Source organism: Homo sapiens, chromosome 6 (assembly GCF_000001405.40).
Source record: "Homo sapiens chromosome 6, GRCh38.p14 Primary Assembly".
Taxonomy (NCBI): Eukaryota; Metazoa; Chordata; class Mammalia; order Primates; family Hominidae; genus Homo; species Homo sapiens.
This window is the reverse complement of record NC_000006.12, coordinates 160,216,532-160,287,936: the sequence shown is the minus strand read 5'-3', so window position 1 is coordinate 160,287,936 and position 71,405 is coordinate 160,216,532. Positions and strand designations below refer to the sequence as shown.

The window sequence follows — 71,405 nt, the reverse complement described above, 5'->3', positions numbered from 1 at the left end:
TAGCCTTCCCACCTCTATACAGTCTGATAACAGACCAGCCTTTATTAGTCAAATCAGCCAAGCAGTTTTTCAGGCTCTTAGTATTCAGTGAAACCTTTATATCCCTTATGGTCCTCCATCTTCAGGAAAAGTAGAACGGACTAAAGGTCTTTTAAAAACACACCTCACCAAGCTCAGCCATCAACTTAAAAAGGACTGGACAATACTTTTACCACTTTCCCTTCTCAGAAGTCAGACCTGTCCTCAGAATGCTACAGGGTACAGCGCATTTGAGCTCCTGTATAAACGCTCCTTTTTATTAGGCCCCAGTCTCATTCCAGACACTAGACTAACTTAGACTGTGCCCCAAAAAAACTTGTCATCCCTACTATCTTCTGTCTAGTCATACTCCTATTCACCATTCTCAACTACTCATACATGCCCTGCTCTTGTTTACACTGCCGGTTTACGCTGTTTCTCCAAGCAATCACAGCTGATATCTCCTGGTGCTATCCCCATACTGCCACTCTTAACTCTTGAAGTAAGTAAATAATCTTTGCTGACAGGACTACGCTGAATCTCCTTAGGCACTCTCTAATCAGATGTCCTGAGTCGTCCCAATTCTTAGACCTTTTATACCTGTTTTTCTCCTTCTCTTATTCCATTTAGTTTTTCAATTCATACAAAACTGTATCCAGGCCATCACCAATAATTCTAAATTACAAATGTTCCTTCTAACAACCCCACAATATCACCCCTTACCAGAAAATCTTCCTTCAGCTTAATCTCTCCCACTCTAAGTTCCCACGCCACCCCTAATCCCGCTCGAAGCAGCCCTGAGAAACATCGCCCATTATCTCTCCATACCATCCCCAAAAATTTTCGCTGTCCCAACACGTTACCACTATTTCATTTTATTTTTCTTATTAATATAAGAAGACAGGAATGTTAGGCCTCTGAACCCAAGTTAAGCCATCATATCCCCTGTGACCTGCACGTACACATCCAGATGGCTGGTTCCTGACTTAACTGATGACATTCCACCACAAAAGAAGTGAAAATGGCCTGTTCCTGCCTTAACTGATGACATTGTCTTGTGAAATTCCTTCTCCTGGCTCATCCTGGCTCAAAACTCCCCCACTGAGTACCTTGTGACCCCCACTCCTGCTCACCAGAGAACAACCCCCTTTTTTCCTTTACCTACCCAAATCCTGTAAAATGGCCCCACCCCTATTTCTGTTTGCTGACTCTCTTTTCGGACTCAGCCTGCCTGCACCCAGGTGAAATAAACAGCCATGTTGCTCACACAAAGCCTGTTTGGTGGTCTCTTCACACGGACACGCATGAAACTTTAGGCTTAGATTTTTAACACTGGAAAAGAAATGTGAGATGGTCCCTTAAGGAGAAGTCAGTCTGTAAAATTCTGAGGGAAGGAAAAGCTGGAATTTTAAGGAGTAAGCTTAACTAAATTCCAAGAGAAACCTTGATAGGAGCAAAGAAGAATCCCACTGAAAAGGAGATACACTCTTTTGATGGGAAAAGAGATCTGTGAATGCACATTTATGATAGGTAGATAAACAAGGGTAGGAATTCTCTAGCATCTTCAGTACCTGGCAGGTATGATTTACCTAACAAACAAAACCCATGAATTAGTCATCTGTTTAGTTCCAGTACAAAAACAAGGATCGATTTTACTTAGAGAAAATGTCCATTGTACATATGCAATGTAAAAGCATAGCAACGTGCATACATGTTTGTTAGAAGGAACCAAAAACTCATCCAATTACAACTTCTGCTTCTGATCAAGATGGAATAACAGAGACCAGACTTATCTTCCTGTCTGAAAAAATCATAAAAACCAAACAAAATATATCACAGTAGTTTTCAAGACACTGGACATTAGGCAGTAAAGGACAGTAATCCTGAGAAATGGGAAATAAACAAGATGAGCCCTATGATTACTCCAGCTTACTGCCATGAGAAAGTTTCCAGTCCATGGTGGAGGAAAAGAAAATTCAGGTGGCACCCAGTGAACTCCCTAGGTAAAGAGAACCCTGTAAGTAAATATAGCTGATACTCTGGGAGACCAAGCTGCCTAGAGTCTGCTGATTAAAGTGCCAGAGAGGAAGAGAGTTGCATGGAGAGAGGATTTCTGAGATTTGTGGAACATGCCCCTAAAGAATTTAGCAGAGTGTTGATAAGCACATGCATGTAAGGAAACTATGTGAGGCTGGGGAAGGAAGTGTCATGGAGGATTAGAGAAGAGTACCACGACCAGATAAAGAGCCTCTTCCCACCACTGAGAGAGAAAAGCATCAGGATTAATGTGTCATTAGATAGGGCACACAAAGTAGTCTTTTCTCAGTAATGTGGAATAGTTAGCTTGTGATGAAGCAGTGCTCTGTTCCAAGTAAAGATTCTTTAAAGCAAGACCCAAAAGGATCAAATTTTTCCAAGTAATTTGACTGCCTTCTAGAACAAAGCTCTATAATATCCATAGATATATCAAAATACTCAGCACCAAAGTAAAATTCACCACGCATGCAAAGAAACAGGAAAGTGTCTGCAACGAGGAGAAAACTCAACCAATCAAAACTGATCCAGAACTGATACAAATGTTTGAATTAGCAGATAAAGACATAAAACAGTTATTATAACTATATAATTGTATTCTAGTTGTTCAAGAAGTTAAGTAGATCCAAATGAAACTTCTAGAGAAAAAAACTATAAACTGTTAGATGAAAAATATACCAGATATGAATTAATAGCTACTTAGACATTACAGAAGAAAAGATCAGTTGACTGAAAATACAGCAATAGAAACTATTCAAAATTAATTTGAAGAAAAAAGAACTTTAAAAAAATGACAAAATCATCATCAAACTGTGGGACAACTTCAAATGGCCAAATACATGTATATTTTGCAACTGAGTCCCTAAAGAAGAGTGAAGAGGGGAACAACAGAAAAACTATTTTTAAAAAAAGATGAAATTTTTCCAAATTTGGTTTAAAAAAAGTATAAACTCACAGATCCAAGATGCATATCTAACCCTGAGCACAAGAAATATTTAAAAATCACACCAAAGCACTTCGTAATTAAATTGCACAAACCACTAATGAATCTGAAAAGGTGCCAAAAAACAAGACATAATAGATAATAGATACAAAGGAACAAAGAATAAGGATGACAGCAGATTTCTTTTTGGAAACAATGCAAGTGAGGAGGTCATGATGAAACACTTTTAAGTGCTAAAAGAAAGAAACTGTCAATAATAAATTCCATATTCAGTAAAATACCTTTCAAAAATGAAGGCAAAATAAAAGAAAAAATTCTAAATGCTCAGCAAGTTGAAAGAATTCATCGCCAGCAGAGCCACATTATAAGAAATGTTAAAAAGAAGCTCTTTCAGCATAAACTGAAACTAAATGGAAATATGGATTTATACCAGTGATTTTCAACCTTGGCACTGTTGACATTTGGTGCTGGATAATTTTTGTTGTGGGGACTATCTTGTGTACTATAGAATGTTTATCAGCATCACTGGCCTCTACCCTCTAAATGCCAGGGGTAACCTTCCTCAGTTATGACAGCAATAAAAACTGAAGGTATCCAGACATTGCCAAATGTCCCCTGAGGGGCAAAATTATACCCAGTTGAGAACTAGTGGTTTATATGAAGGAATGAAGCACATCAGAAATGGTATGATTTTGGCAAATATGTAATTTTTTTCTATTTTTAAAATCTTTTTAAACATAATTGACATTTTAAGGGCAAAAATAATTTCTTTTTAACAACAAAGTCTTCATTTTTAAGACATTTTTTAAAAGTAAGTCACTATGGATTTTATAGATTTCTGTGGTTTAAGTAAAATGTGTTTCAACATAGCATAAAACCTGAAGAAGAAAAATACAGAGTTCAACTATTATACATACTTGTACTATATGAAAGTCATATACCATTTGAAGTACGTAACTATCAGCCCTAAAGAAGCCACTAAAATAGCAAAAGCCTCTATCTAATAAGTCAACAAAGCAAATTAAATGAGGTATTAAAAAAATTAATTCAAAAGAAGAAAGAACATAAGGAAAAAGGAAAAAAAACAGGCAAAACAAATAGAAAACAAATATCAAAATGGTAGACTTTAATCTAACTATATAATTACATTAAATCTAATTAAATCTAAATAAAGCTAAATAAATCTAAATAAAAAATCTAATAGATCTAAATAAAGCTAATAAAGTAAAAAGGCAAACATTGTCAGAGTGTATAAATAAAGCAAAACTCATTTAAATGCCGTTTATAAGAAATGTACTTTAAATATAAAGAAACAAGCAGGTTAAAATGAAAAGGATGGAAAAAGATATGACATGCTAACACTAATCAAAAGAAATTTGAAGTGGATATTAATATCAAACAAAGACAAATATAGAGCAAATAATATTACACAGTTTAAAAAATTTACTTCACTAAGATAAGGGTTAATTCATCAAGTGGTACTACAATCATAAAAGTTTATGTACCTAACAACAGGACTTCAGAAACCATGAGGCAAAAACTTATATATGTGAAAGGAGAAACAAAGACACAAAGAAATCTTCAATTATAGTCAGATTTAAATGCCACTCTTTCAATAATTGATAAAACAAGTAGACAGAAACTAAAGGTTATAGAAGACATGAACAGCAATACCAACCAAATGACCTAATTGTGAATTTATTGAATTCTCCATCCAACAACAGCAGAATACGCATGCCTTTCAAGTGCATATATCATATTTACCAAGATAGTCATATTCTGGACCATAAAATAATTCTCAACAAATTTAAAATGCTTTAATTCATACAAAGTATGTTTTCTGACCATTAAATTATAAATCAATAACAGAAAAATCACTTAAAAATCTTCAAATAGCTGAAAAGTAAAGAACACAGTTCTAAATAACCCATGAATCTATGAAGAAAGCAAAGAGAAGTTAGAAAATATTTTGAATTTCATAAAAATGACAACATAAAACCCCAAATTATATGGAATAACACTAAATCTGTACCTAGAGGGAAACTGGGAGCACCAAATGGCTATAGTTAAAAGTAGAAAGGATCTCAAATCAATAATCTCAGATCTCACCTTTCAAAACTAGAAAAAAAGAGAAAGTTAGACCCAAAGTAAGCACAAAAAAGGGGAAAAAAAGAAAAATCAGAGTACAACTCAATGAAATAGAAAGCATTAAAAACAATCAATAAAACAAAAAAACTGTTTCTTAAAGATCAATAAAATTGATAAACAATCAATAAAACACAAAAACTGTTTCTTAAAGAAGATCAATAAAATTGATAAACCTGTAGCAAGAACGATCAGGAAAAAAAATTGAGAATGCACAAATTACCAATATCAGCAATGAGAGAAGTGATATCACAAGAGTCTACAGATAATAAAAAGATAAGAAGAAGATATGAACAACTTCCTGCCTATAAATTCAACAACTTAAATGAAATGGATAAATTTTCTAAAAGACACATGCAACCAAAACTCACTTAAGAAGAAACAGATAACCTGAATAACCTTGTATCTATTAAATTGAATTTGTAGTTAAAACCTCTTCAACAGGAAAATCCGAGGTTCACATGTCTTCATTTGATGAATTCTACCAATTATTTTAAAAAGAAATAATTTCAATTCTGCATAAACCTTTCCAGGAACTTGAAGAGGAAGGAGTACTTCCCAAACTATTCTAAGCGACTAACATTGCTTTAACACCAAAATCATACAATGATATTACAAGAAAAGAAAACTATAGACCAATGTTCCTTTTGAAAATAGATGCAAAAATTCTAAACAAAATATTAATAACTAAGTCAAAAAAATTTTCAAACAGAAAATACATCACAACCAAGTGGGATTTCTTCAAGGAGTGCATGGTTGATTTAATATTTAAAAATTAATCAATAAAATTTATCATGTTAACAAATTAAAATTGAAACACCATATGATAATCTTGATAGATGCAGAAAATCATTCAACAAAATCCAACATCTGTGATTTAAAAAAAAACTCTCAGCAAACTAAGATTAGAACTTCCTCAATCTGATAATAAGGATCTATGAGTAACCTATGGTTATCATTATAATTAATCGTGAAAAACTAATTGTTTTCCCTTAAGATTGGTAACAGAACAAGACGTTCACTCTCTGCACTTCTATTTAAAATTGTACTGGAGGATATACAGCTCACTCAGGCGAGAAAAAGAAAAAATATCTAGACTGGAAAGGGAAAACTAATTTTTCTTTATTTTCAGACGACTTAATTATCTACTTAGAATTATCTGATGGCATCTGACATCAACAACAGCAACAGAAACTACTAAAACTAATAATTTATTATGGTTGTAGGATACAGAATAAATATGCAAAAATTGTTTATTTATATACTGGCAACAGTTGGCAATTGAAATTAAATAGCACCAAAAATAATAAATTCTTAGTGGAAAATATTTACAAAAGATATCCAAGGCCTCTACATTGAATACCTACAGAAGATGAACAAGAAAAATTAAGAAGACCTAATAAACAGGAAGATATGTCATACAGAAGACTCAGTGTTGTTAAAATGTTAACTCACTAAATTGTTCTATAGATTCTACACAATCTATGTCAAAATTCCAGAAGTCTTTTTTTCTAGAATTTAATTCTACAAGCCAATTCTAAAATTCATATAGAAATGCAAAGGACCTGGCCAGGCACGGTGGCTCATGCCTGTAATCACAGCACTTTGGGAGGCCAAGGTAGGTGGATCACAAGGTCAGGAGATCGAGACCATCCTGGCTAACACAGTGAAACCCTGTCTCTACTAAAAATACAAAAAATTAGCTGGGCGTGGTGGTGGGCGTCTGTAGTCCCAGCTACTTGTGAGGCTGAGGCAGGAGAATGGCGTGAACCCGGAAGGCGGAGCTTGCAGTGAGCCTAGATCATGCCACTGCACTCTAGCCTGGGCAACAGGATGAGACTCTGTCTCAAAAAAAAAAAAAAAAGAAAGAAAGAAAGAAAGAAATGCAAAGGAGCTAAAATAGACAAAACAACTTTGTTGGAGTGCCATCACAGCTTGGTTTCAAGAATTATTGTAAAGCTACAGTAATCAAATCAGTATGGTGTTAGTATAAAGATAGCCAAATAGATCAACGCAAGAAAACAGAGTCCCGAAATAGATCCATATATATGGACAAATAATTTGGACAAAAGTGCAAAGGCATTTCAGTGGAGAAAGCATAGCCTTTTCAACAAATACTGCTAAAAAACAGGATATACTCATATGCCAAAAAGTTAACTTTATACTTACCTCACATCAGATATAAAAATTAGCACAAAGTGAGTCATAAATTTAATGCATGTACATCATAGAGAATATAAATATATACGTGACCAAAACTGAATACTATAAAACTTATAGTAGAAATCATAAGAGAAATCTTTACAATCTTGGGATACAATCTTGCATCCAGAATATACGTAGAACTTTCAAAACTCAACAGTAAAAAATGAACAATAAAAGATGGACAAAAGGTTTGAACACATACTTTATGAAAGAAGATATACGGATGGCAAGTAAACAAAAAGATGTACAAGATTAAATTGTATATTGTAATCATGTGTAATTTAATACATGGCAATTATACCTTAAAAAGTTGTTCATCATCAGAGAAATGCAAATAAAAAGCACAGTGAGAGAATACTACATAGCCACTTGAATGACTAAAATTAAAGAGACCAACCATACCAAGTGTTGGCAAGGATGTGGAGGAATAGGAACTCTCATTCGCTATTGGCAGGAGTGCAAAATGTTATGACCATTTTTAAAAACAGTTTGGCAGTTTCTTTAAAAGCTAAACATGTACCCATCATATGACTCAACCATTTTCACTCCCAAGTATTTACACAAAGAAATGAAAGCAGATGCCCATGCAAAGACTTGTACACTAATGTTTATAGCAGCTTGACTAGTAATAGCTCCAAACTGGAACTAACCCAAATGCCTATCAACAGATGAGTGGATAAATGTGGAATGCTACTGAGCAGTAAAAAGAAATGGATTCTGATGCACACAATGACATCGATGATTCTCAAAATAACCATGCTGAGCAAATGAAGCTAGGGGAAAAGTACGTAATGCATGATTTCATCTACTTACAACTCTAGAAAATGCAAGCGAATCTATAGTGACAGAGAACAAATCAATAGTTGTGTAGAAAAGGGTAGGGGGCAAGAGGAAGGAATTACAAAGGGCATGGGGAAATTGGAGGAGATAATGGGCATATTCATTATATTTCATGTGGTAATGATGCATACACATCAATGTTTACCAAACTTTACACTTAAATGGTATGCAGTTTATTGTACACCAGTTATACCTCAAAAATCCTTGTTGTTGTTTTTTTAAAAAGCCTATGATACTAAGTTTAATAACCTACCTCAATGGTTATAGGGCTTTTGAAGAGTCGGGCAGTGACTGTGTTGAGGGTTGGGTTATCTCTACATTAGAGGCCAGTCATTTCAAAGTAAGCCAGTGTTGACACCACAATACAGAATGTGGGTACTGCTGTGGAGAAGACGCCCTCATGAAGTCACTTAACTTTTCCCGAGTGCCTACGGAGGGCTAGACACTCCTCTGGACAACGAGGTCACAGCAGTGAACAAAAGAGACCCAAATTCCTGCCCTCAGGAAGCTACGTTCTTACGCGGGAGATTGAAAATAAACAGAGTAACTGCCTAAGATATGCTTTCAAGAGCGAAATGTTAGCAAGGAACACTAAAGCCAGGAATGTGTGTCTGTATTACGTGTTGGGGCAAGAGGATGCTGGAACTTCAGATAAAATGCTTAGGAAGGCCAGAATATGGAGGAAGTGAGGGATTGGGTTGTGAAGATACTGGGAACAAAGTGTTCTGGCAGAGGAAACAGCAAGTGCCCACGGAGGTGGAGCAGGGTGTGCTGGACGACAGGAAAGAGGCGGGGGAGGGGTGAGGAACGGGGAAGGGGGAAGGGGAAGCGAGGGCAGGATGCCTGTGCAGGGAGAGGCCAGGAAGGGGCTCTAGATCGTGCAGGGCTTATTCCTGAGTGAGGAGGAGAACCACAGAGGAGGAATGGGGTTCTTAGGCTTCTGGGTGGGAAATAGATTTTAAAAGCTCAAGGGTGATACAAGGAGATCAGAGAAGGGTCTCTTGCATTCACCCAGCTGAGAGGCCATGGTCGCTTGGACCAGGGGGTTGGCAGGGGAGGTAGGAATGGCATCCAGATTTCCATATTTGGTGGAGGTGGAGCTGCCAGACTGCATATGTGTATGAGAGAAATACGAGTTAAGACTGATATGGAAGTTTTTGGCCCAAGCAACTGGAAGATGGAATTGCTCTTAACTGAGAGTTCAGGTGTAACCGCATGCAAGCTTGCTTCAAAACTCCTTTCAAAAAGGGGTGTAAGAGCCACAAATGAAATCCAGAGTTTTCGACTTGCTGTCGAATGCCCTTTCTTCCCTACCACGCTCCACACCACTGCATGAGAAAGGACAGGAGGTAGGGCTTGCCTTCATTGGGTGACAGTTTTACTGGGCAAACCAACCTATCACAAACACCATCCTGGGAGCAGTCCAGAAGATGTAGTCATTCAGAAGAAAGATCAGAACTCTGAGGCCTCCAGGCATCCTGACCAGGCAATATTTCTTTAATTCATCGGCTTGATTTTGTTGCCACCCGGGCCCTCAGTTGGACACTGGGTATTTCTCGGTTTTGCACAAAAATCTGGGCTTAGTTTAAAAAAAAGAAAAAGGCTGTTGACAGAGATATGTCAAGCCTAAGAAAAACCCAGTTCATTTGCTACCGGATTAGCCGTCTGCTTGAAAACAGGTAGCAGCCAAAAAGTTTAGGAAGAAAATGTTTGACAGAAAAAAAAAAAAAAGTAAAATTGAACTATTTCCTGGTAATTCACAGAAAGGAAGGTGAGAGTGTGGTTTTCGCTGAAGCCAAAATGGACTCAGTTTGTGGGGTTAAAAAAAAAAAGAAAAAAGAAAAAACCTGTTTTGAGGAGTGTATTTTGAGAAGTTCTGCCTTAGTTGATTTAATATTCATTCGCACTGGCTTCTGCCACCCCTGTAAATGCGGTAAGCAGAGCTGCTGAGGAAAACGAGCGGCACCATCTGTGGGTCCTGACTTCAGCCGCGGAGAGAGGGAGCTGTGAAGATGCCAGCAGCTGCCTGTCTGGAGGAAGACGCGAGAACATTGCTTCCGAGACAGGGAGCCAGACAGGGACGAGAAGCTGTGGATTCTCGGTTAGGCAAACTGCTGAACAGTGCTCTCGCTGAGGTCAGGGGGAGAAGATGGCAGGGGTGAATCCTTGACGATCACGGAGTAAGGACGAGAATGCAGTTTGCTTCCCACAGGCCCCTCCCTCAACATGCCAAGATTCCTACCTGGGGCATCAAGACTGCAGGTGGGGCCAAGAAAAGACATGGACACTCAAAGTCAAGGTGAATTGGGTGCATGTGTATGTGTGTGCGAACGGGTGGGTGAGTTATGTGCTGGCAAAGGCAGGTGTGTCCACATGCGCGAGCAGACACTGAGACTGCAGCCCACACACCCAGAGGAACAAGCAGGACATCTTAGGTTAGGAATGTGCCTGCAGCTGGCAGTGCCCAGGAGAGGGACTTTTCTAACTGTGTTGTCCAGTGCCTTAGTCGCTAACCACATGTGGCTGCATAAACTTTAAACCAGTTAGAATGACATAAAACTGCAAATGCAGTTTCCCACTTGCACTAGCCCCATTCTAAGTCTCCATAGCCACCTGTGCCCACTCGCCACTGCTCCAGGAGTACAGATTCCAGACATTTCAGCCACTGCAGAACTGTCTCTTGGGTGGTGTCTGCAGGTGCCTGCTGCAGCTCTGCCAGGCAAAGTAGAGTGGCTGCTTGGCTGCCTATGGATTTAGATGATCCTGCCAACATCTGATCAGTTGCTCTCAGCACCTGAGCTTCATCATTAGGATGGATCTGGGGCATGCAGGGAGAATCCCAGACTGTCAGAGAGGTGGCCTGGCCTGGGGTGACCAGTCAGGCCTCTTGTCCTTATGGTCACATTCTCAGAATTGGGGCCAGGGATCCTGCTGGTGAGTGTCCTGAAAACACTTCATTTTACCCAAGGGTTTGCATTTTCTAAATCCTGGTTTACAGTGAACCTTTTATAACAAAATATCTTTCAGGTTTCTACACTACTGACTTAATTATGAGTTTTTGGTTTTGTCTTAATATAAAAGACATGTAAAAATGGGAAGGCTCTGTGGTGTGGAAGAGGGGTGAGGAAATCTGTGGTGTGATTCTGAATGGGTTGCTCGGGCTGTTTGGGATTCAGTTCCTTCAGCTGTAAGATAAAAACAGTAGGATGACAGTTTGGGGAAGCTACAACTGAGTCTGAGCTAACCATAGTTCTGGAAGCTAGTGAGTGACTTGAAATGTTAGCCAGATTCTGAGGAGAAAGTGCTGGGATGAGCTTGGACATGCAAATCAAAGCTGTGGGTGATCTCACAGCCCTATGGAGTTGGAGAGAAATGAGACCCTCCCAACACTGAGCCACTGACCCCAACCCAGTGTCACAGCCACAAATGAAATCCAAAGTTTTTGACTTGCTGTCGAACGCCCTTTCTTCCCCACCACGCTCCACACCACTGCATGAGAAAGGACAGGAGGTAGGGCTTGCCTCCACTGGGCGACAGTTTTACTGGGCAAACCAACTTATCACAAACACCATCCTGGGAGCAGTTCAGAAGATGTAGTAACTCAGAAGAAAGATCAGAACTCTGAGGCCTCCAGGCATCCTGACCAGGCCATATTTCTTTAATTCATCAGCTTGATTTTGTTGCCACCCGGGCCCTCAGCTGGACGCTGGGTATTTCTCGGTTTCGCACAAAGCCAGCAGCAAATTCATCATCTGGCTGCAATGAGGAGACTCACAACATGGAAACACAGTCCTTCTTCCCGGCTGGCAGGCAGCTGCGGGGTTTGCTTTTGCTGGTCGTAGCGTAAGCGGGTGAGGGTGTTGAGCCTCCTGATGGCGTCAGCAGCGTGCCTGAGTTATCCCCAGGAGCTGCAGGTCATTGCAACACAGGGCTAGAAGAAGCACCTGCTGCGGCCGTTGGAAGGATTTGTCCCGTCAGACACTCGGCAGCCCTGAGGGAGAATCAAGTTGTGAATTTCGTCACTGGCATACTGACATAAATTGAGCTTAGCTTGAATGTCACTGATCACTCGCTGGCTCGGGTGGTCTTTCCCAACCACAAGCCGCTGGTCTCAGTGACAACAGCTCTGCAAAGTGTCAGAATCCAACACAGGCCTGCCAAATGACCCTGGGCAACCTGGAGGTGAGGGAGCCTCTTGCCAACCAGAGAGGGCTGCGCCCGCAACGGTACGCTCCCCGAAGAAGAACATTCTGGAGCCTGGTCTCATTCACCCTCTGTTTTCCCTTACACTTGTTTGTCAACATGATGAATGAGAGGCAAATGGCAGGACCACAGTGTTTCAAAAATGTGAATTGATTTTTTTCCCTAGGCCTTTGGGTTCACTGACCAGAAGAAAAAACCTCAAATAAAACCGGGTGTTTTCATGAAGTGAACTTTAACTTTGCATATATTACACCCGATTATCCAATGAACAAAAGCTATGTACGGATTTATTTACTGTTTGGCAAGCATGCATGCAGTCACTCAATCATTAGTACCATGGAAAATGATCAAGTATAAAATAATCCTCTGGGACTGGCTCAAAGGATTTGTTTTTTCACAAGCAGACGGAAAGAGAAACAGACACTTGTTGAAAAAGAGTGTGAGTTTGGAAGGAACATTTTGGTCACTCAGAATCAACTCAATGACTGTCATTGAAATTTCACAAAAATCCTGGTTCTTAAGTGAATTGGAGACAACTCAAACAGGACAAGCTTGCCAAATTTGAGTATTTCAATAGAAGCTACATTATTCTGAGGGTCTGAGCCCAGGGCTCTGATGCAAATGGGATTGAGAGGCTAATATTAGCCAGCAGGTTTTGTTGCAGTTCATTTTTGTGAGAAGAGCCTTATAAAGTCAGCAACCCAGAGGTGCTGGTCCAAATTCTGATTCTCACTGGCTGTCTAAGCCATATCACCCTCCCTTTCTGAGCCTTCATTTCTTAGCTCTAGAATAAAGAATCTGGACCAGGCGTTCTCATCTGGGGACATGCAGCATGTCATGACTATGGGCACCTAGTCAATAAAGACCAGAGACGCTGCTCAACATCCTACAATACACAGAAAAACCCCTCAACAACAAAGAATTATCTGACCCAAAATTTCAATTGTACTGAGGGTAAGAAACCCTGTTTTCACCTAGATTTACCTCATTTTCAACAAGGTAACATCCAGCTTAAACATCTTATGGTCCTACAGATAGTTCAGTATATTTCTTTCATTCCAGATCCTTTATCCTCAATATAAAAAAAAACAATTTTTATTTCATTTTGTTATTTTATTTTATTTTTTGGGACAGGGTCTCACTCTGTCACCCAGGCTGGAGTGCAATGGTGCAGTCAAGAGCTCACTGCAGCCTCGACCTCCTGGGGTCAAGCAATCCTCCCACCTCAGCCTCCCAAATAGTTGGGACTACAGATGTGAGTCACCATGCCCAGCTAATTTTTTTTTATTTTTGTAAAGACAGGGTCTCACTGTGTTGCCCAGGCATGACCTGCCATGCCCAGCCTAATTTTTATACCTTACCAAAAATATGTGGATGGCACATAACATGGATATTTCTTTATCCATGTTAATGTATACAGAAAAACAAAAACAACAGAATAAAGCTTCCTAAGACATTGGGAACAAACTTCTCATAAATATTTACAATGGCAGTTGGCAATGATTCAAAGTCTTCCAGGTTATAACCTATATCCAAGCAGTAAAATTAACCTTTTGGGAAGTGACCTTAATAACTGTTTGCATGATGTTTGCTGAATAAATGATTCATCAGATGATACCTTTGGTGCCGAAAGGAAACACGCAAGTCACGAAAGCCTCATACTATGAGAAGTAGGGAGGCAAGGATGTCCGTGTACGACTGTGGGTTTAGGGCCTACACACAGATTTAAAAAGAAAATAAAGCCAAAATGCTTTCCCCACAAAAATGCCCTTTCTCATTCATTTGTTCCAATAAGATCTTTGCTTAGAAGAACATGCATTTTCTTTGCTGACCTCCCCTTACTTCCCCTTAAGCCTGAGTCAGATGCCCCCCCTGGACTTCCATAAAACCTGCAGTACTTGTACCATCACACATCTTGCATTTTATTATAAATGTTGGTTCATTTGCTGTCTGGTCCTTTGGACTATAAATTTCTTGAGGGAAAAGCCCATGCCTTGTTTATTTCTGTATCCTCAGTGCCTAGCCCCAGTGGGCATACAGTAGGTGCATTACAAATACTCATTGACACTGGTTAACATGTGAGACTGAGCAGACCTGGCTGCTCCTCCCACAGATAAATGCTGAATAGAACCATTGTGGGAAAGAGAGCTCAAAAGCAAGAAAGGTGCTAGAGTCATAGAGTCATAGAGTCATAAAGTCATAGAAGGAAACTGAAATCAGAGAGGTGGCTCTTGAGTTTCAACATGATTTGAGTCCATGGGGTGCAGTGAATCCCTTGGCACTGGAGTTTAGTACTCAAGGAGAAACAGAATTTGTGGCCTCAAGCCTGTATGTGATGAGAAGCTGAAACTGACTTCCCCAAATAAAGCTAAGAGTTGGGGGTAACTCACTCCCAGGAACAGAAAAATAAGGGAATGTGAAAAATATTTTAAGTGGGTCTGTTTTCAAAGTTTGAACATATAAAGGAAGTATTTAATGTGTAATATAAGAATGCAAAATCACATTTAAAAAGAACAAGGAGATTGACTGAAAAAACACCATAAGTACAAATTCAGCCATTAAAATAAAATGCCACAGACAAGTTAGACTGTAAGCCAAACGCAACAGAAGGGAAAACTAGTGAGCCGAAACTACATCTGAGAACACAAAATAGACTTTGACCCAGAGAACTAAAGAGATAGAAAATATAGACAAAAAGTGAAAAGAAATGGAGAAAAGAATGAAAAGCTCCAACTTATTTATGGAAAGATTCCAGTTGAGAGAAAGTTGAGAGAATGGAGCAGAAACAATATTTGAAGGGAAAATAGGTAAAGAATTTTCCATAAGAAGGCTTACCAGACTTCTCTCTTACATTGATGGAGCTGTGTTTCTCTAATTAACCAGGTAGGTTTCATTGCTGACTGCATTACTATGATCTCAGAGACCTAACATCTAGGAGAGTCTAGGGGAGAGCTGCTTCCATGTGATTCTGCTCTGAGCTCTGTACTTTTTCTGATGAGACCGGAAGGCCACACCCCCAAGCATGGTATCATAGGCTATCATTCTTTGGGACTGCTTCCACTATCACAGTGTTAGATCTCTAGATGGAACTCTCCTCCCCATCTAATGCTGGTTTGGTTTCTTTGTATTGAGTAACTAAAGCTTATTGGTCACTTACCAGATGACTAGCTTGGGAGAGACTGAATATACACATGGACAATGGCCAGACCACGTAAAAAGTTAGAACTCTACAATCAACCCCAACTGGAGAGAGTGAACTAAGTGCCCTAACCAACTACAGAGGATGGATACACCACCTCTGGATAGCCCACTTCGTTCCAGCTTCCCCGGCCAGCAGCCTCCAGTCAGCACACACCTGACACCTTCCCTTTTCTGCTATGAAGCTTCCCCACTCCTCTGCCTGCCTATGAATCTCTGCCAGAACACACATGATGGCAGTCACAGAGCAAGTTATAGCCCATCTGGGACAAAGTACAGATTCTTTTCTGGGTCAGGACTTGCTCCATTATACAGCAAGATGCTTACAGAACCCCTTTCAGCCCCAAAGCTGCCTACGGACTTTTATATCCCTAATTTAGGGACTAGAGAATCATTTGTATAACTTTAAAATCCAGTGGAATTTGGCTTTATTGTCCCCAATTTATAATGAGTTACTATTCCTATACCTCATTTGATTTTTTTGTCAAATAGCCTTCCATACTATGTAAATAAGTATGACAAGGTTCCCACTATGGGCACCAAATTATTTTAGGGCTTTCAAAAATGTCAGCACATCCTATCTTTTTATTTTTCTTATTCTCAAGCTTTTTGTGATTCCATTCAACATTTCCTACTAAGACATGCCACTACTCCTGAAAATTATGGTGGTTTTGTAATTCACAAAATCGCTTCAAAAGAGTATGGAGTGTGTATGTATGTGGGAATGGCCCTCACTCCACACTGCATTGGAAGGTCTTTCCTTAAAACAGAATTCAAACTTCTCATCAGGATAGGTTTGGGAAAAAGGGAAGAAGGTGGATGGGAGTGAGGTGAACAATGATGAATGAGGAAGGCTGAGGCCAGCAGAGCGGGGCAGAGCGGGGCAGAGCAGGCCTGCGCACTGCTGGAAGACCAAAGTCAGAGCAAGGCCCAGGAAATCTCTGATGCATACGTCATCCGCATCAGTCTAGGACCAATCCGTCACCACGCTTGTTTATCCCTCATCTCTCCCTTCCCGTTCCTTAATGAGGGGAGAGGCAACAAAAGGAAGGAGGGGAGCGATCCAAGGAGCGGGTGTTTGGTTGGGCTCTGTCTTAATCCGTTTGAGCTGCTGTAACAAAATACCTTAAACTGACCAATTCATAAACAACAGAAATGTATTGCTCGCAGTTCAGAAGGCTCAAAAGTCCAAGGTCAAGATGCCAGCAGATTAAGGGTCTTGTGAGGTTTCATAGATGGTGTCCTGTTGCTGCCTTCTCACATGGCAGCAAGGGCGAGGAAGCTCACTCAAGTCTCTTTATAAGGGCGCTAATCCCATTCACGAGGGTGGGGTCCTTGTGACTTAATCACTTCCCAGAGGCCCCACCTCTTAATACTATCACATTGGGCATCAGTTTCCAACATATGAATTTGGCAAGGGACACCAAAATTCAGACTATAGCATGCTTTGTCCCTAGGAATACAGGAGTGAGACTATGAGGGCCTGGAGATTTCAGTGAGAAGCCGATCAGCAAAGATGCTCCCCACCTTGCCGTGAAGCACATCACAGAATTACTACTAGATTCTGGAACCCCCTGCCATAGTTGTGTTGGCTTCTAGGGCTGTGGTGACAAAGGACCGCAAACTGGGTGGCTGAAACCAACAGAAATTTATTCTCCCATGGTTCTAGAGGCCAGAAGTCTGGTACCAAGGTGTCAGCAGGGCCATGCCGCCTCTGAAATCTGTAAGGGAGAACGCTTCCTTGACTCTCCCAGCTCCTGGGGTGGACGTGGATCCCTGGTGTTCCCTAGCTCACAGCTGCAGCGCTCCAGCCTCTGCCTGCATCTCCACAGCCATGTGCATATGTCTCTTCTCTTCTTGTAAGGACACCAGGCACATCGGACCAGTGGCCCACCTACCCCAGCAGGACCTCAAGTAATTACATCTGTAACAGCCCTGTCTCCAAACAGGGTCACCTCTGAAGTGCTGGGGGTTAGGACTTCAACATATATTTTGGGGGAACCCAACAGTAACCTTCTGTCCTTTTTTTCCATGGTGATTGTGCTTAAAAGCCTTAAAAAGAAAATCCTGTGTAGAAGGAAGGACCCAGGGAGATGAAGTCCTTTGTGTCCATCAGGCTTGAAAGAAGAGAATCCTAGGTTCTCCCAGAAGAGGCTCTGTTACGTGGCAGGAAAACACAAGCAAACTGATTTCCCCTCCTATGCTCTCAGCACAGCACAGAACACTTCTGTGACCAGATGTCCGGGTTTTTCCCCACACATCAATTCTGACAGTATCTACTGGGAGTTGCCATCCACAAGTTAAGGGCCCAGTCCCACAAAACTGCCTGTATGATGCCAATTGCAAGGCTGGACCTCCAGAACTTCCAATGAATCAGCTATAAATCAGGAGTTCCCATGACTTCCGCCTCAGGTTTGATTCATTTGCTAAAGCATCTCATGGAACTCCGGGGAACAGTTTACTTACATTTACCAGTTTACTACTAATATCAAGGATATTGTAAAGGATACAGATGAGCACCAGATGGAGAGATGCACAGGGTAGAGCATGAGGATGGGGCACAGAGGGAACCTTCCCTCCCTCCAGGCACTCCCCCATGTCCAACAACCCAGAAGCTCTCCACACCCTGCAGTTCAGGGATTTTTATGGCAGCTTCATCACATACGTGTCATTGATTATTAACTCCATTTCCAGCCCCTCTTCTCTTCCCAGAGGAGATGGCTTGGTCTTTCTGGTGACCAGCCCCCATGCAGGAGTCCACCAGGAAAAAAAGACGCTCCTGCCACCCAGGAAATGCCAGGGGTTAGGAGTTTTGTGTCAGGAACCAGAGTCAAAGACCAAACATCAGAATAAAAGATGCACCTAGCACCCCTATTGCCCAGGAAATTACAAGGGTTTTTGGGAGGTCTGTGCCAGGAACTCGGGGCAGAGACCAATAGATATTTCTTACTATAGTACAGTATCACAGTCCGCCCCCTGTCTCTGGCCACCAATCTCTTACAGCAAAATGATATACAACTCAAAAGATACTGTCACATGACTAGAATCCCACTCATTCATTAATAGTTAGTCCAGTCCATCATCATATCTTATGGAAATGTCTCCCAGGGTGGGGCTACTCAGATTTGCAGGCTTCCACCCTGTCCTGTAGGGCTTCAAAAGCAGGAGTGGCCTCGGCAAACACATAGCTTTACCCTTCTGGGCATCTGGGATAATTGAGCTAAGAGGCAATGATATCTCTTGCTCTGGAGCATTTTCAGTGTTAATATAATATGAGACTTCCCTCATTACAGGAGCGTTTTATTCACTCCTTTACCCTCAGCTATGATTTCTCCTTCTCTTTGTTTAGACCCAAACGTTTCCACCCTTGGAAGGGACACTCAGATCAGACACTGTGCTGGTCTAGATTGCTGGGAGCATTACTGGTCTAGCAGGTGCCCCTCCCTGGGTCCACTCCGTTCAGACAGGGTACAAAGCCGTGGGCTATACTTACCACCAAACAAGATAGCTTCATTCTGTGTCAACCCCAGTTTGCCAGATGGGGTGAAGGCACAACCCATCCCCATCAGGCCCTTGGGAATTCTGACACAAGTTTTAAAAACATAGTGACAATTTCCTGCTTAGGAATCATCCCTGCTGTCAGCATTTATAATTGCAGCCCTGGGCCTATGACCCCTGCATCAGGTAGGGGAAAAAAAGTTAACGTGATGTGGAGAGGGAAGGAAAAAAAATTGCAGTCATTATGCCTGGGTACTTCTCCCTTGGCAAGAACTGCATAGTCATACCAGCATCCTCCCACCCCTCTACCCCAGATCCACCAGGAAACGGAGGAAAGTGTTAGGGGAACACGCCTTTAGCCCCACTCATGGTGAGTGTGCACTACACTTGTGAAGATGTGCAAGCCAGCCCTTCGTGTCTTCATCTCCCCCCGTTTAGGACAACTAATGTTTGAATTGCCTGTTCTACTTTTCTATCAAACTATTACCCGGAGGAGACTAGCTCTGCCCATTGTTGGATATTACAGGCTGTAAAGTGTGTTCCTTGGTCTAAAGAAATGTGACTGGGCCATCCAAATTGGTGCAATATCTTCTGTTCTGGCTTTTGAATGGCACAGTGAGCATTTGCATCCTCCACCGGGTAAGCAAAGCCCAGACCAGTCAGCGTCTATACAGAACATGTCTAGATTCAGCCCATCTCTGCACTGCTGCAGCTACCCACTTATTTCATGGACCCAGCTGCCCACATCAGGGGAGGACACAGGGATAACTGCTTGTTGACTCCAGTCACCTTTGGAATCTGGAAGGGAGTTCTGATGAGCATTGACTTGTTTTACTTTAATGCACCCTCAGATTTCCACAGGGCTGTGCTCCATGGGGGAGTCCTTTTAATAGCCAGGTTTCCATGGCCCTCTTGCTGAGTGTATGGCCAGGCCACTGGTCGCTGCCCAAAAGTCAATAAAACCCCAAACACAGGCGCTTCTACAACCCTTCAATTCTTCCATCACTGTTAGGTAACAGCATGCATTTCAGCCCACCAAGTTGATTTGTTTTAGCCTGCTTTGATCAAAGTAGCCCTTCCAACAGGACTGTGTGTCTCTTCACCTTGGAACTGCCACCCACAAACCAAGCAACTCTTCGTCGGTCAGTTGAGAGAGGTTGACAGGGCTCTGTTCAACTGACGATAGAATCCAGAAGCTCCTCACATAGCTCCAGATTCAGTCCTAGAGGAAAATGGGCTCCCTGCTCATATCGCCTCCTTGTATTCCCTAGGCAGCATGATCCTGAATAAACCACTTCCATTTTATTACAGGACTCTTCTAGGGTACTGCCATTCCCATTAGAGCATTTCTCTGATATCACCCAAGACATCAGGGGTATTTCATGTTTTAAGATCATTTTATGTCCTTCAGTCATAAGAGTAGTTTCCACTAATGTCTGAGACCAAGTTAGTAAATACCCTTTAAATGAGAATTCTCCAGTCTAGAGTCCCAGTAGTTGTCGCTGGGAGGTGCTCACAGGCTTTGATGTAAGCTCCAGTGCACACACCACACAGACCTAACACAGAGAGAATCTGGCCATACCAAGACTCCAGCTTCAACTCTCCCCTGTGGGCTCAGACGGTCTCACTGGTTCCCATTTAGCATGCCCAATTAATACTGCTTTACGGCAGGGCGCAGTGGCGCATGCCTGTAATCCCAGCACTTTGGAAGGCCGAGGAGGGTGGATCACCTGAGGTCAGGAGTTCAAGACCAGCCTGGCCAGCATGGTGAAACCCTGTCTCTACTAAAAATACAAAAATTAGTTGGGCGTGGCGGCAGGCGCCTGTAATCCCAGCTAGTCAGGAGGCTGAGGCATGAGAATTGCCTGAACCCGGGATGTGGATGTTGCAGTGAGCCAAGATCATGCCACTGTATTCCAGCCTGGGCGACGGAGTGAGACTCCATCTCTCTCTCTCTCTCTCTGTCTCTATTATATATATATTGCTATACATGGGTAACAGGCATGTTTAACAGGTGAATATCGCGGTCATCAAAAAGACAGTCCCATATGGCTTGCACGCAAAGCATGTCCGCCGCTTCATCTGGGGTGCTCCACTTCAGTCATAGGAGGAGACAACAGTCCCTCTTCTCAGGATACACAAATCTTACAGTGACTGTAACCAGTCCACCAGGCTGGCTGTTCCCTTGAGAATAACCTTCTGTGTGTCTGATCACTTAGAGCCACCTGTGATTGTTCCATAGCAAGCTGTGGGTACTGCATGAACCCAAACACGCTCTTCCACTCTGCAGCATTCCAAACCAAAGATATTCATCCTATATTTGTTGCTGTCATAACCCATTTTTACTAAAGACTCCTCAGGAAGCTGATGATACTGATCTACAAAATGAACAGTTCCTTCACACGGCACCTCTGGTTTCAGTGGTCTTCTGGTTTGGCCCTCTCCCCACATGGACTACCTGCTGGTGACCAGAGATCTTAGAGATACTTCACGTTGTTCCTGCATAATTTTTCCCTTGAGGGTGGCTTTCAGGCCAGTGGCTGAAACTCAGACCCACTGAAATCTGAGCTTGGTCTAGCATCAAGGTCTGAGCCAGCACTGCCTTTTAGTTTCATTTTAGCTGTTACATAGAACAATAACCAAGGAATTGAACATTTTACCCTAGTTTGCATTTCCTTACACATCCAGTGAACCAGCTCCCAGGGAGCTGGAGCCATCTCTCAGTACCACTGATAACTTTCACTTTTAGTAACTGAGCACAGCACAACTGTGGCTCCACACACGGCTGAGCACGTGGCCACCAAGGAATCGAAGGTTCCTCACCCCCCACCCTTTTATCCTTTCTCTTCCCAAACCATGTTTCCCAGAGCCATGGTCATTCTAGCAAATACCACTTCGTTGACACCAACTTGTACAGTAGGAAAAATGAGGCAGTAAAAAACTAAAAGAACAAGTGGATGGATTTAGGAAGGTCTTTTGAAACTAATAAAGTAAGAAAGCCACTGAAAGCTGACCAAGGATGCCCCCAGAGGCACAAGGATCAGAAGGCCCGACGTGGCTCATGGGTAATGTCCTTTGTCACAGTGACTACATTTTGGTGGCTTTAATTTTGACACTCTTGTTTTCTCCATCTGCATTCACTTTTATTAATAAAAAAGTATTTTAAATAAAATAGCAGGCAATGTGCCATGTCACCCACAAATACTTCAGTATGATATATTCTAATTAATTAGGCCTCCCTTTTTAAAGCAAGGCCATGATGACCAGACCTAATAAAATTACAAATAATTCTTTAATATCATTTAATATCCAGCCCACATTCAAATGGTTTGAAAGATATTTTTTCACAGTTATATCCAAACACAGTCCACTCATTGGGTCTGGTTTTACGTCTCTGAAGTGTCATGGATTCCTTGGAGAACCCAGGTCATTGGCAGAATGTTCTGAATCCTACATTTGTCTGATTGCTTCCTTCTATTGTCATTTAGCTTGTTACTTTATCCCCAACACATGCTGTAAATTGACAGATTTAGAGGCTTGAGTGCATTCAGGTTTATGTTTTAGGTTATATGCTGTGTGTTGTAACCAATTGCGTTACAACACGCAGCCCATAAAGTCAAGTTTTCCCACTTCTAGTGATGGTGTCAGCCTGACCCCTCCAATACGAAATTTCTCATCAGCATTTCATTGAGTAAACTTAATATCTATTGCAGATCAATGTTGAGACTCATTATTTCATGGGATTTTAAAAACATCATTATGAACTCATACTCATAGATTTTTAAAATATACTTCATGTATTTCAATCCGTTGCACTTAATTGTTTTTGTTTTTTGTTTGTTTGTTTGTTTTTTGTTTTTGACAGAGTCTCACTCTGTCACCCAGGCTAGAGTGCAGGGGCGCAATCTTGGCTCACTGCAACCTCCACCTCCTAGGTTCAAGCAATTCTCCTGCCTCAGCCTCCCAAGTAAGTGGGACTACAGGCACGTGCCATCACACCTGGCTAATTTTCATATTTATTTTTCAGTAGAGACGCAGTTTCAGCATGTTGGCCAGGCTGGTCTTGAACTCCTGGCCTCAAGCAATCCACCTGCTTCAGCCTCCCAAAGTGCTGGGATTACAGGTGTGAGCCACCACTCCTAGTCTGTTGCAGTTAATTTTTTTTAATGTCCAAATTCCCCCACTTTAGGCCAATGGGAGCATTTTCAGATGGCCCCTTATTCCTGTCAACATAGTCAATAGTCTCAGCTTTCTTGTTTTGTTTATTTTGTTTTGGCCCAACAGAATGTCCCAGGCTCTTGATGTTGATTTCCTTCTTCTGATCTGAAATCAGCAATTTTTCTAAGACGACAACTCTCTCTTTTATCCACTTCACCCTGCTCCAGGCTGAATGAAGTCATAAAAAAATTAAAATGTAATGGACTTTCCTCTCTAGCCAGATTACAACAGTTACACTTCCAGTGGTGAGCCACAGCCTTGCTGTGAATTAAAAGACTTGCTTCAGACATCTATTTTTTAAGTCAGTCTAGATTCATGTTAGCATAATATGTTCCCTTAACTCTAGCACACGCACCTGTGTTGAATCCCCTTATCAGCTATGGTGGGAGGGTGGTATGCTCTGTTTTCCTTAATGCTCTGGATAAACAGTCTAAGGAAAAAATCACCTGGTCAAGGAGGAAATTGGTTGCTAACCCAAACTTTTAAAAAACGAAAGCAGAAAATTATGGCAATGAAAGTTTTAATGATTGTTCTCTTATCGTTCTCCGTGAGGCCGCTGTGGGATACGTAAAGGACATCCTTTCTATCTCTACCGGATTCACTCTCTCTTTGAAGAAAGCAATGCAACCAAGAAGTTGACACACTCCTGGGTTTCTGGAGAGGATAAAGCCCAAGAAAACTCAAACTGTATTTGGATATTAATAAGGACTTTGCTTTGGCAAACAAAACCATGTGAAGGTCCAGGGTTGCCAGACCAAAGAGCTCTGAGCAGTGGTCCTGTGGCATGTTTTTATTTTTTTAATTTTTTAAATTTTTTTAGGAACAGGGTCTCACTGTGTTGCCCAGGCTGGTCTTGAACTACTGGGCTCAAGGGATCCTCCCACCTTGGCCTCCCAAAGCACTGGCGTGATAGGCATGAGCCCCACACCTGGCCCTGGTCCTGCAGCACATCCCAGCTGCACACTTAACCTCATGGAAGAGGAAGGAGAAAACAGCTTTTCCTTGCCCATGGCTAGGTGCACAGCTGTGGCCCCTACTAACACGAGAGAGATTAACAAAAGAAAATCATATACATTTACCCATATTTTACAAGACACCAGGGCCTTCAGAAGAGAAGGCCCAAAGAAACAGAGAAATCTGAATATTTTTAAGCTTAGGTTGGTGAAGAGTGGACAGTGTGGGGAAGTGTGATTGCACAAACAGGCTATGATCTAATGGCAATAAACCAGGGGAAACTTACGAAGAGGTGTTTGTTCAGATCTATCTCTGAAGTCTTGTGTCTTCAGAGATAAGGACGTTTCTTTCCTCCAGGTATCAACAGGGCACGTCTCAAACGCAGGTCCTATGACTGACCTGCTTCAGGGGAGAAGAGCAGGGAACGTGAGAGATCTTTCTGCCTCTGCCTCTTTTCTCAAATGCCAGGGTTCTGAATTTTGGGGCGGCATGTCCTAAACCCCACCACTAACTTGGAAGCCCAGGGCCAAACCAAATACTTTGCACTTAATTTTACATAGAGTAATAATACAGCCTTTAAAAATGAATATCTGAGAAAAAGAAAACTTAGTACTTACTTAACTGGGTCTTTTACAAAATGATTCCCTAGAACTCTTCAAAATTACACCCGTGAAGTCCGCTGGATCCTCTCTGTGGTTTTGTGTTAGACTCATGCTTTGCCTTTTAAAGAACAGGGTCCAGTCCTTTTGTGATTTCTAGAGCTACAGGCTTGGTGTGAAGGCCGGGAGTATAAGAGGAAAGTGGAGTGGGAACCACAGGAGGGGTGAGTTAGCCACCCTCATGCCCCCTCCTCCCCCAACAGATGCCTCCTATCATCACCAGGCGAATTCCAATTTCCTGCCTCAAAGGATATCGGCACAGAGCTAACATTTTGTAGGGAAAATAGAACCAGTAAAGAGAAATGAATAAAATCAGAACGACACTGATGAAGAAAGCCCAAGGAGAGTTCTAGTCAGCCCTCCCGGAAGCCTCGCTCAGCAGGATGGCAATAGAAGTGGTTTAGAGTTGCCTTCTGCACACTGAACTCACTGAGGGATGTTAGCCCCAGCTCTGCAGGAGGAGATAACCGCTGGCTCTACAGCGCACCCGGGGGACCCACCCAAGTGATGTGCCAGGCCCCAGACTCCTCCCCTGGAGGCAAGAGATAAACCAAAACAGAGTTCAGGGCTGTCCCTGGTGGTGGTGAGAAGAACATGTTCACTATGTGGGGAGCTGGGAACATTTACTCTGAAAAGACAAGAGTTGGAGGTAAACAGAAGCTTCAAATATCCAAAGTTCTGTGTAGGAAGGTTTTAACTTAATCTACCTGACCCCAAAAGGGAGAATAGTGTCCAAATGTGTGGAAAGTTCTGGAAGATGAATCCTGTTGTGCTATGAGGAAGATATTTCCAGCAATCTGTAAAGTCCAACAACAGCCTGGGTTCAGCCAATACTGAAAGCATTTCCGTGTAACTACTTGGGACAGGTGTTGAGGAATTGAAGTGTCAGATGGTGCTGCCTACTGTCCTCTAAGCTGCCTTCCCTCTGGGAGGCTCTGCGATCCTCCCACAGATCACCTGCCACTGTGCCTGGCCAGGAGCCCTACACCCAGCCCACCCTGCTGTGATGCAAGTGGGCAGCAGGAAGTTGAGGAAGGAGAACAAGGCACGTGACGGATGGATGGGGTGCACCGAGGAAGAAAACAAGGGAGGAATAGAGAGGGTGAAAGTGTCTCCGTGAATAACTTCCAACTATTGAAGCCACTGTGCTCAGTAATAGTCCTATGCGATCTCATCCATCAGCTCTCTGACTTAGGGATAATGGCCCTGTTACAAGAGGTATTAGAACTTGCCCTGGTGACACGGATACATTAGGGCCAGGCTGGGCTACAGTCCAGGCTCTGCTGCTCTGCTGACCCTCCCCTTTGCTCCCACTGCTTTTCCATCTTAGCTGCGTAGAGGACAGATGGCACCCGTCACTGTGAGACAACCTATTTCTATCATTTTTGTCTCAGGTAGACGTCACCTTAGCCAAGCAGGTTGCATAGACCTCAATAGACCAGATATTGATTTCTAAAATCATCCTGCTTAACAAATGACCCAAAAGCCTACGTTCCATTGAAGATGGGTCTCACTGCTTCTGCCATGTCATCCTCTAAGTACCTGATGTCTGGCTTGCCATGGGATAGGTAGGATTCATCCATCCTAACTTCCCACCCTAACTGCCCCCGTGTCTTTTTGTGCAGGGGGCCCAGAAGGTTAGTCTGGGCACAACTGGCCTTCCTCAGTGCCGTAGAAAGGGTGGTACACTGGGGCAATATTTATTTACATTGCAGAGAAACCTGATAAGAGGTTGAGAAATACTTCTGACATTAATTATAATATATTACCAGGTTATATGGATTAAATGATCAGATTACACTCCAGTCATGCTTCTGAATATGTAAGCACCCCCATAAAAGAAGTGACAATTTCCCAAGATACCTGGACTCAAACCGTAGGGTGTCTACCCCTCCTCTCTGTGGTTTCTTTCCCTGAGTTGCTCACTGCCCATGTGGCTTCTCTGTAGGGTCTGTCACCTTATGGGATTGATTTTATGGCAGCTGTGCTGTGACTCGTGCATCCACAGAACAATGTTGAATGACTGTGTAAACGCATTGCTGTAAGCAACCTGAGGTCTGAACTTCTCCTTATCTGATTGTTCCCTCTAAGTAATTTGTAGCAAATTTCAACATTGTTTCCCATTGGCCAGCAAAGCTCTTCTGGCCCTTACCTTGTGCCCCTTGCTCATGACGTGAAGATCTGATGTCTTGACATGTTAAGTGAGTCAAACCCAAGTGCACGTGTCTGCAAATTTCTTGTAAGAGGCAGTCAGGAGCATCTCTTGGCCCTTGGGGTAGAGTAAAGTTTGACAACCTCTGTCACTTTTTAACTCTTTAACTCGCCCTCCTACAGCTCTTTGACGGGGAACAGGTGCAGACAGAGCAGCCTTGGCTTCCGGCTCATGCACTCACGATGCTGGCTGCGAATGGGAAGTCCCTAAACAGAACTGAGCCCCCTCATTCAGCTCAGAGCAAACGGGGCTGGCAGCAGCCCAGGGCACCACGAAGCAGAGTGCCTCTGTGTGCCCAACACAGCCGCAGTGGAGGTCAATGGATGTCCTTGCCGGCGCCCTGCTTTTTGCTTTTTTAAGAAAATAAGAAGCCTGCAGCTGCGGCAAGGAGAAAGACCCCGTGGGTCGCTCCTTTTAGACTACGCTATTACACCTGCTGACTATCCAATAGAAAAAAGAAGGAGAAGGAAAATCGGGTTAACTTTCTGGTATTTAGTTTGCAGATATGTCAGCAGGCCACCTTCTCTACTTGGCAGGATCACGATGTATTAAGAATCCTTTTGTCCACCAGGAAAGACAAATTTCCTGTTTGTCTTGCATTTAGATGCAACAACATCATCCTAAAGAGATGCCCCTGATGTGTGAGAGCAGAAAGGGGTGATCCCTTTCTTCCTTATCCTAAGGCTCACGGCCAACACCCCTATAACAAAAGACAGGTTAACAAGAGAAAAGCATGACAAATTTATTTGATCACGTTTTACATGACACAGGAGCCTTCATTCAGAATGAAGACCCACAGATACAGGGAAAACTGGATGGCAGTATAGAACTGTAGTTGGACAAAAAGGGCAGCAGCCCATGTTCGCAGGCTGAGGGGAAAACCCAGCAAGGCCTGTCTGTTCAGATCCGTCTTGGCCCCTCTGTGCAGCACTCCTTCCTCCAGGCACCGGGGACAAGACTCCTCTGGAATGCGGGTCTGGATTTCTTTACGGCCCACTGTTACACAGAAAGGCAGCGGGGAAGTTACAGTGGTATTTCTAGGCTTTCTGGCTGGCTTTGGGGAGAAAAGAGTCTGGTTTCCACGAGCTGCTTTGAGGAAGAAGGATTCTCAGTTCTATGGCTTGCCCCGGGGGAGAATGATGGGTGAGAGAAGAGACAGGAGGGCAGGAGAAGGTCAGAGAGAGAGACTTTGCTTCTGAGGCCTCCACCTTGGGGCATGGATTTCTGAGCCCCAACAGACCTTGACAGAAAAATCTAGGACACAAAGATAGTGGCTTGGACACACCTGCCTGCATTTACACTTGACCTGTCTGCGACGTAAACACTTTCCTCTTTCCCTCCAGATGGGTTAAGGGGAAGGACACTTCAGGGTTGAAACGCAGGAATACCAGATTGGAGCAAACACTTTTTAAAAGCAGAGTTATAAAATCTGGACAACATCAAAACAAGCAGCCCCAGCATGCATCCCGACGGCTCTTGTTGTTGGTTGGAGAATGAGCCCAGCAGTCAGGCTTGCAACCCACTTCGAATCTGGACCAGGGTTCTGACACGGATCCTGGTTCACATCACGCTGGGCCTTGTGGCCAAACACGTGTGTTTTCTCCATAGGGCCTTGAAGAAAAGCTGGCGGTGCGCATGAGATAGGAGTATATTAAGTTCCTGGCTGCTCGGGGCACTACGGGAAGATTACTGGGCTGTGATATGGGCCAGCACTCAGATTCCCTGCGGTGGGACACAGAGGGCGGGTTGTTTGTGCTGCTGGCGTGGAGCACCGACAAGCCTGTGGAGAACCAGTTATAATAAACACGACAGGCATCCTGGGAGTGAGCTCAGGGCATTTGGGAAGTGCAGAAGGACATGCACCCCCGCTGGAGGGGTGCACCTTTGAAGTCAGCTGGACCAAGGAAAGGCCCTGCCCTGAAGGCTGGTCACTTGCAGAGGTAAACTCCCCTCTTTGACTTCTGGCCAGGGTTTGTGCTGAGCTGGCTGCAGCCGCTCTCAGCCTCGCTCCGGGCACGTCGGGCAGCCTCGGGCCCTCCTGCCTGCAGGATCATGCCCACCACCGTGGACGATGTCCTGGAGCATGGAGGGGAGTTTCACTTTTTCCAGAAGCAAATGTTTTTCCTCTTGGCTCTGCTCTCGGCTACCTTCGCGCCCATCTACGTGGGCATCGTCTTCCTGGGCTTCACCCCTGACCACCGCTGCCGGAGCCCCGGAGTGGCCGAGCTGAGTCTGCGCTGCGGCTGGAGTCCTGCAGAGGAACTGAACTACACGGTGCCGGGCCCAGGACCTGCGGGCGAAGCCTCCCCAAGACAGTGTAGGCGCTACGAGGTGGACTGGAACCAGAGCACCTTCGACTGCGTGGACCCCCTGGCCAGCCTGGACACCAACAGGAGCCGCCTGCCACTGGGCCCCTGCCGGGACGGCTGGGTGTACGAGACGCCTGGCTCGTCCATCGTCACCGAGGTAAGAGAGTGAGCTCAGGGCTCAGATGGAGAAGCAAATGGTGGAGATTTTCTCAAGGAAGCAAGCAGGGAAGGCCCGGCTCTTATAAACCCTGCCTGGACATCTCTTTGGCCTGCATGTATCTTACAAAATCCTAGTTTCCAAATGAGAACATGCAGCTTCTAATTTGTCTGGAGAATAACTGGATTAGTTAAAACGTCCTCAGATGCTGACAATAATGATTCTAGTTTGTGCATGTCCCAGCAATAAGGAACAGGCCAAAGCATATTAGGACTCCTGGAAATGTTGCCAAGATAGGGATATTGTGGATCCTCCTCTTTTTCTGGAAGCCTTACCTCCCCCTCTATTCCTCCATCCCGCAGATGCCCACACACACCTGAAAGCCCGTGGAACTCAACTGAACTGTGCCTGACTGTGTGATAGGATGTGCTTTTCTCTCGATACCTATTTTTTCTCTTTAATTTCCTCAAAGTGTTCATATAAAATCATTTGGGGCTGGAGATCATGCTATGGCACTATTATTTTGTTAAAAACTACAGATGACATCAAAAGCTATTTGTGAAGCCTGATTCCAATAAATATAATAGAAAAAAAGACAAAAAATGGAGCTTGCTTTTATTGAAAGCAAAGCAAAATAGGGGAATTAAGTTACCTGAAAATACTGAGAGAGCCAGTTGCCTAGTTTAATTTAAAATGACTGCTTGGACAATGGGAAGATATTCTGTGTGAACAGATGGGTAGGTAGAGTCTAATTTGAAGGGTCTAAAGTGGTCAGATATTTACAGGAAATGTGGCAGCTCATGGGCTTCACACCACAAACTCTCCGAGGCTCTCTCACATGGCCAATCTCATTGCTTCCTACAGAGATGAGGAAACTGAGGCCCCAAGCAGAGAAGGTTTTTCCCCAGGCCACACAGTGAATAACTTAGCAGGGTTAGCCCTAAAAGATGGGTCTCCTGACCTGGTCCAGCACCTGCTCCACCCGACCACCTCCTCTTATTCCAAATAAGAGCAAATGCAGCAGCCTTCAGCAGTCACTCCTAATCCCCTTTTATTAAACAGACAGCAGGGAGATGCTAAATGGCCCAACCTCCTGGTGCCTGCATTGTATCACGTCCACACACCTATCTGCATGTGCATTGAAATTAGAAAGGAAAAAATAAATTTGTCTATAAGTAATTACCCAGTTTCAGCTGATTTAGCCAATGCTGTAGTTTTAGCTTCATGACAAATTGCCAGATGGAAGGGCAAGCCTTTTGGTTATGTAAAGAAAACTGAGGCTGGGCACAGTGGCTCACGCCTATAATGCCAGCATTTTGGGAGGCTGAGGTGTGAGGATCACATGAGCCCAGGAGGTCGAGGCTGCAGTGAGCCATGATCACCACTGTACTCCAGCCTGGGTGACAGAGCAAGACCCTGTCTCACAAAAAAAAAAAAAAAAGAGAGAGAGAGAGAAGAAGAAGAAAATTGGCATGATCAAGAAACAATGGCTTATTGCCACTTAACTATACAGTTCAATTCAAGGAATATTTAATGAGTACCCTAGCTGAGTTATGTCCAACAGGATTCTAACAGGATTTCATTTCCTTTCTCTCCCAACTTGGAACACTTCTCCCCTGCTGGCAGTTTAACCTGGTATGTGCCAACTCCTGGATGTTGGACCTATTCCAGTCATCAGTGAATGTAGGATTCTTTATTGGCTCTATGAGTATCGGCTACATAGCAGACAGGTAGGTTGAATCACCTGTGGTGGAATTTAAACAATCCCAAAGGTTTGGAGAACACTTGGATGCACCTGCCCCTGCTTGAATCCCATCCTTTCCCAAGCACACAGACCACAATCTCCTGGCCTTCATGCTGGTGTTTTTACAATCTTAAATTTCTTCTGCTGCTTGGATAACCATGACCAATGTCTTTATTTTCAAATTCTCTGGGGTCATAGACAGATATTTCAACATTACACAGCAAATCTTCCATGGGGGCTATGCAGAAGCTTCAAGTCGGAAGGGAGAGTAACAGATGATCTCATCCCTTTTGTAATTCCCAATTCATTTTTTGGCCTCATCACCATCCACCTGGCCATCAGCCTTCAGGGCCTCTGAGCTCAATCCTATCCTCTGCTTGTCTCGCATATGCTGGGAGCCCCCAGCACCAGGCCCAATGTAGAATCTCCCTAATACCCGTGGGATTGCAAGAGTCCTGAATTGGGTTCCTGGGGCCATATATGACCATATATGTGGAAGCCATAACTTAAAGAAAGGGAAACAGGGTCTGCCTACAACACGAGGGGTAAATGTCCACCTCTGCAATATCATTGTCCCTGGAGAGATGACGAGAGGCCTCTCTGATGAGTCTTGTCTTCAGCAAGCTAGTAGTCAGTGTTTGTATGGATCAAGCTATTGCTATGTCTCTTACTTATCCAGCATTTTGGAATCCCACACTCACTGTGCTGCAAGTTTCCTACAACATGCAGCTTTGCTCTCTTGATGACCAATGAGACATTTTTAGAAGTCCTCAAAAGGAAAAGGAACCAAAAATTTGCTTCATAGTTGATAGGCACTTTAGATAACTTGGCCGTCAGGGCTAATTATTTAATATTCATAACACCGTTTATTGAGTGTTTTCCATGGCCAGGCACTGTGTTCAACATTGTGGGTAATAGTATTCCCCTTAATCAGCAATCACCTAGTGAGATAGTGATACATAACTATAGATTATTATATATAATACACAAACATATAATTTTATCTAGATATAAATATATAATTATGAATTTACATGTAAAATATAAATATATAACTGAAATACATGGTAAAGTCAATGCATTTTATGCTTGTTGCCCTCCCATGCCATCCCCAACTACATCTATGATATAATCCAAACCTGTGAGTATAATGTTAAATGCAAGTAGAACATTTTCTCTGATTATATTATTTTAGGCTGAATTAAAACTTGCAAATGTGTTAAGGATGAATAATGATGGCTTAATATATCACACCCCCAAGGCATATGCACTTCACAGGGGCCTGGGGCCCAACTGGCAGCAGAAGGGAAGAGGGATAAAAGTGGAGGCACAGGCCACGTGCACCTCATCCATCACCCATGGTTATTAATTGTCTCCTCAGCTGCCCTGACAAGGCTCTTCCTGGGGCTTTCTGCGGGAGGCTTGCAAGGTGAAAGGGAAGGTTTTTATTTTTATTGCTGCAGAATTGAGGATGATTCTTTAAAGATGACGCATTAAATCAGGAGAGACACATTAACAAGGGGAGGTCCGGAGTCCACCTTGCACCCCTGGGCAGCTCTGGCCCTGCAGGCATTCACTCTCTCTGCACTCCCTCCTCCGCCACCAGGTAGAGGTGCTAACACTCACTCCCTGACAGGCTGTGAGTAAACAGGTGACTCAATCTTTAACCCTTGCTCAGTGGGTTAAGAAATTAGTTAATTATTCACATCCCACTCAACAAGTAGGAGATTGGTCATAAATCCCTACTGACAGTGCATTCCTGTGTTATAAGCCCTGGTCAATTATCCACCTTCTTAGATGATCTCATTATTTTGTTCCTATTGTTGAAATCCCCTCTGTCAAGGTAAGTACTCATTATTCTTCCCCCAAAGGCTGTCTCCATGCCTCGACTTCTTTTTCTTACACCATCTGAAGCTTGGCCGGTCATTGCCCTTCTTCTGTTCTGTGCCTGCATGCAGGAGTGAGAAGCCTAGCCTAAAGAAATGAGAAAGCAATTTGTTTTTTGTATAGTTAATGCCTACAATTTCCAGATTTTATACAATAGGACAAGAATGTCATGGATCCCCATTGTATTCACAGATTAAGCCAACTTTAAATAAAACACATTGTCTTCCATGAATAATTTTTTAAAAAAACAGTAAGGCATTATGAAAAGATTGTAAATAAGACTAAGAGTGGACCCAAGTATAACCCATAACTTCCTCATCAATGATTTTGAGTGTCACCTGAGACAAAAAAGCAATTCCTCACCAATCCCAGGGTTTTTTTAATTTTAACAAGCAGCAATTATAAGTACTATATTTTTTATTTTTTTTATTTTTTGAGACAGAGTCTCACTCTATCGCCCAGGCTAGAGTGCAGTGGTGCAATCTTGGCTCACTGCAGCCTCTGCCTCCTGGGTTCAAGCAATTCTCCTGCCTCAGCCTCCTGAGTAGCTGGGATTACAGGCGCCTACCACCATGCCCAGCTAATTTTTGTATTTTTAGTAGAGACAGGGTTTCACCATGTTGGCCAGGTTGATCTCGAACTACTGACCTTAGGTGATCTGCCCTCCTTGACCTCCCAAAGTGCTGGGATTATAGGCATGAGCCACTGCATGTGGCCATAAGTGCTATATTTACTGTGTCATGCTTGTGAATGCTTAACAACTAGTTCTCTGGGAGGGAAAGCCCCAGTTTGTAGTGTTTATTGATTGCTCTGGTGTAAATATACCCACTGTGGTTCACTTCAGCCTACAAAAATGACATCACAGGACATAGAGTTGGCTAGAAGTGTGCACCATTACACAGCATTTCCACCATGCAGATACAGTAGATGTAAATAACCTCACAAGCACAGATGGCCAAATATAGTAAAATCATTGGAAAGTGATGTTTTGCATATTACACTTGCTTTCAATATAATTTAGTTGTAAATGTATATAATTTAATTTTTAATAATGGTTATGCTAACAATTAGCTTGCAAATTTTCTGTAAGTCTGATCATTAGCTCTTAAGAGCCAGCACCCTACTTTTATGTGTTGTGATGGAACTAGATCAAAGTGAGCTAGGAGGAGGGACTTGACTCTGGAGGCGGGGCTTGGACACCAGACCAAACTGAGGACTAGCTAAAACAGGTCCCAGGCAGGAGCAGCTTTCCATAAGACATGACCACCAGTGCACCATGTCGGTTTACTATTGCCATGGCAACATGGCAATCTCCAGCCCCTTTTAATGGCAATGACTCTACAACCCAGAAGTTACCACCCTTTTCCTAGAAATTTCTGCATAAGCCACCCCTTAATTTGCATATAATTAAACGTGGGTTGCATATAATCAAATTTATAATTTAAATTAATTTGCATATAATTAAAAATAAATATGAGTACAGAACAGACTCCTCTGAGCTGCTATTCCAGGCACACTGCCTATGGAATATCCCTGCTCCACAAGGAACAGAGGTGCTGCTGCTATACATTGCAGCTTCAATAAAAATGGCTATTTAACAACACCAGCTTGCCCTTGAATTCTTTCCTGGGCAAAGCCAAGAACCCTCCCAGGCTAAGCCCCAATTTTGGTGCTTGCCTGTCCTGCATCAAAAGCAGAACTAAAGTCCCAGTGGGTTGCAGTCATACTTACCCAACTATATGGGATCTTCCAAAACACGTTCACCACTGATTACTGTGTGCTAGTCACTTTACTGGGCATCCTCATTTGTTATATTTCATTTAGGATCACGAGAGCCTTTTAAAGTAGATTTCATTATCCATAATTTACAATGGATGAAGAAACCGAGGCTCTGTGAAATTAAAGCACTGCTTCCCAAATGCTAAGTTGCATATAAATCTCCTGGGGATCTTGCTAAAATTCAGATTCTGATCCAGCAGATCTGGGTGGGCCCAAAATTCTGTATTTCTAACCAGCTCCCAGGTGATGCTGTTCCCAAGCCCATGCTAATAGTCCTCAGCCACATTCTGAGTCACAAGTAGCTAAAAGACTTACCAAGCCAGCAGTATGGGGAGTCCACCCTTCCTGTCCTGTTTCTTCTGATTGTTTTCCATTTAACCATTTAAATAGCCCTGCTGAGGGGTAGGAGGAGTCTCAGACCTCTATCCCAGATTCCCCAAATTTATTCTAGCCATGCCTTATTATTCTTTTAAGTAGCATTGCTTCCCTATGTGGAACATGTCTCCAGTGAAGTTTTTCCACATCATGGATTTGATTTTCTTGCTCTGAGTTTCAGATGATGAATATTCCCTCTCATCACCTAAAAGATTTTGTCCATCTACATGGGGCACTACTGTGGTGTTCTACTGTGTGCCTGAAGCAGTTTTGAAAGTTGAAGAAGTACCATTTGAGTCAATGTTTATAGATTATATACTCTTTGAGGGTAAAGGAAGGGGTTTGGGTAGGAAAATGTGGGAAGAAATGCTAAAAAATTAAGTTGAGATATGACTTTGGAAGGCTTTGAATTAGAGGCCAAGAGGTTGTATATTTACAGCAGGGAGCCATTGACTGAGAATTAAGAAATTACATCGTTACCTAGGTGATGGGTTGATAGGTACAGCAAACCACAATGGCACACATTTCCCTATGTGACAAACCTGCACATCCTGCACATGTACCCCAGAACTAAAAATAAAAATTTTTAAAAATGAAATTACATGGTCAAAACAGAGTTTTAAGACTTAAGAAATTTACTAGTTAATACTAATTACCAATGTAACTGCTTAACCTTAAAATTTCATATTTAAAATATTACTCTTCCAAAATAATTATTAATAATGTGGATTATTTTGAAATGGTTAGTATTTGACACCTTCACTAGAATATAGTTGCATAATAATAAAAGCATCAATTAAACAATGTTTATCCACCATTAAAAGGAGCAATCCTGATAACAAAAAGCCATCCTTCCAATTGAAGTGGAAAGACAAAGATTAAATAAACATTGTTTTCTGTGAAGAATTTTTTTAAATATCCACTAAGTGGATTAGGGTGTCTTTTACAAGCAAACCAGGACATGGCGAAAATAACAGTATTGGGCCCCAGGTCAACTCTCTGAGCTGAGCCAGGTTTGCAAACAGAAGGAAAAAAGGAAGGAAGGGGTCGGAGGCAGGCTATGTGCCAAGCTCCTTACCTCTAATATCTCACTTAATCCTCTTTTCAGCTGGGTCAGATGGGTCTTTTCCAGATGAAGACACTGAATATGGTTGAATAGGTTGCCCAACATCATAGTAAGTAGGAAGGTCATGATGAAACCCAGGTTGCCAATTGTTTTCCTCTATTCCATATACTGGGACAACTTTCCAAATCCCTAAACTGAATAAACCTAAGTCTCCCAAATCTGATGTGTGGAAGCTGTCTTCCCAGGGTGCTCCAAACAGAGGCCCCCATAGGATAGTAACATGTGTGGCACCAAAGACAATTTTCACAAAGCCTAAAAGCACTGTTGAAAAAGAAAGGGGGTATATACTGAACACTGAATTTTGTTTTCAAAGTGAAAAAGTGAAAACATTCTTGGGTGGATAATTGGTTGAAATTGTTAGTGCAAAGGCCGCAGCTCACATGGTGATGTAAGACCTAGTTAGGACCATAGGGTATTCAGCACAGGATGGCCTGGATGAATTACTCTTTCCCTGAATACCTGCCACAGTGTGGGACTGAGAAAGTACTTGAACCCTGGGGTGAATGGGGCTTATCATGCTGAAAACTTACACATAGTGTGCTGATGAAAAGTGCTACCTGGACCTGGAGTCACAGATTCCCTTTGTGGCTATCAGTCTGTGCCTCCTGGATTCATAAAATTTAAAGTTAACCTCTAACTTTGTTTAGATTTCCATAACTTCCATGCATTTTCCACAATCTTCACAAATCAAAATTAATTCAATTCCCTCTCTTTGTTTTTCTTCCTGCAGGTTTGGCCGTAAGCTCTGCCTCCTAACTACAGTCCTCATAAATGCTGCAGCTGGAGTTCTCATGGCCATTTCCCCAACCTATACGTGGATGTTAATTTTTCGCTTAATCCAAGGACTGGTCAGCAAAGCAGGCTGGTTAATAGGCTACATCCTGAGTAAGAATGTTTGTGCTTGCAACTGTGAGAACAAAGCAACCTCGCTGCCAAAATAGAGTCAGGTGGGGGGCGGCATGCAAGAAAAGGGACCCAGCTTCAAGACAATATTGAGAGATTTTTTTATTTCTGTATCAAAAGAATTCCTAAAAGCATATCAACTCATTCAGCATTCCTCCTTATAAACTAAAAAAATGAAGGCAGAAACAAGGGTAAACATAATGCCACCCAGATTCTTATGTAACTTTTTTGGAATTTTTGTTTTCTGTACCCTGGAGTATTGTGTGGAAAGAAAATTCATCCTACCAGACCTATTCATAAAGAAGAATCAGTGATGAGAGATATAGTAGATTTATAAAGGACTTTAATACTTTGCAAAAATCTATTCTAGTGAACTACAATTATCCTCAACTTACACATAAGGAAACTGAAAACACAAGTACTGTAGTCAACCTAGGTTACTCAGCCAGCCATTTTTAGGACGAGGAATATAACTTACATCCTATTCCTTAGTAGCCAGAGTTACAGTTAAGTTCCATATACTATAAGAGAATATTTGACTTCTAACATCATAGCATCTTTATAGCAATATTCTCACTATGGCTGATACCAACGGGTTGAACCACCAGCTTGTAAAATTCCCCAGCATGTAAAACCAGTTCCTGCCAGCCAGCACTAGCTGATTCCAGCCCTCTGCTAAGTTACCAAGCCATTTATACAAATAAACAAATAGGACTTGCAAGATAAATGTTAAACCCATGTAAGAGAACAAGTTATACTCAGGTGTTCATTTACATAAAAATCATCTACGGTCTAAATTTAATGTTTGATTCATTTGTTCAGGTCTTGAGTTACTACTCTAGGTCAAAATCTTGCATGTATCTGAAATACAATTGCATCATGAAAATTATAAATCAAATGTGTTTGCTTATGTTGGCAGGCCTTTCATCCCATCTACAATGGGACTATAAGATTTATTAATTAGTAAAACAGCAATAGTTATAACAAAATAAAAACCAAAAAACACTTAAAAATATTCAGAGAGTTGCGTAGAATATTCTAGAATTTGTCTATATTTTTGAGGTTGGTGTTCTAGTTTCCTGATAGCTGGACAGCCAACTCATTATTGTATTGAATTGCATTAACCATTCAAATTCTCTCTGCAGTTACAGAATTTGTTGGGCGGAGATATCGGAGAACAGTGGGGATTTTTTACCAAGTTGCCTATACAGTTGGGCTCCTGGTGCTAGCTGGGGTGGCTTACGCACTTCCTCACTGGAGGTGGTTGCAGTTCACAGTTTCTCTGCCCAACTTCTTCTTCTTGCTCTATTACTGGTAAGTCCATTTGGAATAAAAAGGAAATAAATCAAAGTATTTTATTCTGCTAAGAAGTCTGCCTTCCTTAATGCACACTATCTTTCTGATTCTGAGATTGCTTTCACTCTCCAGACCCATTTCACAAAGAGCCCAATTCCATGTTTCAGGAATAAAAACCACAAGCTTCACCTCTCCGTCTGTAAATCAAATGTCCTTTCTCTTTGGGCTTAAAGTTTTTATGACTTGGATCTTACATTTCCACATTATTTATTTGGTGTTTAAATTAGCTTCTAGGAGCTGTGGTACAATTTGGACGGTAGACCCTTTGAAGAGACTGAAAATATCACTATTACTATTCTCTCCCCACTCAGAGGAAACTTTAGGGTGGAGAAAGCAGAGCATGGCACTTGTGTCACCATTTCCCAATACTCATGCCCAAGGCAGACATCCCCAGTGAATCACAGTATTCTTCATCACAGATAAGGCCAACATGACACTCCAGACAGACCATACCAATCAATCAGAGTTACCAAGGCAAGTAAAATATATTAGTCATCCCTGCCTAAGGGAAACACATGGGAAATACCAGAAACTCTTAGAAACCCCTAATGTGAGATTATCTGAAATAAAGCAAAGGGGATACTGGATTATCAGACCAAATCTCTCTCCCATGCTACAACCCATTTATTTAGTTTCTCCTGGATTTACCCACTTGTTCTTCCCATGGCTGTCTTGCCTAAGAATTAAACATCTCAACTCTTTCCCAGAAGCCTGTTTCTTATCCAAAAGCCAATAAAACTCTGTGTTTTACCAGCTCAGACTGCAGTGACAAAATGCCATGGACCGGGTACTTAAAAACATATTTCCCATAGTTCTGGAGGCTGGGAAGTCTAAGATCCAGGTGCTGGCAGATTTGTTCCTGATGGGAGCCCACTTCCTGACTTGCAGACATCCCACTTGTGGGCCCTCACATGGTGAAGAAAAAATAACACTCTAGTCTCTCTTCCTCTTCTTGTAAGGATATCTGGGGGCCCCACTCTCCAGACCTCAGCTAAACTTAATTACCTGCCACAGGCCCCAACTCCAAATTGCACACTGGGGGTGAGGGCATCAGTGCATGCGCTTCAGCGGGGACAGAAACATTCAGTCCATTATACCCTGAGAGTGACCCTTCCTGCTGTCTCTATTACACTTCCACAAAAACATCCATTCCAAGTTCCTTTTAAGCCCTGCCTCTCAGAGCAACTTCGCTCCCAGAGTGATGATCCCAACTGGGGCCTTCCTACATTTACACCATAACTGCCACAGCAGCAGCCCTATTATCTCCTTTCTCCAGTTTCTCCTCCCGCTGAACCTCCACCCTGAACTCATTCACCCTGAACCCAGCTGCTCAGAGTTCCCTCCAGACACAGAGTCAATAGTTCTAGTCTTGCTCAAAAACTTGCAAGGGCTCCCCGAGCCCTGCTACATCAAACTCAAACTATGAAGTCTCGCTTTTCAGTTACCTCACCCTCTGACCTCAAATTCTTATCTCATTCCTTTGGGAAATTGAGCATAACACATATACATACTTGCTCCCCACCCCCACAATGGTTTGCATACTCCAGCATCCAGTCCTTGACCCCTCTGCCAGTTCTCAGGCCTTTGCAAAGCCCAGGGCCACCCTGAGGGACCTGCCTCTCCTCCTTGCAAGAGGAGCTGGATGTTCAGCCGCACCCTGCTTTGCAGCTTGCTTCCTGTGTTTCTGCTTAGAAATCCCTGAGGAGGGATTTAGCATTTGAGGGAGGAAAGAACCACATATCCCCCTACACGAGTGTTATTTTCTTTGGAGATCCAACTGTATTAACATCCTCAGAGAAATCTGATTATAAAAAAATGGGGGATGGGGTAAGGAGGATTCAGTAAGAGTTGCCCTCCGCTCACCTTGTACCCTAGGTGCATACCTGAGTCTCCCAGGTGGCTGATCTCCCAGAATAAGAATGCTGAAGCCATGAGAATCATTAAGCACATCGCAAAGAAAAATGGAAAATCTCTACCCGCCTCCCTTCAGGTGAGCCAGGGCCTTAAGTATCAAATCAGGGGATGGAGAAAAGGGAGGCTCTGGTAAGATTCATGCATGCCAGTGATCTCAGCAGGGAACCATGGAAGCACCCACCCCCTTGCATTTTGGCTTACCTGTAGCGGAATGCAACAGAGAATTTTATATGCTAAGATTTGTGGTTCCGTGGGAGAATATTTCAAACAGGTGGAAACCATCAAACTAAAAGAGAACCAGAAATCATTTAAAGGTCACGTGAGGAGCTTCTGTCTTGTGCAACTTAAGCCTTCACCAGTCTCCTATGCCCAGGTGCCCAGCACCCCCATCATCTGCATATTCACCATCCTCAGGTCAGATTCTTAGATCAGTAAAGCAGTTCTTTAAACACACATGATTTCTTAGAATTGTAAACACTTTGGATAGAAATTGTCCAAAAAGCTTTTTTTTTTGAGATGGAGTCTTACTCTGTCACCCAGGTTGGAGTGCAGTGGCACAATCTCGGCTCACTGCAATCTCCACTTCCCAGGTTCAAGCGATTCTCCTGCTTCAGCCTCCCTAGTAGCCAGAATTACAGACGAGCACCACCACGCCAAGCTAATTTTTGTGTTTTTAGTAGAGACAGAGTTTCGCCATGTTGGCTAGGCTGATCTCGAACTCCTGACCTCAGGTGATCCACCAGCCTCGGCTTCCCAAAGTGCTGGGATTACAGGCATGAGCCACCGCACCAGGCTGAAAAGCTTTTAAGCAATCCCCTGCCTTCTTAAATAGAATCCAGTTACAGAGGTGTTCGTTACCTGTGTTTATTGTTTGCCTTTAGTAGATCTCACCACGTTGACCTCAAACATTTTCATTCCACAGCGGGTAGAAAAGAGAAGATTAAGCTTATTCGAAAATAGGCCAGGTGCAGTGGCTCACACCTGTAATGCCATCACTTTGGGAGGTAGAGGCAGGTAGATCATCTGAGGTTGGGAGCTCGAGACCAGCCTGGCCAACGTGGCAAAACCCCACCTCTACTAAAAATACAAAAATTGGTCGGGCGCAGTGGCTCATGCCTGTAATCCCAGCACTTTGGGAAGCCGAGGCGGGCAGATCACTAGGTCAGGAGTTTGAGACCAGCCTGGCCAACATGGTGAAACCCCATCTCTGTTAAAAATACAAAAATTAGCTGGGCATGGTGGCGGATGCCTGTAATCCCAGCTACTCAGGAGGCTGAGGCAGAAGAATTCCTTGAGCCCGGGAGGCAGATGTTTCAGTGAGCCAAGATCGTGCCACTGCACTCCAGCCTGGGCAATAGAGCAAGACCCTGTCTCGGGGAAAAAAAAAAAAAAAAAAAAGCTGGGCATTGTGGTGCATGCCTGTAATCCCAGCTACTCAGGAGGCTGAGGCAGAGGATTGCTTGAACCCAGGAGGTGGAGGTTGCAGTGAGCCGAGATTGCACCACTGCACTCAAGCCTGGGTGACAGAGCAAGATTCAGTCTCAAAAAAAAAAAAAAAAAAAAAATGAAATGGGACACAGTATGGAAAGTGCTTGCTCTAGTGCTGGGCATGAGATGGGCGCTCAGGACGGTAAGAAATTATTGTTATTCCCTATGTGACCCAGGGACACTAGCATTAAATATACAAAGCCGTCCTTTCTATTCCTTTTCTTAGCGCCTGAGACTTGAAGAGGAAACTGGCAAGAAATTGAACCCTTCATTTCTTGACTTGGTCAGAACTCCTCAGATAAGGAAACATACTATGATATTGATGTACAACTGGTAAGGAATATTTTTCACTTTGAAATGCCTCCAAATTGTTTTAATCACAGTCATCCATAGTAAGGAAGGGAAGAAAACATGACCTCATCCCGGTATTAGCGCTGACGGTGGGCAGCAATGTGGGTTGTGTCTGGTAGGTTTTCCTGATCGTGTTTTTCTTGGGCAAATATTAAGATCGGTGTAGCCCCTAAGCACAGATCAAGGCAATGGCAACCTCGGCTTCACATTGGAATCACCTGGGAGCTTACAAAATACCAAAGCCAAAACCCCCAGAAATACTGATTTAATTGTTCTAGGGTAGGGCTTGGAAACCAATAGTTTTTTAATTCTCCAGGTGATTCAAATGCATAGCCCAACTAGAGAACTATTGGTATAACTTAATTGATGATGCATGTAGATCTCTATTGTAGTACAGAACTGGCAAAAAACAAACAAACAAAAAACAGGGTTGTGGGGGGATTGCCTTTTCTTTCCTTTTTTTCTTTTCTACCTGGAGAAAAAATAAATTTCTGAACAAGAATAATTCCAGTGGCTTCACAGCCCAGTGACTTGATCTTTATTGTGTTTGCTACCTACAGGCTGCTCTCAGAGCTTCAAGCCATGCTTTCTCTAGTGGGGAATGCATCTTTTCAGGGCACATTGGATCTCCACCCAGGCAAATGGAGATTTACAATCACTGACAAAAGCAAAGCTCATGAGGAATTACTTTAGCAACCTTTACAATAGTGCACAGGAGAGGCAGCTTTGAAATTTGGCCTCATTATCCTTCTTTCCTTTTCTGAGTAATCGTGACTTTTGTTGATTATCCTCATATTTTCCATTACATGTAATGACTATGTTTAGTTAATAAACTAGAAACATTGTCCAAATGTTGTTCGTAACAGGCCAGGAGAGAAGTCACCAAGAAGGGAGGCCGTACTCACTTGGTCTTCTGGTTTCCTAAAATTTGAATTAAGTAGTCAGTTCTTTCGATCCCAATTGCACTAGAATACCCCAAAGAGAGAAATAACTCACAACCACTAATAACTTGATATAGTTTTACTAAATAAATCATTCCATTGGCCAGGCACAGTGGCTCACACCTGGAATCCCAGCATTTCGGGAGGCTGAGGCAGGCAGATCACATGAAGCCAGGAGTTCAAGACCAGCCTGGTTAACATGGCAAAACCCCATGTCTACTAAAAGCACAAAAATTAGCAGGTGGTACACGTCTGTAATCCCAACTACTAGGGAGGCTGAGGCAGGGGAATAACTTGAAACTGAAAGGTAGAGTTTGCAGTGAGCCAAGATTGCACCACTGCATTCCAGCCTGGGCAACAGAGTGACTCTGTCTCAAAAAATAAATAAATAAAATAAATCATTCCATTAAGACATTCTTCTTGGCTTTCAATTTGTCCAGGAAACATTATCGTAATTTCTAATTAGTTCTAACTATTCCAATTTCTTCCCTTCTCCTGGTTTTTGGAAACTACCCAGCCACAGCCAGCCACTGAAGTAGATCAGAGATTATAAAAGCAGTGGGATGGGGGACTAGCAAGGAGATGGTCACAGGGAAAGGTGACCTACAATCCACATTATTTTTCCAGAAGCCTCTCTTTTTTGGTGCCCTGTGTTTGGTGCTTGACTTGACCTGAACTCTCCTCTTTGCTCAGGTTCACGAGCTCTGTGCTCTACCAGGGCCTCATCATGCACATGGGCCTTGCAGGTGACAATATCTACCTGGATTTCTTCTACTCTGCCCTGGTTGAATTCCCAGCTGCCTTCATGATCATCCTCACCATCGACCGCATCGGACGCCGTTACCCTTGGGCTGCATCAAATATGGTTGCAGGGGCAGCCTGTCTGGCCTCAGTTTTTATACCTGGTGGTAAGTTTCAGGTGAAGTTGGAGTCTTATCTCCAAGACCCTGGAGAAAGGGAGTGTCACGGCCCATTGATAGGAAAACCATGTAATTTGTCATCCAAATCAATTTGGAAAGACAAATTGGAGGGCAGTATCTGGGACCCTTCTGAGCAAATTCATATGGCCAGCCTCCCTTTAGGAAAAATTGTACCCAATTTTTCCTTGATGTGATGTAACAAGAGAGACTTTACAGCCCCATGCTACAGGCCATCAAGATGACCTGGAGCAGAGAGCATGGGCCTTGGGTAAAGCAGGCCCAGGTCAAGGTCTTACTCCAGCCCTTCCTGGGTGTTAACTGGGGACTCTCTTGACCTCCCTGCATCAACCTGCAGAATAAATGAGAAAAATGTAAGTAAATGCCATCCATAAATAACTATTCAGTTCCCTTTTTCCCTTTTAAAATGCTTCCTCAACGAAGGGGAACAAATACCTGGATAAGAGAATCCTTTTAGCAATATGGAGCTTCGTTTGAATCCTTTTGTTATTAGCAGTTGTTTAAATGTGCCCATATTTTGCTCTTTCTTTGACTTCTATAGACTAAAGTTGGCCCAGCTTTGGAAACTGGTATAACTCCGTTGTCATTAACAACTGAGGTCTAAAGTTAAGAGAACACAGAGGATTTTTAGGGCAGTGAAATTATTCCATATGATACTAAAATAGTGGATACAGGTCATTATGCATTTGTCCAAACCCACAGGAGGTGTACCACCAAGAGTGAACCCTAATGCCAGCTATAGATTTGGGGTGATTATCGTTGCCACTGAAGGTTCATCAAGTAACAAACATACCACTCTGTGGAGAATGTCGATGATGGGCAGTGGGGGGTGGAATGCATGTGTGGGGGCAGAGGTTATGTGGGAAATCTCTGTACCTTCCTCTCCATTTTGCTGTGAACTTAAAACTGCTCTAAAAAAAATATCTTTTTTAAAAAAGAGAGAATTAGCATTGTGTCTGAGGTTAAGATGAACAAACGTGAGAATCTGCTGACATTAACATGAGCCTATAGAAGAAGTCATTTTTCTTTCTTGTCCCATTCTGGGATGGGGAATTTGTCCTTACAGTCCCACTCTGGAGCACTGTCTGAAGATGAGGAATCATCTGTGTACGGATAAGTACTGTTCTTTTCCCTCTTAGATCTACAATGGCTAAAAATTATTATCTCATGCTTGGGAAGAATGGGGATCACAATGGCCTATGAGATAGTCTGCCTGGTCAATGCTGAGCTGTACCCCACATTCATTAGGTGAGTGCATTTTCCTTAGAATGACGAGGGTGGGTGAGACATTTGTTCATTGGCTGGAACCACCACAAGTGCAGACAAAGGATATCTTACCTTCAAAACACAGTGTAAGGGAAGGTGAGAACACGTAAAGGTCCAGCCAGGCCCAGCAGTTCACCTCTCACACTTACAGGCTGGGGTAAAATACAGAGGCCATGGTGAGAACAGAAAATTGAATTGCAAGACAGGGATTACCCAATGGCTACAGGGGAGATTGTTGTGGAACAGCACAAACAGGTCCATAGAAACAGCTTAGGGAAGCCAGGTGATGGAAGTAAAAAGAAACAATTGCTCCTCCCATCATTAAAAAAAAATTTAAGGTTTATACAAAACAAGAATGACAGAATATGAATGGAATTATGTATATATATATATATATAAAATATTGTGCATTGAAAATAACGTGAATGTTTTTTTAAACTCTTGAACATTTTATTTTTGGTGTTTTTTTTTTATTTCAATAGGTTTCTGGGAAACAGGTGGTATATGGTTGTATGAATAAGTTCTTCAGTGGTGATTTCTGAGATTTTGGTGCACCCGTCACCTGAGCAGTGTACACTATAGCTCTTGAACATTTTAATTATTTGAGGAAGTGTTTATTCAGGGGTGGATGGGAGATAACTACTGCACTGTGATAAGTTAACAAGTTAAATCAGTTTCCTGCATTCTAGGAATCTTGGCGTCCACATCTGTTCCTCAATGTGTGACATTGGTGGCATCATCACGCCATTCCTGGTCTACCGGCTCACTAACATCTGGCTTGAGCTCCCGCTGATGGTTTTCGGTAAGAAATCTTCACAGATGTCTTTAAGTGAAAACTTATTTTTCTAGAGACCTTCACTTCTCTTCTACTTCATTCAAAACAGGTGTCATGCCTATTAGTAACTACTAATTACTACTCATAGTAGTAATGATGTGTCTGTGGCTTGCGTTCTTCCTGGATGTGCCTAGTAATTAGTAATATTATTAGTATTAGTAATACTAATCAATAATACTAGTTCAGTATTCATAATATTATCATCACTACTAATACTCAAGTATGGGACTCCTGCCATAGAGGCAGAATGTTGAAGAGAAGAATGAGAAGGAAGAAAGTTTCCCAGCAGCAGGCCCCTAACTCTCTCTCTGCTGATTTCCACCCTTCCTGAGGTCTCTGTCAAAGAGTTAACTCCTCCATGCCCAGAGGTGGTAAAACACAAGCCCTTTTACTTCTTACTTCAAAGAAGGGGGTTAAAATTTTGCAAAAGGCAATTTCAAAACCCAGAGGAAATAAAGACCCACATTAAGAAAATGCATCAGCATAATGGAGCACCTGTGTTGATGCACCTGGAGCAATTAGATTTCAGGAGCGTCACATAGCACTTCCCTTCTGCTACTGCCAGCAGGAACACACCAGCACTGAGCCTTCTCTGGTTAACTGGAACACCTCAATGCACCCATTTCAGGCTCCTTTGACACCCATTCTGAGCTGCTTTTAATTGAATATGTGATGCTTTTTCCCATGGGCATATAGCACTCAATTTAGGGGAAGAGAAGAAGAAGAGATTTCACTCTCAGATGTACATGAGGGTGTAAAGGGAAAGGAAATTTAAAAATCTCAGGACCCCCAGAATCCTTATGCAAAAGGGAAGACTAAGCCTGGAGGTTGAGTCATGCAACACCCTCTTCCAGATGAATAGCTGTTACAAGCATTATACATCATGCCTCAGTTATCTACAAAGGACCACCCCTGCAGGTCATTCATAAGTAAATTCTTTGCTGGCCTCCTGTAGACAAGAATTTTAGGTCTACAATCTAAGCTTAGCTTCTAAAACTAAAGTCTGCTGATTCCACACTGATAATGTTGATTGCAAGCTTATTTCCCAATGTACAGAATAAAGACAAGATCAGTCATTCCTCCACCTACTCAGAGAGGCCTGCATAATTGATTCTTTTCTTTACTCCCATTTTCTCTTTAAACATTCACCTTATCATATGTAAAATGTAAATTTAACTGGGCACTAGTTAAAGTCTCACAAGGATGGAAACATTCCTCTACGGCCTACCTGCCCCTCTCCCTACCTGCCTCCCTACTTTAAGGAAATGTATAAATACCAACCTCCTGAAAGCCTCTTTGTAAAAACAGCCACAGATGTGTCTGTGGCTCATTGCTTTTCAGGGACATGCCCTAAAGCTGACTTAATAAACCTCGACTGACTGGGACATTTTCCTCAGTCACTCATTTCCGTTATCAGGGGAAGCTCCCACCACTTCACTCCTAAGGCTGCCCAATGCCCCACACAGCTACCCTGCTCATTCCTTTTCTTCCCCTTCTTCTCACGGAATTTGTGAGGGGGAAAATTTTCCACCACTCTAGATCTGCCAGCAAAAGTTCCAAACCACTGATGGAACTTACCTGCAAAACAGATGCAATGAATTCCTCCATGATCCAGTTTAATAGCAATAAGATGGCCAAAGTTGACAGAGCACAAGCTCTTTATCCTGAGATAACTTGGCCACAGAGTAGCTGGTGCTACTCCTGAGACATATGTGACCCCTATTTCTTTCTCCCCCAACACTGGCTAAGGAAACTGTCCTCAGAACCCTCTTTTCATCATGAGGAGGTACCCATCAAACCCTCTGTCCTCCTTCCTGCCATGGAGGAAGTTAGAGACCACTCAATCTTGGCCACTCCCTTAGGTGGACAGTGGGTGACTAATGGGTCAGCAGGACATTTCTGGATAGCAGATGGTTACTTCGTTACTGGAAAGAGGTCCTGACCCAGACCCCAAGAGGGGGTTCTTGGATCTTGCACAAGAAAGAATTCGAGGTCAATCCATAGAGTAAAAGGAAAGCAAGTTTATTAAGAAAGTAAAGGAATAAAGAATGGCTACTCCATAGGCAGAACAGCAGCATGGGCTGCTCAGTTGAGTAACCTATAGTTACTTCTGGATTATATGCTAAACAAGGAGTGGATTATTCGTGAGTTTTCCAGGAAAGGGATGGGCAGTTCCTGGAACTGAGGGTTCCTCCCCTTTTCAGACTATATAGGGTGACTTCCGGACATCACCATGGCATCTGGCATCTGTAAACTGTCATGGTGCTGGTGGGAGTGTCTTTTAACATGCTAATGCATTATAATTAGTGTATAATGAGTAGTGAGGATGACCAGAGGTCACTTCCATCGCCATCTTGGTTTTGGTGGGTTTGGGCCAGCTTCTTTACCACTTCCTGTTTTATCACCAAGGTCTTTGTGACCCTGTGTCTTTTGCTGACCTCCTATCATCCTGTGACTAAGAATGCCTAACCTCCTGGGAATGCAGCCCAGTAGGTCTCAGCCCCATTTTACCCAGCCCCTGTCCAAGACAGAGTCACTCTGGTTCAAACAACTTTGACAACTTCATGTTTCTCTAAGTACTATTTAACAAATAGTACTTTATTGACCCTTGTTCCTGCCTGACACCTTCCTGCAGGAAAGATAAAGGATTATAACTACATTTCAATATTTAAAGTAAACTCAAAGACAATTCTAATTTTATTCTTGAAAGTAATTTCATATTCTTCCCTCACTAACCTTTAGTATGAGTGGCTAGTGGAAAGAAAACCTAATAGTTTTTCATTTTAACTTCTTTCTCTTTCTTTTCCACACAATAATGGTGTGCTAATTGTGGTCTTGAAATAGCCATAAAACGATAATCAAAGAAGACTGAAAGTCAACACACTGGAAAATCCTGGCTGAAAGAGCACTGGAAAAATCAACAAGGATTATTCTGGTTAACTAGGCCTGTCTTTGCAAATATAAAATGCCAAACGAATGGTAATTTTATTAATCAGTTGTATTCATCATGATTCACTCACTTCAGAGATTCAGATGCCAGCTGAATGTGTTTCTTGTTTGCATTACTTACAATACAATAACCAAGTGAATCTTGGGAGGCTTGGAGACATTTTGAGAGGTTAATTATTTAATAGGCACTTCCACTGTATATACCATGTGCCAGGCACTATTCTAAGCCTTTGACAATATTAATTCATTTCAGCCTCATAACAAGCCTGTCTCTGTTACCAGAAAGGGGTCCCAATCCAGACCCCAAGAGAGGGTTCTTGGATCTCACACAAGAAGGAATTCAGGGCGAGTTCACAGAGTGATGTGAAAGCAAGTTTATTAAGAAAGTAAACAAATAAAGAATGGCTGCTCCATAGGCAGGGCAGCCCTGAGGGCTGCTTGTTGCCCATTTTTATGGTTATTTCTTAATTATATGCTAAACAAAGTGTAGATTATTTATGAGTTCCCCGTTTTTAGACCATATAAGGTAACTTCCTGATGTTGCCATGGCATTTGTAAACTGTCATGGCACTGGTGGGAGTGTAGCAGTGAGGACAACCAGAGGTCACTCTCATTGCCATCTTGGTTTTGGTGGGTTGTAGCCAGCTTCTTTATTGCAGCCTGTTTGATCAGCAAGGTCTTTATGACCTGTATCTTGTGCCAACTTCCTATCTCATCCTGTGACTTAGAATGCCTAACTGTCTGGGAATGCAGCCCTGTAAGTCTCAGCCTTATTTTACCCAGCCCCTCTTCAAGATAAAGTTTCTCTGGTTCAAACACCTCTGAGATTTCCCCATTCCCTTTTGTAAGAGAACTCTTAATCTTAATGGTTGCAGAGAGACAAAGATCCATCTTCTGTAACTTTTTCATTCTGATTAAGGGTGATGATATTTCTGATTAAGTATTAGGGTCTCTTGTATTCAGGGTAGAGAGGAGCTCAGTCAGAAAGCATCAGTATGGTGAGGGCCATTCATAACTCTGAGTTCTGACAAAAAGTGATATCTGAAAGATTAATAAGAGTTTAATTTAAGAAAACATTTGGTAAGCTTATCCTGCACAACCCTTTGTGTATTCCTACACAAAGAGTAAAACGGCAATATGTTCCACAACAGTAAAGAAAAATAAGCAAAATTATCCCAAGCAAACTAAATTAGAAGGCTTTCCATGAACCTGGCAATTGTTGAAACCATGCTGATATGGGGTCACTACCTGATTCCAATGAGCCCAGAATTAGAATATTGATCCAGATTTTTATATTACCCATCCCTCTTGTTTCTTCTGAACTGCAGGAATCACTCGTTGGAATGAGCAGGGTCAGTCTAAAGTGCAGGAAGAAAAGCTTAAAACAACTGATGAGACTAGAATATAATAACAGGTATACCATTGTTCTTGAAACATAATTTTTCTCTCTCCAGTTTCCCATTTTTGCTAAAGACAAATCTTGGTAGGACTGATTTGCTTTATTGTACTTGGCCTGATTATTTGTATAAAGTGCAGCAAAAATAATTATTTTTCACATAGGCTTTTTAAATTGGCTTTGACAAAACTTTGTTCCATAAAAGGAATCTCAGATAAGACTTTTTTTTTCAAAGCCAAGCCCAGCCATGGGTTTGTACCCTCTAATACCAATAAGTTGAGTAAATGCCTCTCCTCTTGAGGTCCCTAGGTAACTCAGGCTCCTGGGTCTGTCAGAAAGTGACATTTTTTACTTACCACAGGTCAGGAACCCTGTACAGGGACTATGTAGACAAGGTATGATGTCAGTTTTCCCAGGGGACTTTTATTGGCTCTACCAGTTAAGTTTGATTTCTTAAAGGAAAGCACAACATTCCAGTCAAAGCCTTGGTAAAAATAACCAGTTTCTCCAACTGTGTCCTGTTGCAAAAGAAAACAGATTCTTATTGCACTTATGCAAATAACTATATTGCCATAAGTTAAGAGTACTCACAAATAATTTTCAAATTCTGGAGAAATCAGGTAGAGAGAAACAAATGTGCTCCAAAGTTTTTCACAGGAATATACTTGACTTAATTGCTACAAGCTGTAAATACTAATAGCTCAAAAGAAAAGTTTCCTTGACTCTGAAAAACAAAACAAAGGATCAGCAACGTTTTAAGCAAAAAATTAAAAAAGAATACTTCGGTCTTTTATTCAGTCCATGCAGTTAACTCCTGCTTTGTTTGATATACATGAACATTTCACCTCTCCCTGAGAGTCCTGAAAGTATTTTCCTCTATTCTAATGTCACAATCTCCAAAGTTATCAGAAACCTGCATTCAAGAATACCTGTTAAAGTCCTATAGTTGATTATAAAACCACCTTTTGAAGAGGATCAACACAAAACAACAATTGTCTGTGGATGGTAAAGTCTTAGGGCAGCCACAGTCAAAAACACAATTGACAAATAAATATGTTACTTCTGTAGCACACATTAATTTAACATAGCAATTATAATTATTACTGATAATGTACACTAAGTCCTATCAGAATTATAGGAGTTTCATATAATTTTGGAACACATACCATTAATGTATTTATACAAATAGAGCCCAAAGACAGCCAAACACCATTTTATGTTCAACAATGCTTCCTGTATGACTTTTATACTACATAAGTCAAATTTCACTTTTACATTAGTGTACTATTAATGTTAAACCTTCATAGACATATCTACCCAATTTTAATGTTTGACCATAAGGTAGGATTCTCATAAACCTTTTATAACTCTTTACAAACTTTTTATTAAAGAGCAGATCAGTGCTGTAAGAAAAACCTATTGTGCTTTTATCCTAATGTTCAATTTATGGAAAAACTGAATGATACCCCTTTAACTTTAGCCAATATATTCACACACAGAATTTCTTTTACATGATTAATTTTTCACAAATCCTCCACAACTTGTTGAAACCTTCAGCTTTATCTTATTTAACTTTAAACAATCCTTTAACCCTGAATTTCAGATTCCCTGAAATTAAGGGTCTCATTTTTATACCATATCCTCTAACCCAAAAAGAGGAAATCAGCCCATTTCCTATAGGAATCTTATCTGTCAGTGGGGAATGGGGACATTTTCATAACTTCTAGGTGGCCAAGAGCATGCTTTTCTGATGTAAACTTGCAAAGAGCTGAGGATCTCCCCATAACTGCCATTAGCTATCCCTGAAACTATATTTCCTACCTAGTCACACATCAAAGCTCTCTCATAATGTATAGTAATTTCTGATACCCTCCAAGTCAAAAACATCAGATAATGCAATGAAAAATAGAACAGACCCTTAGATTTTGAGATGGATCTATCCACTTTAATTCCTTGGGCTTTATGAGGAAAACAGAGGTTTTACCAAAAGGAGGTCTGTGATGTCTCCTCTGTTTTTCCCAAGGAGTTCCAGGCTGTTAGAGCTTGAACAAACTGACTTTTAACCATAGCACTCAAATCCTTTTAAATATCTTATTACCTGACTTTAGCCATGCCAAACAGCCGATATTTTTTGCTCAGAGAAAGGAAAGTTCAAGATGGTTTGTGGAGAGGAAGAGAATTAACCAGTGGTAAAGGTTATACAGATTTTAAACCAGAAAGGATTCATTCCCTAAGCCAGGATTGAACCCTGGGCCACCATTGTAAAATGGTGAAGCCTTAGCTATTGAGCTACAGCATTGGCTGGTTTCCGTTGTTCTTCCCAGAAGGATTTTAGAGCAGCCAATTCTGAGCTTGCAAAGTCTTTTAACTGTTCAAGATAATTTTTAGGGATAAATATGACATGAACCCCCAAATTCCTATCTGTTGGATGGTGGAAACCAAGAGAAAGAACTGCCATGTGGTTACAAGTTCAAGCTCCCAAGGACATTTTTCAACATGTGGTCTCTGGGCACAATGAAAGAGCAGACAGTTACCCTGAGTAACAGAAAAAATAGAAAAGAGAAAGGAGAGAAAGGGAGAAAAGCATTGTCTGGTGGGGCGGCAGGGGCAGCTCCTCCTGTGGCAGGGTGGGGAAGGAGAGGTGCTCAGGGAGGCCAGAGAAAGACCCACCCATTACAGTAACACTGTTCAGGTGACCACTTGTCGGTAGCGAAGGGATCTTTTCCAGCAGTCCTATCCGCTCTCAAGCGTCCCTCTTAGGAAGAAATAACTTTCACTCGTGTCCGTGTGAAGAGCCCACCAAACAGGCTTTGTGTGAGTAACAAGGCTGTTTATTTCACCTGGGTGCAGGCAGGCTGAGTCCGAAAAGAGAGTCAGTGAAAGGAGATAGGGTGGGGCCGTTTTATAGGATGTGGGTAGGTAAAGGAAAATTACAGTCAAAGTGGGTAGTTCTCGGCAGGCAGGGGCGGGGGTCACAATGTGCTCAGTGGGGGAGCTTTTCAGCCAGGATGAGCCAGGAGAAGGAATTTCACAAGGTAATATCATCAGTTAAGGCAGGAACAGGCCATTTTCAATTCTTTTGTGATTCTTCAGTTACTTCAGGCCATCTGGATGTATACGTGCAGGTCACAGGGGATATGATGGCTTAGCTTGGGCTCAGAGGCCTGACATTCCTGTCTCCTTATATTAATAAGAAAAATAACAAAAAACAAAATATTGGTAAAGTTTTGGGGTGGTGAAAATTTTGGGGGGTGGTATGGAGAGATGATGAGTGATGTTTCTCAGGGCTGGTTCGAGTGGAATTAGGGGCAGCGTGGGAACCTAGAGTGGGAGAGATTAAGCTGAAGGAAGATTTTGCGGTAAGGTTGTTAGAAGGCGCATTTGTCATATAGAATGATTGGTGATGGCCTGGATGCATTTTTGTATGAATTGAGAAACTAAACAGAAGACACAAGGTCCAAATAAAAGAAGGAGAAAAATAGGTATTAAAGGACTAAGAATTGGGAGGACCCAGGACATCCAATTAGAGAGTGTCCAAGGGGGTTCAGTGTAATTACTTGTTTGGTTGGTGAGTTTTTGGGCTCTATTCTTGACAGAGTCCTTTTTTTAAAGTTGGTGGCTGAGCTTCGTGAGGTGTGTTTTTAAAAGACCATTAGTCCATTTTACCTTTCCTGAAGATTGAGGATGATAAGGGGTATGAAGGTTCCACTGAATACCAAGAGCCTGAGAAACTGCTTGGGTGATTTGACTAATAAAGGCTGGTCCGTTATCAGACTGTATAGAGGTGGGAAGGCCAAAACGAGGAATTATGTCTGACAGAAGGGAAGAAATGACCATGGTGGCCTTCTCAGACCCTGTGGAAAAGGCCTCTACCCATCCAGTGAAAGTGTCTACCCAGACCAAGAGGTATTTTAGTTTCCTGACTCGGGGCATGTGAGTAAAGTCAATTTGCCAGTCCTGGGCAGGGCAAATCCCCGAGCTTGATGTGTAGAGAAGGGAGGGGGCCTGAGAAATTCCTGGGGAGTAGTGGAATAGCAGATGGAACACTGAGAAGTGATTTCCTTGAGGATAGATTTCCACGATGGAAAGGAAATGAGAGGTTCTAAGAGATGGGCTAGTGGCTTGTAACCTACATGGAAGAGACTACGAAATGATGACAGAATAGAATGGGCCTGTGAGGCTGGAAGGAGATCCTTGGTCAAAGAACCATTTGCCTTACGTGGGAAAAGATTAATATGTGGAAGTTTCAGTGGGGAGTAGGTGGGAGTGGTCAGATGAGAAGGAGAAAAACTGCCGTGAGGGATAGAAGTTGGAATGCTAGCTGCTTTTTTAGCTACCTTATCAGCATAAGCATTGTCCTGAGTGATGGGATCTGATGCCTTTTGATGGCTGCTTTTTTAGCTACCTTATGAGCATAAGCATTGTCCTGAGCGATGGGATCTGGTGCCTTTTGATGGCCTTTGCAGTGAATGACTCCAGCTTCCTTTGGAAGTAAAGCAGCTTTGAGAAATGTTTTTTTTTTAAAGAGGCATTAATGATGGAGGACCCTTGCATAGTGAGAAATTTCTTTCTGCCCATATGGTGGTGCAGGATATGGAAGGCATATTTAGAGTCAGTATTAATATTGATTTGTAGTCCCTTTGCAAGAGTGAGGGCCCAAGTTCAGGCAATGAGTTCAGCTTGCTGAGAGATAGTGGGGGGCAGAGCGGTAGCCTCAATGATAGATGTGGAAGATACTATAGCATAGCCTGCCTTTGCTGGTGTGTGGCGATTAAGCCTGGTGGAACTGCCATTGATAAACCAAGTGTGATCAGGGTGAGGAACAGGAAAGAAGGAAATATGGGGAAATGGGGTGAATGTCAGGTGGATCAGAGAGATACAGTCATGGGGGTCAGGTGTGGTATCAGGAATAATGTGGGAGGCCAGATTGAAGTCCAGGCCAGGAACAATGGTAATTGTGGGAGACTCAACTAAGAGTGAGTATAGCTGAAGGAGCCAGGTGAGAGGAAGAAAATAGATTTTGGAAATTATGAGAACTGTAGAGAGTGAGCTGAGCATAGTTTGGGATTTTGAGGGCCTCTAAAAGCATTAACACAGTGGTAGCCACCACACACAGACATGAGGGCTAGGCTAAAACAGTAAGGTCAAGTTGTTTGGATAAAAGGGCTACAGGGCGCAGTCCTGGTCCTTGTATAAGAATTCCGACCACACAGCCCTGCACTTCAGCTGTATGTAATGAAAAGGGAGTGAAGAGTTACGGAGAGCCAGCATAGGAGCAGCTTTTAGGGCTGTTTTTTAAGGAATGGAAAGGGGAGTGGGGAAAGGATTTAGGATTTATGGGGTCAGCTAGGTTTATCTAGAACAGAATAATGGGTTGTGGAGGGAGGTATTAAGGATAGGAGAGTATATGGGTTTGGCACCTCGGGGTGGATAGGCAAAACAATTTGGTTGATAAGGCGCAGATCCTGAACTAACCTGTAAGGCTTGTCTGGTTTTAGGACAGGTAAGATGGGGGTATTGTAAGCAGAATTTATAGGTTTTAGAAGCCCATGCTGTAGCAGGTGAGTGATAACAGGCTTTAATCCTTTTAAAGCATGCTGCAGGATGAGATATTGGCGCTGAGTAGGGTAAGGGTGATTAGATTTTAATGGGATAGTAATGGGCATGTGATCGGTTGCCAGGGAGGGAGTAGAGGTATTCCATATTTGTGGGTTAAGGTTGGGGGATACAAGAGGAAGACGCAAAGGAGGCTTTGGGTTGGGAAGAAGGACGGCAATGAGATGTGGCTGTAGTCCAGGAATAGTCAGGGAAGCAGATAATTTGGTTAAAATATCTTGGCCTAATAAGGGAACTGGGCAGGTGGGGATAACTGAAAAAAGAGTGCATAAAAGAATGTTGTCCAAGTTGGCACCAGAGTGGGGGAATTTTAAGGGGTTTTGAAGCTGGGCCATCAATACCCACAACAGTTATGGAGGCAAGGGAAATAGGCCCTTGGAAAGAAGGTAATGTGGAGTGGGTAGCCTCCGTATTGATTAAGAAGGGGACGGACTTACCCTCCACCATAAGAGTTACCCAAAGCTCAGTGTCCATCATGGTCCAGGGGGCTTCCGAGGTGATTGGTCAGCATCAGTCTTCAGCTGCTAAGCTGAGCAGATCTGGGGAGGAGTCAGTCAGAGAGCCTTGGGCTAGAGCTTTAGGGGCCCTAGGACTGGCTGCGGGGCAAGTTGGACAGTCCAATTTCCAGTGGGGTCCTGCACAGATGGGACATGGCTAGGAGGAAGCCCAGGCTGCAGGCATTCCTTGGCCCAGAGGCCAGATTGCTGGCACTTGTAGCAAGCTCCTGGGGGAGGAGGTTCTGGAGGAACCCCTGGCAGCTGCGGTTCAGGCATTTGGAGTTCTTGTGTGCTGGAGATGTGTCTGGGGTTTGTCTCACAGTGGAGGCAAGGAATTGCAATTCAGAAATACATTGCTACTTGGCTGCCTCTACTCTATTATTGTACACCTTGAAGGCAAGGTTAATTAAGTCCTGTTGTGGGGTTTGAGGGCTGGAATTTAATTTTTGGAGCTTTATTCTAATGTCAGGAGCTGACTGGGTAATAAAATGCATATTTAGAATGAGATGGCCTTCTGACCCTTCAGGGTCTAGGGCTGTAAACAGTCTCAGGGTTGCTGCCAAAAGGGCCATGGACCGGGCTGGGTTTTTATATTTGATGAAAAAGAGCCTAAATGCTAACTGATTTGGGAGAGGTCAGATAAAGAAAAAGGAACATTAACCTTGACTACGCCTTTAGCTCCAGCCACCTTTTTAAGAGGAAATTGCTGGGCAGGTGGGGGAGGGCTAGTTGTGGAACGAAACTGTAAACCAGACCGGGTGTGAGGAGGGGAGGTGAAAAAAGAATTATAGGGTCAGGGAATAGAGGCTGAGGAAGAATTGGGACCTAGCTCGGCCTGGCAAGGAGCAGCCTGGTGAGGAGGGGACAGGTCAGATGAGTCTGTAGAAAAGGAAGATTGGAAAGACCCAGTGATGATTAGGGTTGGGACTGAGAGAACAGGCAGGAGGGAAAGAAGCAAGATTTGGGATGAGTTGCATTGGGAACAGAGACTAGGGAGGGACCAATGTGTAAAAGAATGCCTGGATATCAGGGACCTCAGACCGTTTGCCCATTTTACGACAAGAATTATCTAGATTTTGTAGGATGGAAAAATCAAAAGTGCCATTTTCTGGCTATTTGGAACCACTGTCGAGTTTGTATTGGGGTCAAGCAGTGTTGCAGAAGAAAATAAGATGCTTAGATTTTAGGTCAGCTGAGAGTTGAAGAGGTTTTAAGTTTTTGAGAATGCAGGCTAAGGGAGAAGAAGGAGGAATGGAAGGTGGAAGGTTGTCCATAATGAAGGAGGCAAGCCCAGAGAAAAGAGAGAGTAGAGACACAGAGAGAAGGAGTGGGGGGTGCTTGCCCCCCAGAAAAGTGTAAAAGGGGTGGGAGGTGCTTGCCCCCCAGGAAAGTGGAGAAGGGGTGGGTACATGGAGAGAAGGGGTTGGGTGAGCAGCCCTGGGCTGCAATGTGGGTGAGCAGCCAAAGCAGGCGCCCCCGCAATTCACTTGCCACCAAGGAATGTGGGTGAATGACCAAGGCAAGCATCCCCGTGGTGATCAGACACCAATGAAATGTGGGTAAATAATCAGGCAGGCATCCCCACATGATTAAACCCAAGTCCGTGACTGGTGCTGGAGCTTCAGGTCCACAGATAAAATGCATCATCTCTGTCTCTACGAGAAAAGGAAAGGAACTGAAATTAAGAGAAGGGAGAGATTGAAGTGTGGTGCCAAGATTGAAAGAAGAAAGAGGTTGAGGGATAGTGAGAGAGGTTGGAGAAGAGAGTGAAGAGAGGCCACTTACCAGATTTAAAATTGGTGAGATGTTCCTTGGGCTGGTTAGTCTGAGGACCAGAGGTCATAGGTGGATCTTTCTCACAGAGCAAAGAGCAGGAGGACAGGGGATTGATCTCCCAAGAGAGGTCCCCTGATCCGAGTCACGGAACCAAATTTCACTGGTGTCCATGTGAAGAGACCACCAAACAGGCTTTGTGTGAGCAACGAGGCTGTTTATTTCACCTGGGTGCAGGAGGTCTGAGTCCAAAAAGACAGTCATCGAAGGGAGATAGGGGTGGGGCCGTTTTATAGGATTTGGGTAGGTAATGGAAAATTACAGTCAAAGGGGGTTGTTCTCTGGTGGGCAGGGGTGGGGGACACAAGGTGCTCAGTGGGGGAGCTTTTGAGCCAGGACGAGCCAGGAGAAGGAATTTCACAAGGTAATGTCATCAGTTAAGTCAGGAACAGGCCATTTTCACTTCTTTTGTGATTCTTCAGTTACTTCAGGCCATCTGGATATATACGTGCAGGCCACAGGGGATATGATGGCTTAGCTTGGGCTCAGAGGCCTGACAATTACTATCCATGTTTCTATGATCCTGTATATGCCTAATCCTGTCACCCATAGACATCAGCAGAGTGCAAGGGAAATTAATTCAAAGAAAATAGCAGTTAACATCCCATAGTGCCAAACTAGTTCTTAGCTGAGGGGGACTTTACTGAGAGGGACCTCTAATCCCCTCAGTCTTAGGAAAGACTCTAGCCTTTCTAAGTTAGTCCTCAAACCCAAGTTCAGTCAAGTGTCTTTGCCTTTTATTAAGAGGGACTTTTAACCCTCTCTGTCTTAGAAGAGACTCTAACTCCCCTAAATTGGGCCTCTAACCCAATCACGTCCTTTACCTGGGTACGCCAGCACTTACCCAAAGTTAATTAATCAGTGCTGCAGTCTGTTTCCTTTGCGCTGGCGGAGGGGAGGTCTCCTCAGTATCCTCCCTTCAGGGTTCACCAGAAAGATGTTATTGGAAAGGTGTCCGATCCAGACCCCAAGAGAGGGTTCTTGGATCTCACACATGAAAGAATTCAGGGCAAATCCATAGAATAATGTGAAAGCAACTTTATTAAGGAAGTCAAGGAATAAAGAATGGCTACTCCACAGGCAGAGCAGCCCTGAGGGCTGCTAGTTGCCCATTTTTATAGTTATTTCTTGATTATATGCTAAACAAAAGGTGGGTTATTAATGAGTTTCCTGTTTTTTGACCATATAGGGTAACTTCCTGATGTTGCCATGGCATTTGTAAACTGTCACAGTACTGGTGGGAGTGTAGCAATGAAGACGACCAGAGGTCCCTCTCATTGCCATCTTGGTTTTGGTGGGTTATAGCTGGCTTTACTGCAGCCTGTTTGACCAGCAAGGTCTTTATGAGCTGTATCTTGTGCTGACCTCCTATCTCATCCTGTGACTTAGAGTGCTAACTGTCTGGGAATGCAATCCTGTAAGTCTCAGCCTTATTTTACCCAGTCCCTATTCAAGAGAAAGTTGTTGTGTTTCAAATGCCTCTGACATGTCGAGGAAAAAAGCTAAATTCTGTAAAATATTTAAAGAGTTTATTCTGAGCCAAATATGAGTGACCACATTCTGACCAAATATGAGTGACTTGCCTGAGGCACAGTCTCAAGAGGTCCTGAGAACATGTGTCCAAGGTAGTTGGATTACAGCTTGGTTTTATACGTATTAAGCAGACAAAAGCCATCCATCAATACATGCGAGGTATCCATTAGTTTGGTCCAGAAAAGCAAGACAACACAAAGCAGGGGCTTCCAGGTCATAGGTGGATTCAAAGATTTTCTGATTGGCAATTGCTTGAAAGAGTTAAGTTATTATCTGAAGGTCCGGAATCAATAGAAAAGAGTGCCTGAGTTAAGATAAGTGGTTATGGAAACCAAGGCTCTTATTATGTAGATGAAGTCTCATAGGTGGTACCCTTTGAGAAAATCAATGGCAAATGTTTCCTATACAGATCTTTAAAAGGTGCTAGACTCTCAGTTAATCTCTTCAGGATTGGGAGGGTCTGGAAAGGGAAAGATCTAGTTATGTTAATAGAGATTCTTTACAGATGCAAATTCTCTCCACAAAAGATGGCTTTGCCAGGCCATTTCAAAATAGGGCAAAGAAATATATTTTGGGGTAAAATATTTTAATTTTTTTTGTCTGTCATGTGATATTATTCTATGGTCAGGCTGGAATTTGCTATCTTATTGCTACAAAGAGTCTGTTGTGTCAGTCTTAAGATATGTTTTAATGTTAACACTGGTGAGTTGTGCTTGAACTCCAAAAGGGAGAGGGTATAATGAGATATGTCTGACCCCCACCCCTTTCCATCAGGGCTTGAATGGGAAGGGGTGGGGGTGAAAAACCTTGAAGTTTTTCAGTTCAATTCAATCAGTTGGGGATCTCCGAATTTTATTTTTAGTTTACATTTGTGAGGTGGTATTGTTAAAGAAAAACTTCTGCTGAATTAAATTTTTTTAAGAGTTTAATTAAGCAAAGAATGATTCGAGAATCAGGCAGCCTCCTGAGCCAGAGTAGGCTCCGAGATTCCAACACAACCACAGGGTGAAAGAAGATTTATGGACAGAAAAAGAAAATCACGTACACAAATCGGAAGTGAGGTACACAAATAATGGGATTGGTTACAGCTTAGCGTTTGCCTTATTTGAACATGGTTTGAACAGTTGGCCGCATTTGACTGGCTAAAACTTGGTGATTTTGTAACCACCCAAGGGGTTCACCTTGCCTGCTGCCTAGACAGTCAATTTCTCCAGACAGGGGAATTGCAATAGAGAATGAGTAATTCACACAGAGCCGGCTGTGTGGGAGACTGGAGTTTTATTATTACTCAAATCAGTCTCCTGAGCATTTGGGGAGCAAAGTTTTTAAGCATAACTTTGTGGGTGGGGGAAGCCAGTGAGCCGGCAGTGCTGATTGGTCAGGGGTGAAATCATAGGGAGTCAAAGCTGTCTTGCGCTGAGTCAGTCCTTGCTGGGGGCCACAAGACCAGATAAGCCAGTTTATCAATTTGGGTGGTGTCAGCTGATCCACTGAGTGCAGGGTCTGCAAAATGCCTCAAGCACTGATTTTAGCAGCAGTTTAGAAAGGGTCAGAATCTTGTAGACTCCAACTGCATGACTCCTAAACCATAATTTCTTATGTTGTGGCTAATGTTAGTCCTACAAAGGCAACCTAGTCCCCAGGCAACAAAGAGGTCTCCTTTCGCTGTGGTCATCTTTGTTTTAATCTATAAACTAAGTTTCTCCCAAAGTTAGTTCAGCCTATACCCAAGAATGACAAGGACAGCTTGGAGGTTAGAAGCAAGATGAAGTCGATTAAGTTAGATCTCTTTCACTGTCTCAGTCATAATTTTGCAAAGGTGGTTTTAATTGGCACAAGAGTAGGCTATAGTGTGTTTACCATTCCATCTAGATTATAGTTCACAATGTATAGAGAAACCTTTAGGCCAAACTTAAAATATGTAAGGAGGCAGCTGTAGGCTAAACTTGACTTGACAGTATGTTATCCCAATTTATATAGGAATGTCTGGAGCATCAGAAAGATTACAGAACTTCCCAAGGCCTTGAGACCAGTATGTAAGGGGCCAGAGTTGGAGCCCAGGCCCTCAGAGCTTGGGATCTGTGCCCTGCAGCTTCTAATTCAGCCATTTTCTGAGGGTGTAAAAATAGAGACTGGCATGCAGTGTTTTGAGACCTCAAAACTAGTAAAGAACCCACATCCTATTTTCTGTATTCTATTATTGTGAAACACATATAAATACAACTTTAAAAGATCAAAACTTTTATCAGAATCTAAAGAAACAAAAACATGTAAGTGTTTATTATTAAAGATTATAGCTAGAGACAAAGAAAAAAAGGAATAACGGGAATTTAATGAACACCTGAATTTTAACTAAAATCCTGGCTATACTTTTTAGTGCTCTTACATAGTAATAGATACATAATTCATTACTTTTATTTGCTAGAAATGATCCAAGTTTCTGACTTATTTTCCTTACTAAGTGATTTAAACTGGAAGGGTTACAGTCCTCCTTTTCATACAGTTAATTTTTTGCAGAGTTATTTTCTAACTCCAAAGTATCTTAATATGGTGGCAATGTCCTCTACCCTAGAATAACCTTGACTCAAAATGTTAAGTATTTCATTTCCCTATTAGGAATAGTAATTCAATGGAGTTTGGAACTGGTATAATATTTATAATGGAAAATACAGCAGTCAGAGATGGCAAAGGAATCTGTAAATAAGTATAGAAAAATGCTAAAAAAAAGTTTTAAACAAAAATAAGGGAAACTCTAATTATAGACCTTGAGTTTTTCAGTTCTTAATGTGATATTCATCTGTTTGGCTTTCAGGCGTGCTTGGCTTGGTTGCTGGAGGTCTGGTGCTGTTGCTTCCAGAAACTAAAGGGAAAGCTTTGCCTGAGACCATCGAGGAAGCCGAAAATATGCAAAGGTAGGCAGTTGAAAGTTCTAAATGAATTGTTCTATAAAGGTTTTAAGACAACCCTATAGCCATTTGGAAAGAATTAAATTGACTTTATACTTCACACCATACACTGAGATAAATTCAAACTAAATCAAAGACTTGAAAGCATCAAAAAAATTAGTAAAATTACAAAGACATTATACGAGAATTTCTTTAAACTTTCACGTGGAGAAGGTCTTTCTAAATATGACCCAAAAAATCCAGAATCCATAGAAGAAAGGTCAATATGTTTGCTTTCATAAAAATAAAATATTCTGCGTTAAACAACTACTATAAGCTAAAAATAAAATTATAAACTTGAAGAAAATATTTACTACTCTACATTGGGCTAATTTTCCTAACAATTCCATAAAAGCGACCACCTAATAGAAAAAAAAAAATAACAGATTTGAGCAAATAATTCAATGAAAAGGAAATAAAAACAGCTCTTAAATATATGAAAATATGCTCAACTTCCTTCATAGTAAGAGAAGTTCAAATTAACACTGCACTAATAACTACTTGGATTGTCAAAACTAAAATTACTTGGTAACACACTATGTTGGGGAAGAATGGGGAGAAATGTAGTCTCCCGTGTTGCTGGTAGGAATTAGATGCCTCTATAATGGACAATGCAATAGTAGTATAAAAATTACAAACATGGGCTGGGTGCAGTGGCTCATGCTTCTAATCCCAGCACTTTGGGATGCTGAGGCGGGTGGATCACAAGGTCAGGAGATCGAGATCAGCCTGGGTAACATGGTGAAACCCCGTCTCTACTAAAAAAGTACAAAAAAATTATCTGGGTGTGGTGGTATGCGCCTGTAATCCCAGCCACTGGGGAGGCTGAGGCAGGAGAATTGCTTGAAACTGGGAGGCAGAGGTTGCAGTGAGCTGAGATCGTGCCACTGCACTCCAGCCTGGGCGACAAAGCAATACTCTTGTCTCAAAAAAATAAAAATAAATTAAATAAAAATTATAAACATGTATATCCTTTAACCTAGTAACTCTACACCTCTAGAAGTTTACGTGTACAAAGTGATATATGTACAGGACTAGTCATTAAGGCAATTTTTTATAACAAGTGTTGGAAACAACCTAAATGACCATGAATTAGAACACCAGTTAAATAAATGATATGCCATTCTGTAAAATTATACAGCCATTAAAAAGAATGAGGCCATTTCACATACGCTGACAAGGAAAGTTCTCCAAGATATATTGCTAATGGGGGAAAAAGCAAAACATAGAAATGTATATATTCTATCATTTGTGTAAAAATAGTGAAAGACATATATATAAATACTTGTAGCTCTGGAAAAATATACAAGAACCGTAACACTGGTTGTCTATGGAATTGAGTGACTGTGAGATACAGGTAGAAGGGAGACTTCAATGCTTACCTTTTTGTAATTTTGAATTTTGGACCATATGAACCCATTCAAACAGTACATTAAAAAATTCTAGATAAAGACAAACCTATCTGACACTCTCCCCACAAGTTTGTTTATACAGTATGTTTAGATATTTTTATTTATTTTCTTCTTACTCCACTTTTGGCCTGCTGATACCACAAACAACTGATTTTTATTCATTTTACCAAACCTTCATGTTTAACATTTTCAGTACTTGGGCAAAATGCTGGTAAATCACAGTGGTCTGAGGCTTTTCCTAGAACTTGAGTCTTAGAGTTGGAAGAGGCCTTTGAATCCGAGCGGAGGTCACACACTCGCAGCCTGCAGGCCACCAAGTTCTCCAGTGCTTTCTTTGGCCTACAAAGTATTTTTTTAAAGTGGGAAATTCCACATAAACTGGATTTCCAGGATCTGTTTTTAAAAAGCAGAAGATTTGGTAACACTGAGAAGATATTTCCTCTTGTTGGCAATTTGTAGGAGCTGAATGATCGCTTGGCTTTCTCAAGGGCATGCCCTCTGCAGGAGGCCACAGTCCCCACTGTTTCCTATTGTCTTTGGTACATTGTATGATCTGCTTGGTGCATGCAGACATTTGAGTTGGAGACCTTTCATCTAAACCAACCACCTCCCACCCCGTACCCCTCTCCCCATGCAGCTTCCCACACACATGGGCACCTCCCGTCAAAGACAGTCTAAATCCTGTTTACTGCTGTATCACTGGAACTCAGCACAGTGCGTGGCATACACAGAGCAGGAGCTTACCAATTATTTGTGGAATAAATGCTGAAGTTCCTTCTACAGCATGCCTAATTGAAGTTTCTTTCTCTAGCCAGCGCCAGTGCCAGGCAGGCAGTAATATGTGTGGTGAAGAGCAAGTCCTGTAGAGCCTGAGCCCTGCCGTCACATTTCCCATGTGTGTGGCTTTATTGCCTTAATGCCTCAAAGCCTCAGTTTCCTCATCTGTAAATGGGGACAACAGTACCTACTCACTGGATTAAAGAAGAAAATATGCCTGACACTAATTAAGTGTCGATTGGTTCCTGATTAAATTGTTATGGTTCCTAAGGGCACTAAACCTGTCCTAGTTACAAATATAACCTGTGAACTTATACCTAATACCTTATCTCACTTCTTAAGCCTGTTTTCCTTTCTGTAAAATGAGGATAACAATAGCTAACATTTACTAAGAGCTCTACCCAGTGCTTTCCATGCCCTTCCCATGCACCTTCTTTTATTGCACTTCATTTTATTGTGCTTTGCAGATATTGTGTTTTTTAACAGATTGAAGGTATACAGCAACCCTACATTAAGCAAGTTTATTTGCAGCATTTTTCCAACAGCAGGTGCTCACTTCATGTCACTGTGGCATGTTTTGGTAATTCTCACAATATTTTAAACTTTTCCATTATTATCATATCTGTGATGGTGATCTGCAATCAGTGATCTTTGATACTGCTATTGTAATTGTTTTAGGGCACCACAAACCATGGCTGTGTAAAACAGCAAACTTAATTGATAAATGCGTGTGATCTAACTGTTCCACACACTGAGCATTCCCCCATCTCTCTCCCTCTCCTTGGGCCTTCCTATGGCCCAAGACACAACCATATTGAAATTAGGTCAATTAATAGCTCTACAATGCCCTCTAGGTGTTAAATGAAAGGAAGCGTTGCAAGTCTCAACTGTAAAGCAAAAGGCAGAAATGATTAAGCTCAATGAGGAAGTCATGTTGAAAGCCAGCATAAGCTGAAAGTGAGGACTCTTGTACCAGGTAGCCAAGTCGAGAATGCACAGGAAAAGTTCTTGAAGGAAGTATAAAAATGCTACAAATGAGAAATGAAACAGCCTTATTGCTGATATGGAGAAAGCTTGAGTGGTCTGGATAGAAGATCAAACCGGTCACAACATTCCCTTAAGCCAAAGCCTAACCCAGAACAAAGCCCTAACTCTTTTCCATTATATGAAGGCTGAGACAGGTGAAGAAGTAGCAGAAGAAAAATTCGAAGTTAGTAAGTTTGGTTCATAAGGCTTAAGGAAAGAAGCCATCTCCATAACTTGAAAGTGCAAAATGAAGCAGCAAGTGCTGATGTAGAAGCTGCAGCAAGTTATCCAGATCTAACAAAGATCACTGATAAAGGTGATCACACTAAACAACAGATTTTCAATATAGACACAACAGCCTTCTATTGGAAGAAGATGCCATTTAGGACTTTCATGAAGAGCGAGGAAAAAATCAATGTCTGGTTTCAAAGCTCGAAGGACAGGTTGACTCTCTTGTGAAGGGTGAATGCAGCTGGTGACTAGAAGGTGAAGCCAGTGTTCATTTACCATGAAAACCCTAGGGTCCCTAAGAATTATGCTAAATCTACTCTGCTTGTGCTCATGGAATAGCAAAGCCTGTGTACAGATAACAGTACATCTGTTTACAGCATGGTTTATTGACTATTTTAAGCCCGCCGTTTAGACCTACTGCTTAGAAAAGAAGATTGCTTTCAAAAGATTACTGCTCATTGACAATACATACACCTGGTCACCCAAGAGCTCTGATGGAGATGTACCTAAAGATTAATGTTGTTTTAATGCCTGCTAACACAACATCCATTCTGCAGCCCATGGATCAAGGAGTAGTTTTGACATTCAAGTATTATTATTTAAGAAATATACTTTATAAGGCTATAGCTACCGTAGATGGTAATTCCTCTGATTGTTCTAGGCAAAGTACATTGAAAAACCTTCTGGAAATCTTTCACCATTGTAGATGCCACTAAGAACATTTGTGGATCATTAGAGGAGGTCAAAATATGAACGTTAATGGGAGTTTTGAAGAAGTTGATTACAGCCCTCATGGATAACTTTGAAGAGCTCAAGACTTCAGCATAAAAAGTGTCTGCAGATACAATAGAAATAGCAAAAGAACTAGAATTAGAAGTAGAGCCCGAAGATGTGACTGAATTGCTTCAACCTCGTGATAAAACTTGAACAGATGAGGAGTTGCTTCTTACAGATGAGCTTAGAAAGTGGTTTCTTGAGATGGAATCTACTCCTGGTGGAGATCCTGTGAACATTGTTGAAATGACAACAAAGGATTTAGAATATTACATAAACTTAGTTAACAAAACAGCATCAGGGTTTGAGAGGATTGACTCCAATTTTTAAAGAAGCTCTACTGTGGGTAAAATGCTATGAAATAGCATTGCATGCTATAGAGAAATCTTTCATGAAGAGAAGAGTCAATCAACATTGAAAACTTCATATTCTTGTTTTAAGAAGTTTCAACAGCCACTTCAACCTTCAGCAACCACTGTCTTGCTCAGTCAGCAGCCATCAACATAGAGGCAAGAGCCTCCACCAGCAAGATTACCACAAATTGAAGGTTCAGATGATTGTTAGCATTTTTAAAAAATAAAGTATTTTTAAATTACATTGTTCTCTCAGACATAATATTGCACATTTAATAGACTACAGTATAGTGTAACCGTAACTTTTATATGAACTGGGAAACCAACAAAAATGTATGATTCACTTTATGGTAAAACTTACTTTATTGTGGTAGTCTGGAAGTGAATCCCCAATATCTCTGAGGTATGCCTGTATTACCTCATTGAATCCTTGCAGCAACCCTATGAAATAGGCGTTATTATTATTAACCCCACTGACAACTGGAAAAAAAAAAAAAACAGGCCAGAGAAAGTAAAGGACTTGCTCAAAACCACACAGCCAATCAGTGACAAAGCCAAAGTTTCAATCCTGGCAGCTAGATTTTGTGGCCCATGAATTTGTCTCACCATCAGAGGGTTGGGCTCATGAATGGGACAGTGCGACGAAGCACCCGTCGCAGTGCTTGGTATTTAGTTAGTAGTCACTCACCGGTGGCTGATGTTGTTGCTGCTGCTGCTGTTGTTGCTGCTGCTATTGTCATTTTTCTTGTTGCTGTTGTTGCTGCTATTGCTGTTGTTATTGTTACTGCTGCTATTGTTTTTGCTGTTGCTATTACTGTTGTTATTGCTATTGTACTTATTTCTACTGTTGTTACTGTTGTTGCTGCTGCTGTTATAATTATTGCTGCTGTTCCTACTGCTGCTACTGTTGTTGCTGCTGTTGTTGCTGATGTTGCTGCTGCTGTTGTTACTGCTGGTGTTCGTACTGCTGTTGTTGCTGCTGCTGTTATTGCTTCTGTTGCTGTTATTGTTGCTGATGCTGCTACTGTTGCTATTGCTGTTGCTGCTACTATTACTGTTGCTATTGCTGCTGCTACTGCTGCTGGTGTTGCTGCTACTGTTGTTGCTACTATGGTAATGATTGCTGCTGCTGCTGCTGCTGCTGTTGCTGCTATTACTACTGCTACTTCTGTTGCTGCTGCTGCTGTTATTGCTGCGACTTCTGTTGTTGCTACTGCTGATTTTGCTATTTCTGTGGCTATTGTTGCTGCTGTTGTTGCTCTTAATTGTGATGGTGTTGATTCTGTTGCTATTGTTGCTGCTATTGCTAAAATTGTTGCTGCTGTTGTTGCTATTGTTGGTTTTGTTGTTACTGTTTCTGTTGCTTTTGTTATTGTTGCTGCTGCTGTTGCTGTTGCTGCTGCTGCTGATGCTGTTACTGTTACTATTGCTATTACTGATACTATTGTTGCTGCTGCTGTTGCTCGTGTTGCTACTGTTGCTATTGCTGTTACTACTGAGGATCCTATTGTTGCTATTGCTGTTGCTGCTGATGGTATTACTGTTGCCATATCTGTTGCTGCTACTGTTACTGTTGCTGTTGCTATTACTATTGTTGCTGCTGTTGCTTTTGTTGTTGTTACTGCTGCTGTTGTCACTGATGCTTCTACTGTTGCTATTGCAGTTGCTGCTGTAATTACTGTTGTTGCTGCTGTTGCTACTATTGCTGCTACTGTTGCTGCTGTTCTTGCTTTTGTTGTTCCTGCTGCTGCTTCTATTGCTGCTATTTCTACTGTTGTTGTTTCTGCTGCTGTAGTTGTTGTTATTGTTGTTGGCAGAGAGACCAGAGGAGCTCAACTGACTTGATTTTACCTCCCCATCTGGAGCTTTAGAGAATTCCAAAACCATAGGGTGATTTGGGTAAGCTTCTGCCATCCCTCGTCTCAGATTGGATTGGTCCAGAAAACGAGACAATACTAACCAACTCCAGGTGGGGGAAATTCTGTGAGATGCTGGGTGGCTGGGAGCAGCCCACAGCTGATTCAATATTGCTATAAACAGGAACAGGTCCAAAGGGCATGGCTGGGAACAACAAAATGAAGAAAGCAGCATTTCTACGATGAATATCAGCAATGTCCTGGCATTCACGAAGACAAGATGATTGAGAAAACTTGCAATTTGAACAAATGTTTTAATTGCAGTCTTCATTTATCAAGCTGTTGAAAAGTAAATACACTTTGAAAAAATAATTTTTCAAATTCTATTTGCATAACTAATGATAACAAGATTTTGCAATCTTCATCTTTAACTGATATAAGATTAAGTTTAGACTTTACCCACATTCTCTATTACAGAGAAAGGTGAACACCCTAAAAAAGGAACTTATTTAGGCCAGTACCAATTCAACAAGATAATTTTAGGAATAACTCTGTCGACATGAGTTATCAACAAGTTCTGTCCATTTTCTTTGTGAGAACCACCACTCAGAACACATTGCAAGACTAATCCTGAACAAAGTTTATAATCATTTGTTGTTCCTCTCATTTATTACCCACTTTATTTTGGTTTTCAGCCTCCTCATAATTTCTTTCTCCCCTCTCCATTTTTATTTCTTATTGCAGACCAAGAAAAAATAAAGAAAAGATGATTTACCTCCAAGTTCAGAAACTAGACATTCCATTGAACTAAGAAGAGAGACCGTTGCTGCTGTCATGACCTAGCTTTGATGGCAGCAAGACCAAAAGTAGAAATCCCTGCACTCATCACAAAGCCCATACAACTCAACCAAACTTACCCCTGAGCCCTATCAACCTAGGTCTACAGCCAGTGGAGTCTATTGTACACTGTGGAAAAATACCCATGGGACCAGATCCTGCCAAATTCTTCCAGCTCACTTTATTCTCAGCATTCCTAGGACATTGGACATTGGTTTTCTGGAGGGTTTTTTTTCCATCTTTGTATTTTTTTAAATTTGATTCTTTTCTTTGCAATGCTATCTAACCAGAATACATAGGGGAACTGTGGGCTAGGCAAACAAAATAGAAAAAAGTGTGAAAAACAGTAAAGTTGGGAGAGGAGCATCTATTTTCTTAAAGAAATAAAACACCCAAAACAATATAAAGTTGTCCAGAATGTATGTCAAGAATTTTAGATAGGCCTTTCAGTAACACAGGTGAAGAAATTTTTAAAAATACATTGATTATTATCTAGGTTAGACTTAAAGTGAATCTCAAATAAAAGAATCAGGAATACAACTTAAGTGATCATGAGGTCCTTCCATATTTAGATTGGGTAAGCATGAATGTGTATTTTCTACAAAAGACCTTGAGAAGAGTTCAATAAAAAATGTTAGCATTATAAAACCATTGATGATCATTTTTTAGTCTGGTAAAAATGTCTTAACATTTGTGGATTTTAAAATACATGTTAATATTTTATAAAAGTAATATTATGAATACATTTTTAAAAGCTAAATATCATAAGACTTATAATGAAAACAAAATTTCCTTGCCCTATTTCACCTCTACTAATTTCTCAGAGAAAATTTTCAACTATTTTAGGTGAATTTTCCCCCTGAGATTCATCTCC

At 42.1% G+C, this 71,405-nt stretch overlaps 1 protein-coding gene and 1 long non-coding RNA gene across 2 annotated transcripts, besides 4 other annotated features; one reads left to right on the top strand and one right to left on the bottom strand.

Annotated features, from left to right (window-relative positions):
* Positions 1-7,529: 7,529 nt before the first annotated feature.
* Positions 7,530-15,358, bottom strand: LOC105378088 (uncharacterized). Its single transcript, XR_001744437.2, has 2 exons — positions 15,224-15,358; positions 7,530-12,176 (listed from the first exon to the last, which is right to left on the bottom strand). It is a non-coding gene; the product is annotated as an uncharacterized LOC105378088 (long non-coding RNA).
* Positions 13,447-14,646: an enhancer, noted in NCBI's record as "BRD4-independent group 4 enhancer chr6:160694323-160695522 (GRCh37/hg19 assembly coordinates)". NCBI's record gives its function as "activates an origin of replication core promoter dependent on BRD2, P300/CBP, MED14 and CDK7 cofactors, and independent of BRD4, by STARR-seq in HCT116 cells {active_cell/tissue: HCT116}" and the evidence as "EXISTENCE:reporter gene assay evidence [ECO:0000049][PMID:35650434]".
* Positions 15,359-29,115: 13,757 nt separating the features above from the next.
* On the top strand, positions 29,116-71,182 carry SLC22A2 (solute carrier family 22 member 2). The gene is made up of 11 exons (NM_003058.4): positions 29,116-29,593; positions 31,220-31,323; positions 37,235-37,389; positions 38,553-38,721; positions 40,639-40,753; positions 42,392-42,498; positions 44,151-44,365; positions 45,535-45,643; positions 46,351-46,463; positions 63,133-63,232; positions 70,439-71,182. Exons 1-11 carry the CDS (start codon positions 29,180-29,182, stop codon positions 70,503-70,505), a joined length of 1,668 nt encoding a protein of 555 aa, NP_003049.2. The 5' UTR covers positions 29,116-29,179; the 3' UTR covers positions 70,506-71,182.
* Positions 46,911-47,805: an enhancer, noted in NCBI's record as "NANOG-H3K27ac-H3K4me1 hESC enhancer chr6:160661164-160662058 (GRCh37/hg19 assembly coordinates)". NCBI's record gives its function as "activates a minimal SCP1, AML or CMV promoter by ChIP-STARR-seq in naive and primed H9 embryonic stem cells {active_cell/tissue: H9 hESC(naive and primed)}" and the evidence as "EXISTENCE:reporter gene assay evidence [ECO:0000049][PMID:30033119]".
* Positions 47,806-48,701: an enhancer, noted in NCBI's record as "H3K27ac-H3K4me1 hESC enhancer chr6:160660268-160661163 (GRCh37/hg19 assembly coordinates)". NCBI's record gives its function as "activates a minimal SCP1, AML or CMV promoter by ChIP-STARR-seq in naive and primed H9 embryonic stem cells {active_cell/tissue: H9 hESC(naive and primed)}" and the evidence as "EXISTENCE:reporter gene assay evidence [ECO:0000049][PMID:30033119]".
* Positions 60,223-61,151: an enhancer, noted in NCBI's record as "OCT4-NANOG hESC enhancer chr6:160647818-160648746 (GRCh37/hg19 assembly coordinates)". NCBI's record gives its function as "activates a minimal SCP1, AML or CMV promoter by ChIP-STARR-seq in primed H9 embryonic stem cells {active_cell/tissue: H9 hESC(primed)}" and the evidence as "EXISTENCE:reporter gene assay evidence [ECO:0000049][PMID:30033119]".
* Positions 71,183-71,405: the final 223 nt, after the last annotated feature.

What these genes read in the sequence shown, in the direction of transcription:
- SLC22A2 (NM_003058.4), top strand. Translation starts at nt 29,180, where the DNA reads ATGCCCACCACCGTGGACGATGTCCTGGAGCATGGAGGGGAGTTTCAC. An exon ending in ATCGGCTACATAGCAGACAG is followed by an intron (nt 31,324 to 37,234) that starts GTAGGTTGAATC and finishes TTCTTCCTGCAG; the next exon opens with GTTTGGCCGTAAGCTCTGCC. An exon ending in CTCAGTTTTTATACCTGGTG is followed by an intron (nt 44,366 to 45,534) that starts GTAAGTTTCAGG and finishes TTTCCCTCTTAG; the next exon opens with ATCTACAATGGCTAAAAATT.